A 71,727-nucleotide genomic window follows, 5' to 3' on the forward strand; every position below is an offset into this window, starting at 1 on the left:
ACCGACGCAGATTTGACAGGGTTTTGCCACAGAGTAATAGTATGTCTGCTTTATTTCCTGGGGGGCGGGGCTCCCCACACCCTCTAGTAGATAGTTACATCGAGAAACCTTTTGAATACAAGCGCACTCATCCACTCAGGTGTGTGCACACAGACACAAACTATACCTTTCTTGGCTGCTACCTCAGAGCATATTGTGTGCTGTTGGTCTTGTGTGTTGCCCAATATCATTTAATATTTAGTATCTACTGTTACTTATACTTATCTTATATACTTACATGACTACATGCTTCCAGCTGTTCCAGCTGCAGTAAGTTTTCAGTGTTTTTAAATAGATGAGTTGCTCTAATGTAAAAGGTCATGAGAGTGAATATACAACATAACTTCATTGATAGAAGATGAGAGTCCACAGCTGTGATGATTTGGTGCTGTATAAATCAAATTAAACTGAATGAATGATAACCAACTATCTACACCTCAGGCTGAGGTTCAGTGTCTGATCCTGGGTCAGGTAGATCTCCCTGGTTACAATGACAGGAAGTGGAGCAAAGAGAGAGAGGGCGGGACATGGACACTAGAACAGAGACGTGAATGTGAGAAGGTGTTTGGAGACAAATAGAAGAAAGGAAGTGCGAGGTCTGAGGTCTGGTCCTTCTAATAAAGATGCATTTCCTCCAGTATTTCCATGAACTCGTGGGGCTGAATGATCATATGTTATCACAGTGATCATGAGGCTCAATGTAAAAAGTTCAAATAGACTGAAACACTGTAGATAAAGGTCAGAGGTCACGTTGATGCCTTCATGTTTGACCACAGAACGGTCAGTCTGTGTAACAGACTCTGTGATCAGTGATCAGTGCTGTGGATCCAGGTCAGAGGACGTGTTGGATCTCTTTTTCTTTCACGTCCATATTAAACAGCTGCTGTGATGAACTGTGACTGTTAGCAGTAACTCATTAAATATGTCTGCACACTGTGAGAGAGCCGTCCTCTATCAGTGAGGCTGACAGATGCTCACACTGGGAACAGGAAGCAGATTTCTGTCTGACTGTCATGATGGACAAAGGATGAAATCCTCTGTAACACAGTCAGCCTGTTACAGCCCATGATCCAATCCAACTGTATTTATATAGCACTTTCAAAACAACAACGTTGACCAAAGTGCTTTCCAATAATAAAACAGAGATAGCAGTTAAAAACATTAAGCATACAATGAAATTAATATAAATAAAATAAATACATAAATGAAAAAGAAGATAAATAAATCAGTGTGTAAATTAAATATTAAAACACGAGTAAAATAAACAATAAGATTAACAAAATAAAAGCATTAAGAGTGGCCAACAGCTGACTAAAACTGACTACAAACTGACTCTGACTCTGAAAAAAGGTGTGTTTTTAAAAGTGATTTAAACATTTCAAGTGTTGGGGCCAACCTAATATGGAGGGGCAGTTTGTTCCATAGTTTGGGGGCCACAACAGTGAAAGCTCGGTCCCCCCTGGTGTTTCAGTCTCAACGTGGGGACAGCAAGGAGTGACTGGTCAGATGATCTGAGAGACCTTTGTGGAGTGTATCGGTGTAGAAGGTCTGACAGGTAAGAAGGAGCCATTTAAAACAAGCAATAACATTGAAACCAGTGTAAGGAGGCAAGAACAGGGTAATGTGCTCACTTTGACGTGTCCCTGTCAACAGGCGAGCAGCAGCATTCTGGACCATTTGCAAGCGTGATAGTGAAGCCTGATCAATACCAATATAAAGTCCATTACAATAATCAAGGCGAGTGGTCACAAATGCGTGCAACACTCTCTCCAAGTCACAAAAAGAAATAAAAGGTTTAACTTCAGAGAGCTGCCTCAGCTGAAAAAAGCTTTTCCTCACCACTGTATTTACTTGTTTGTCCATTTTAAGAGCTGTGTCACATTTTACTCCAAGGTTGGTGACAATTGATTTGACACACGATGTAAGAGGACCCAAGTCAGATGGAGGGACACCAGGTCCATTTGGCCCAAATGACTTCAGTCTTCTTTTCATTAAAGTTTAAAAAATTCAGAGCCAGCCATGCTCTGATATCTTTAAGACATTCTAAAATAGGCCTGAGGGGGTCATTGTGTTTCAGGGGGAGATAAATTTGACAATCATCTACATAAAAATGAAATGAGACTTTATGTTTTTAATAATATGGCCAAGGGGAAGTAAACAAATACCAAAAAGAAGGGGCCCAAGGATGGATCCTTGAGGTACACCACATGGGAGGAGGGTGGAAGATGAATGAAACTTACCAAGTGAGACAAAAACTTCTGTCAGACAGGTCTGACTTGAACCACTCCAAGGCAGTGCCTCTAATTCCAACATGATGTTCTAGGCGAGAAATCAAAATGTTGTGATCTACTGTATCAAAAGCTGCTGTGAGATCCAAAAGCACAAGTAAGACAGACTTCCCAGAGTCAGCAGTTAGTAAGATATCATTAAAAACTCTCAGAAGTGCAGTCTCTGTGCTGTGAAGGGCTTTAAAACCAGATTGAAATACCTCAAAAATGTTTTGACTCTTTAAAAACGTCTGCAGCTGTGAGCACACTACAACATTTTAGAACCAAAAGGAAGCTTGGAAATAGGCCTGAAATTACACAACAAACAGGCATCCAAGCCAGGGCGTTTCAGCAGAGGCTGGACCCCTGCCTGTTTAAAAGTTACAGGTACATCGCCTAAAGTCAGGCTGCTGTTTATAAGCCTTTGAATATAAGGTCCAATAGTGTCCCAAACTTCTTTAAAAAAGCGAGGGGGAAGGACATCAGTGGGAGAGCCAGACTTGGTTTGGGTGACACTTTTACCAGATACGACAGAGACACGGGTTCAAAGTGGCTAAAAACTGCTAGAGGCGTAAAAATACCAGAAGGGTCATAAGATGGGGTCAAATATGTGCTCGAATAGTTAAAATCTTGTCCACAAAGACATTTAAAAAAGCTTCACAAGTTTCAGCAGAAGCTTGTGTACAGTTGGATTGGGGAGGGTTAAGAACAGAGTACTAAATAAGACACGGAGCGTATGGCTGTGGTTAATAACACCTGCAGATATCTGGTTCTTAACAGTTTTCTGATATTTATGCCAAATTATGATCTCTTAAGATATCATAAGACCCTTGTAGCTTGTCTTTTCCCATTTGCGTTCTGCTTTTCTGCAGAATGATGTCGTTCAGCCACGGCTCAGACTGCGATTTAGGCCGCCTGACCTTCAGAGGAGCAACAGTGGCCTTGCTTTATACAAGCAACAGTGTTCAGAATGTTTTCACAAGTAGAGAAAAACTTTGCAGTCAGCTCCTCAGTGTCAGCACAAGCTGAGAGCTCTGATTCAACATTAAAGGCCTTATTAAAGGGGTAGAAAACTGGGCGGCACTTGATGGATTAAACATGCGAGAAGCAGTAGGAGGACACAAGTAGTGACATTACAGGGAAGAGAAGTTTCAAACAATACAGGCTCAGAAAAGACGGCATCATAAATTTGAAGATTATAAACAGGTAAACCATGAGACAACACCAGAGTGTGTCCATGTTTATGAGTGGGATCAGTGACAGACTGCAAAGCATTAAATGCATCAAGTAGGTTTAAAAAGTCCTTTGCCAGTGGTTTAGTAGGACAACACACATGAATATCACCCAATATTAAACTTTGCCCTACTTTGTCATTATTTCAGCCAAGAACTCAGAGAAGTCATGAACAAAGTTGCTGTTATATTTAGGTGGACGGCAGATCAGCGCACAGAGAACAGGATGACCCAGCTCAAACATATTCAGGTCAAAACTGGAGACAGTGACAGGTGACAGTTGGCGACAGTGAAAAGTACTTTTGTACACTGTGGCCACTCCTCCACCTCAGCCCGTAATCCTCGGTGAGTTAAAATATGAACAGTTTGGCGGTGATAGTTCTGAGAAAGCGCTTAACTCACCGTCACTTAGCCAGGTTTCTGTCACACAGAGGAAATCCTTCAATATGAACGCTTTATCTGCTAACGACCGAGCGTTAACAAGGGCGATCCTGGTCCATCAGACCGGTGACAGCCATCCAGGGAACCTGTTACTGTGGCCGCAGATTCACCGCAGCGAAGAATGTGAGTGAAGTTGGCCCCCCACCTTCTTCAAATCCAACAAAAGTGGTATCAAATTTTTGTGCTACGTTTGTGCTGCATAAAGTTTCGTTTGTGCTGCTATCATTTTAAAGATATTCAAGAAAATTTCTAGAGGTCATCAGAGGTCAACCAGCCCCCCCACATTAATGGAATCAAACAAAGCTGGTGTCAATCAACTGTGCTACGTTTGTGCTGGTTTGTGCTGCTAAAATTGTTGTTTGTGTTGCTTCTGTTTTAAAGTTATTAATGAAAATGTAATGTACAAAGTCTCAACACCTGGTACTGAATCAGATCTAGCCATAGCTGGACTGGCCATCGGGCATACCGGGCATTTGCCCGGTGGGCCGCTGGCGATTTTTTGTATTAATGGGCCGATATTTTTTTTTTTCTCTTGGAAGGGGATAAATAATGAAAGGTGTTGGATTGACCAATTGGACATGATCGACTCTGGGCTGGACCAATTACCGCCGAGGAGGCTGGATGCACCCTCCCCCTTGTTTAGCAATCTTATAGACGAACTAAAGAAAATGGAGAACAAAACAAGGAAAGGAGGTGCAGAAAAAATTAGGGCCAAAAAGAAACAAGCCCTTCAGGCAGACGCTGCCAAATGTGTAAAAATAACTGAATTGTTTGGTGGTAGCTATGGCATAGCTTCCACAGATTTAGCAACATCAGCAAGTGGTGGAGGCCAGCAGGTGGATGAGGGAAAGGGGAGGCAAGAGGAGGAGAGACAGAGGCGGCCGCCGGTCATAGTGGCAGAGGAACTGAACTTCAGGTAAGAAGTTATGACCTGCTGTCTGTGTCAGATATAAACCAAGTTTAGTTGTAGTTTGTTTTCGTTGTGCTGACTTTTTACAGGCGCTTAGAATAACTGGTACTGCCTAGCTAGCATGACGGAGCTTATATACTGCTGGGCGGGTGCTATGAAGTTACTGATAGTAAATTTTATTTTATGCTTAAGGTTAGTTTCTCAAATTACTCAAAATCTTAACAAATTGTGCCAATCCTTACATGTTGCACCAGCTGATTTATCATCAAAGGTGGAGAAGTCCGTGACAGAGGAGACAGAAGAGCAGCAGAGAGAGATGGAGAGATGACTTTATGTCATCCATCAGGGATGCATTTGACATATGTTTCACATATTATAGCCCAACAAGTTACTCATAGCAATTTAAATACGAGCAATCAGTTTTTGGCACAACACCGGCTATTGCAGTTAATAATACAACAGCTTCTTGCCATTTTATGTGTTTCTTTTTATCGCTGTGTAACTGAGTTCAGTTGAAAGCCTGCATGCGCTAGTACCTGTTGCCACAAGTTCCCAGAATCCTTTGCGGTTTTACTAGAGTTGGATGTCTCGAGACCGGTCTCGAGACCACTTTTACATGGTCTTGGTCTCGTCTTGGTCTCGACGGACTTTTGTCTTGGTCTTGGTCTCGCTGTTTCGGTCCTGCGTTCTCAAATCGACATAGTGTTCGGGAGATTTGGAGTCAACCATCAGCGGAGCGGGGGGGGTGGCTTACTGGGCTTAAGCCCGGGTCATTTTTTCAGAAGCATGGGGTCTTTTGGAGTGTAATTTGTTAGTTAGATGCCTGACTGACAACTGTATAAAACAAAAACAACACACGAAGCACAGAGCGCACCGTCATAAATTCCCCCTAATTTTGGTATGATCCGAGCTCAGGCACTAAGCGACTGAGCACAGCACCCATGTGAGCGAGGGGGGAGAAGCTGCTGCCTGCGAGTTCGCTGCAGACAGAGGAGAGCTTAAGTTCGACCAGGAACCAAAGCAAATCATTCGTACTGAACTAATAATGTAAATATGACGGTGTATCACAAATATTGATATCAAACTGATCACTTGGTTGCGTTACTTGCTCTTCGAGTGAATCAACAAATGGATAAATAAAAAGCCGAACAGCAATGCTGATTTTTTAGTCTTAGCTTACATTTCATATTTTCAGTTGTTTCCCTCCATGGCTAAACAAACTCTCTAAATCGGTTTCACAAAGAGGGAGAGAGAGAATGAATGAGAGAATGAGAGAGAATGAGAGAGAATGAGGACAGAACAGAGATGAACAAGAGCAGGTGAGACACACATGTTAGTCAAATGGTTGTTTGCCAAAACTCATCAGAACATGTACCTAGTGTTTCTTTTTAGATACCATTTGTTCCTTTTCAAATTCTATATTTATTAAGTTCTGCAGCTTGTTTGCACAACAAGGCTAAATAATTATATAAACTTTTCTCAATCTAAATATTGTACTTTGGTAGAATTAAAAAAATAAGTGTAGTGCAGGTCTATGATGATTTTTAGTGCTACTATCATCTAGTTCTGATTCTGGTTCTGTCTTGGTTACTGTTGTAGTCCTGTTTTAATTCTGGATCAGTTCTGGGTCTGGTTGAATTGGGGTTTAGTCCCTGTGTCTTGATACAGGCCCGACTTTGTTCTGCCTTGCTGCTTAATTAAAAAACTAGTTTAAGGTGTCCTGCATATGTATATAGAATAGCATCTGGCTGCAGTTTAAAGACTTTTTTTGTCTCGGTCTTGGTCTCGTCTCAACTTGGTCTTGGTCTCGATACCCTCTGGTCTTGGTCTCGGTCTTGGTCTCGATACCCTCTGGTCTTGGTCTTGTCTTGGTCTCGGATTAGGCGGTCTTGACTACAAGTCTAGGTTTTACCCCTGAATGACGTCACATTTTTGGTGGGCCGGTCTCTAGTCAAAATGCCCGGGCCGATTTTTTGTCCCAGTCCAGCCCTGGATCTAGCTTACTAAGAGAAGTGTCTGCTGCCAAATTATATGCCACACAACCATAATCTAACGTTGACCTTACCAATCCAGTGTATATAGTCCTCAGGGACTCCCTATCCACTCCCCAATCCTTCCCAACCAAACACCTCAAAATGTTCAAAACTTTTTTACACTCATCCACCAATTCCTGAACGTGTGCACCCCAAGTTAACCTCTCATCAAACCACAACCCCAGAAACTTAAATTTCCTCACTCTTTCTAATCCTATGCCATATAGCTTCAGCTTAATTTCCTCATCAACCCTCTTCCTTGTAAAAAACATCGTCTTAGTCTTATCAACTGAAAACCTGAATCCCCACCTATACGACCATTCTTCCACTTTACCAACCGCTTCCTGTAACTTCTTTACAATAAAACCAACATTCCTCCCTCTCCACTGTTCTGTCTCTGCCAGATGAAAGAGCTAAATATGATTTCAGTTTCACTAACAGCCCGCTGCGTTTTCTCCCACATTTAAAGCGCTTCTTCTTATGAGATGGGGTCGGGCTGTAATCCAGGTGATGCGGGACTCCAGATAGTAGCGGAGGTGGAAAACAGTCCTGTCCATCAAAGCTAGTCCGAATATTTAACAGAGTTTCATGATCGTAGGTTAGCGTGGTTCAATAAAAGTGACAAAAACAATAAAAAACACGCAGAGCAAAAGTGGATCCGACAGCCGTGGACAGCGAGCCACGCACACCGGCGCCATCTTACACCATCTTATAATAACAATGAACACTTATTAAAATCTGAAACGATCACGTTAGATAAAACTGTTTTTAATAAAATATGTAAACAGATCCAACAACATTGACACAATTAAGATCCAAATCATTAGTTCCAGCTCACATGGACTGGAGTGAGGACACCAGTGACTGAAAGAACCAGTGTTTCCATCACAGACTCATGAACATCATCATGTGCTATGTTAGTGTCTCATTCAGCACAGACACATTATTTCTGTTAGGTCCTGTCAGCTGTCAGCACTCTGTACAAGCACGACTGTGAACAACACAGACTTCTTTTAAATGTGTCACATAAACAGTGTGGATTTGATCCAGATGTTTCTCCGTATGGAAGTTACGCATCAAATAGATTTGAAGTCTTTATGATCCTGAGCTGACTGCAAACAAGGAGCTTCTCAGACTAACAGCACGAGCACAAAACTGGAAGGATGAGAAACAAAAGTTTGATTTTAATGCTTCACAGAAAATCTATTTTAATACGCTGGAGACTCATTTAGGTCACTGCTGTTATCTTTCACTCAGTGCAGCGTTTCTGAAATGTCTTTGTATTGTAGTGAAGTTTGAGCTTTGCAGGATAAAAAGAAGAAGAAATCAAAGATGTGCACACAGCAGGTAGTTGTACAGAGGATGTCAGCTGATGGAGCAGAGGGAGGCAGACTGTGGATGAATGAGGAGGTGAAGGCCTGCAGGCGGGTGGAGACAGAGGAGGTGATGTCACTAATGACTTCAGACCAGCTTTCACCTTATTAACATAGTTTTTTGGTCACGTTGTGTTGTAATGAGACACGTACAGTTTGTGTGTTTGTGATCAGTCTTGGTGTTGAGGATTTCTCATGTTCAGCTCCCAACCAACAAAGTTTGTTTGCCTTTTGTTAAAAAGAGTGGTTTCAATAATTTTCAGACACACCTTGCAAATGTGCTTATAAGGAGTTGGCACTCGGCCTTTTGAAGGTCATAAGCTTCGTTCGGCGTGATGGTCCGGACTGATATATTGCAGGTATTGACTTTGAGTGCAGAGGGCTAAATGCAAACACGCTTACACACACATAGGATTAGAATAAGTCCCTGGAACGTTCTGAATGTTTTTAAACCAATTCTGAATCACTAGAAGGTCAGTAGATAACAACATTAGATTATTAGAGCTAGGCAGAGAGGTGTTTTGGTTTTCTGTCTCTTACAGAGAAAGGAACAGACACCAGACGAGGTTACAGATATGCGAGGATCCTCCGCAGCAGAGATAGACACAGTGACTGCCGAGACACCAACTGGGTCCAAGGGTCATGGCGTTTGGGCTCCAGCTAGTCACCACAAAAGGATGGATCCCATAAATACAGCAATAACCATGAAGGGGTTGGCGGAAATCCGGGAACACCAGACCAATGAGGTTCGAGAGGCTCTTGGGCAAAAAGGGGGACACCTTCCTGTTCCTTTTTCTGGAGGATACACAGATCGTTGTTTGAAATCGGGGCAGAATAATCCCCTGATCTGTGCCACGACTGAAGGGTTGTCTAACCCCTAAGGTTGAAGAATGAAGAGCAGTGGATCACCCAACTGGACGACACTGGTAGCTGCAGCAATAAAATAAAGGCTAAAAGCTCTTTGGACAGAGGTTCTAGTCTGAGTACGTCTGAAGGGTATAAGGTAGCACCAAAATAAAGCTGTGGGAGAACTGGAGAGTGTCATCTGTACCTGCTATTGTTGGAATAATAGTTTTTCTTGCATCTGAACTGCGCAAACACAGAGGTCATCCCACATATGGTTCGCCCATCAGGGGGACAAAGGACCTCAGGAGTGAGAAGAAATGAACTCGGCCACACTGGATTACAGGGTGTTGGTGAGCTCATTATTCTAACGAGCTCATCAGGGGGAATTGTTAGATTATAATATTATTTTATGCCATGTTAGACCCCTAATTAAAGATTGTGAATTATTATGTAGTTTTAGTTTGCATTATTCCCCTGAATTAGAAGAAGCTGACAACTATTGCATTTGTTAAACTGATTTGCATTAAAGTAGACTGCTGATTTATTGTGGATGAATGATATTATTTTATGATGCATTATATTGCTGAGTTATAAGAAATACTGTTGGCAGAAAGTCATCGCCTTATTTGTCTGATTAGAAGAGAACATGCTGGAGTTTTCTGCCCCATCTCAGCAGGAGCAGATAGACGGGGAGCCAAGGTCGTAGCTTAGGCGCCGTGTGAGAGAAAGCATGTGAATGTTTAGGCTTTTATGATAAGGTGGGGGCACCAGAGGCTATAAGAGTTTGATCAATGCTCCACCATTTTGAGATCTGATGCTGTCTGCGTACAGTGTCCATCTCCCACGTGTGTGATCATTAAAATCATCGTTTGACTCAACCCGGCCGGACCAGTGTTGTTATTGTGGTTTTTCTCTTGTTTCCATCCCCAATATTTTGAACTCGTAACATTTGTTAAAAGCTAGACATTTTAAATGAGAATAAGAAAGAAAAGTATTTCTTTGTGCCCCCCTCTCCCTGTTAAAACCCTACCTGGGCCCCTGGCAAAACTTTGCTAGACCCGCCCCTGCACAGTTACCAGCTGTCAGCTACATAAAAAAGGATCCTGGTGTTATTTCTCAGAAACAGTTCATAACTTCCCTTCAACTCATTCCTGTCACCTAAAAGGTGAACCTGTTTCTCCATCACAGCTCTGATGATCCAGTAAGGACATCTCCTGGTTTCATCTTCATGTTTCCCTCTCACCACATATCCAAACCGACATCATGACCAGCAGCTTTACAGCTGTGGCTCCAGCAAACATCAGCTGATACTAGAAATTAATATTAATAAATTCTAACAACAGCTGATCAAGCTTAAACGTGCTGCTGTTGTTTAGCGCGACATCCGCTGGTTTCCTCTTTCTGGCGCAAAGTGGGCGATAAACAAACAAGAGAGAAAAGCCGATCAGCTGATCATTGATCAGTTTCATGACTGAAGTAGCAACAGGAGAGGGAGGGTGAGAGGATGAGAAAAGAAGATGCAGCTGTGCAGCGTAAAGACACAGGAATAAATCCAGCTTTGTGTCTTTTTCATTCTAGCTGAAGTCCGGGACAAACTGCGTTCCTTCTCAGCTCAATACGAAACACGTAATATTTTCTCTGAATACGAGACGATTCCGTTTGTACTGGACGGTAAAAAGGCCAGCCTCCACCACTTGCTAATGTTACTAAATCTGTGGAAGCTCCGCCATAGCCACCACCAAACAATTGTACATATCTGCTAACCAGAACGCTGTTTACTCCCATGTTACTGTAACGCGTTACTTAATAACGCGTTAGTTCCAACACTGCTTTTAACAAAACAATACTAGAATGCCAGACATCAAGCTGTAGTTCTTAATGAACGTCTCTTGCTCTGTGCTATTCTAGGGTGGTTTGGGGGTCCTCAATTCTCAGGTTACCAGCCTAGGACCTGTAGAATAAGGAGGGGATGTTTTTTTCATTATCATTTAATATTTTAATATGGCATTATTAGTTCATCAGAAGTATATAACCAGCTTTGCATTAAACATAAATTGAAGTTTTTGACCTTACATTATTCTTTGCATTACAGTGATGGTGATAACTTTAGTTTGATCTTTTCCTTACAGGTACCAGAATAATAACATGATTTTCCATTGCAGATGTAACCATGATCATTCCATACACATTGCAGTTTGTTGCTTATTCTAGAGTTGTGCTCAAGGTAATTAAAGGTTAAAAGCTACAGCCAGCGCGAGTCTGGCTGATCTATGGAGGGCAAAGGCTTTGAGCTTGGAAGGCCGCACGCGCTTACACAGCACTTATAAGATGTTATTCTTGGTGATTTTGTGCTTAGTCATGTTTTAATATGTTTTAAGTAGAAGTAGCTGATCCAGCAATATTCATTTAATATTATATGCTTGATTTAGAGCAATACACACTGATGGTCTTAATAAATGAAAGAGTCCTTGTAGCTGCCATGTTGTGTCTTAGCAGGGTACAGACGGTTCCAGGAGACAGGGGCAGTCAGTGTCTGCCCTCGGGAAGGAGACAATGTTATTCTTTGTGTTAAATAAAATTGTCAACATTGATTGTATTACACCTGTCACTACGTATGAGGGAGCGTTCTAATACCCTGATTTTACAAAACTATGGTGATGTGTTTTTTGAAGAGAGATCTGAGACTGTCTGCATACAGTGTCCATCTCCCACGTGTGACCATTAAAATCATCGTTTGACTCAACCCGACCGGACCAGTGTTGTTATTGTGGGTTTTTCCTCTGGTGTCCATCCCCAATATTTTGAACTCGTAACAGACCCCAGACGCTGCTGGTCCGACTCTGCGTCCAGCCATCGGTGGGGGAACCAACCCCAGGACAAAATTTGTCCCGTTAGACCTGCAGTTCTTAACAAAAGTCTCTTGCTCTAGTGCCCAGACACTGGAAGAATTTTGCATGAGTGCCGTTTAAATTAGCGAACAGATGAATTAGGGTTCATCCAAATGCACACTTGGATGTAACAGGTGGTGCTTACCTTTTAAATTCTGTTAGACCTGTCCTCTGTTCGCCTCGTTTCACGACCCCATGATTACGATCTAATTCGTGTCTCTCAGCCATTTTGGATCCGGGTCACAGGCACCAATTATCGACCCCAATTCCTTTGTCCTCAGGCTTTTCAGAGAAGACGCAAACTCAGTGTAATCAAAACATATGCAATCACTTTATTCAATACAGTCTTCTTCAGTAACACCTTCAGGAAGGGAGATGTGCACAGCGTGAAAGCCTTCTGCAGATCTACTGCATTACTGACAGGATGAGAGTGATATACTCTGCACCCACACTCCTCACAGTTTCATTTCTCCAGACAGTCTGGAGGGTATACATATATATATAAACCCTTAAAGCTGACCTTTAATATTAATACCTTTAACATTACCCTTTAATATAATATTACCCTTTAATATAAATGGTAAATGGCCTGTATTTGTATAGTGCTTTACTAGTCCCACCTAGGGACGCCAAGGTGCTTTACACATCCAGTCATCCACTCATTCACACACTGGTGGAGGCAGCTACGGTTGTAGCCACAGCTGCCCTGGGGCAGACTGACAGAAGTGAGGCTGCCATATCGCACCATCGGCCCTTCTGGCCAACACCAGTAGGTGGTAGGTGAAGCGTCTTGCCCAAGGACACAACGACCGAGACTGTAATTTACTTACATTCAGTTTCCCCCCTGATAATGCAGGATTTTATCTGAGGGTTTTTTCTTTTCCTTTTGTTTGTTTGTTTGTTTGTTTGTTTGTTTGTTTGTTTAATAAAATTACTCATGTGTTAATCAAATCAGAATACTGTTAAAACATGTTGTGAAATTCTTTATTTCTAATATTGGAGTGACAGTGACAGAATAAAAAATCATAGCATCAAATTCCAGGAAGGATATTACTGAAATCAGATTGGATGTGAAGGAATGTACTAAGATGTAAAACTAGAAGTACAAATATCTTACGCCCACAAATAAACTGACTGTAACAAAGGGTCCAGTATTTTGTTTCTAACAGCTAGCAGTGCATATAAAACACCAGGACACCACCACAAGGTAATAGCGGTGATGTACTGATGTAGGTTATCGTCGACATCATTGACTCTACAACGATTCAGCACAGAATTTTAAATCGGGCCAAACTCCCAGCATGTGTAGGGTTTGATCTCTGTTCTGGAAACACAACTGTGACAAGACTTTTCTGCTGTCAGTATGAGATAATGGCAATTAAAACACACAAAGAAACAAACTCTGCTGCTTAATCATCGATTTATTATGACATATTATTAGAATGAAATGACAGAATGGAATCACATTGAATTTTGAAATCAGAAGAGAGAGAGATCCAAACGACATTATTGTTTAGTGTATCTGGATTTTGGATTTACAGACAGATGAAAAATAATCCCAGCAGGTGATTAACTTCCTGTTTTACTTCTGAAAAAATAAAGAAAAAGCTACAAGACAGCCCAAACAGGAAGTTTGCAGCTGGTACACCTTTCACATGGAGAAAAGCAGATGCCCTCTGAAGGTGGTATGATGATTGTAATCATCAAATATCCTTGCACCAGCCCAGAGGCGCACATACACCTGATCTTGAGCATCTAGAAGCAGTGAGCCACCATTAGAGGCACTTGGAGAAAGTGTTGTCTGATGTTCCCATGCCGTAAAAATGAGCTCTTTATTCATGAACAACCTAGCAGCTGTAGGATATGAATTGTCTCCGTGTCCATGCAGGGTCAACTCAAAGTTGTAGACTCCTCTGACTGGTGCAGTGAAAATACCTGTGGGACATTTGTTTTTGCCATATTACATGAAAAATCAGCTGTTAGAACATCTGGAACATCAGCAAAGCAGAGAAGTGACATTGAGTGTTATTACCTGTGTAGGGGTTGTAGGCATTTCCAATGTTTGTGACAACGCGTTTGAAGATCAGAGTAGTCTCTGTGTTAAATGGTCCAGTATAAGTTCCACCACCATGCTCCACCAGAGAGGCTGAGAACGCCACCTGTCGGGCTGAGAGAGAGAAATGTCATTATTTTAAACTTCCTGTTTTACAGTTAGACTCTTCCCAAAAAAGTGACCTTGACAAAAACTTTAAACTCCAATGAAAGAAATGTTTGACACCTGAAAGCATTTCATTGTCACAGAAGAAATCAGACTCTGTGATTGGAAACTGAAATTTGATTTAATCTATTTTTGAGGATCCCAAACTCGTCCTTTAGATCAGACAGGAAGTTATTTTGTAGCTTCTGCCAAGACAACAAACTGTGTTATTCAGTGTTTCAGTTGCATCTTGGTTTGTGCTTCTGAGAGACATGAACTCAGTTTAATGTCATTCAGTAAATTAGATCCAATAATCAACTTAGTGTGTGTTCTGAAGCTTAAAAAGCACTTTCACTTTAATGACCTGCACAGAGTGGGGATACATCTGTAAACAACACCTCTGTTACTCACAGATAACAATCACACTAATCCTCTACTCGCTCTTTTGCCCTCTGATATCATGTGGAAGAAAAAAAAACATTGTTGGTACTAAAGTTGCCCCTGTGAATGAAATAAAGGTATTCAAACACTGTAGCGCCACCTTGTGGACAGATTTATAGCACTGACATATGTTGATTCACCAGAGTTGCTGAATTCTGTCTGCAGGTGGCGCTACAGCACAAATACAGCTTCAATTGTTCACAGAAATGAGAGTTTGATCAGCGTTGTGTCTTCAAACACTTTGTCTTTAACTGTAACACATTCTAGTCAGCTCGTGATGTTGAGCTGATCACAGCAGGTTTTACTTTCAGTGTCTAGCATTAGGACATTTAAACATAAATGATTAATGTAATTTTTTATTTAATGTCAAACATTAATTATATAAATATGGTCGTGTCAGATCTGGAGATTTAACACATTTTTATAGAAAATATTTCCACACAGTACCTTGTAGTTCGTGCTTCAACTGGTCAATCTCAGCTTTCTGACTCTCCAGTTTTGCTACTTGTTCTGAAAAAGGTGCAAATTGAAGGAAATAATTATTTTCACACAGTGATTCACATGTTTTTATGTGTAAGTCAGAAAGTAACTGTGACTCTCATTCTGTTCATGCTACACTGAGCGGTGGTCTCCCCCACGTCCCCTCATCCTCCACCTCACACACTACAGAGCCACAGGACCACACCTCCTACAGGTGCTGGGTGGAGAATGGTTGAAGAAGTAGACTTGTTTGACTGCATCACTAAACAAACTGACTCTCATTTGAAATCTGTGCAGTTAAACTCTGTCATCTTTATCCAGTGTGTGTACTCTCCACTCTGTGTTTCCCTCTCTCCATCACTTAGACTTGACAGTAGACTGTATGTAAAAGCTGGATCTAACCACTTGTGTGCTCATGTTTTAGAGCAGGACACCAAGGTAACCAACAGCAATTGCTGTGAACATTCTAGCACAGGTGGCTCAAACAATATATATAACAAATATATTAATATTTCTATAGAAGGAATCGACACAATACCTTCTGACTGCAACTTCAGCTGGTCAATCTCAGTATCCAGCTTTCTTGCTTGTTCTGAGAAAATTGAAAGAGTTAATGACAGGACAGAGTGATTCACATGTTTTTGTTGTTTTTTAAAACAAAATCATTTTAATGGGTGAAAAAGCAGACTTATTTTACTACATTACTAAACAAACTGATTCTCATTTGTAATATTTGCAGTTAAACTCTGTCACCTTTATCCAACATCTGTGAACTCTGGCACAAGAAGAGGGGGAAATACAGAGTGGAGAAGCAAAAGAGTGTATTAAAAGATGGACATAAGTTGTGACACTATACCTCAATGTGTTGAGCATGTGACCCATATGGACCAGTACTTTTATAACATTACTGTATTCAGTTGTGTTTTCTTTTACAACTCTCATTCAAACATCCACACAAATTGTTTTATCTATGTCTGAGTGCTTTGTCTAATACACACTCTGATGGAGGCATCTCGCCCAAAGAAGCTTCAGCATTTGGAGCCAGGGAGTAATCCACCAAACTTCCAGTTGGTAGATGAGCTGCTACCACCTGAGCCACAGCTGCCCCGTATGCTGAAAAACTGCAGTGCAGCTCATTACTACGGTGGCCCTGAAGTGCAAATCACACCAACAAATTGCTAAACACAAAAACAAAATTGAGAAGCACAAAAACAAATTAAGAAGCACAAAAACAAAAGAAGAATCACAAAAACAAATTGAGAAGCACAATTACATTAAGAAAACCGGAAAGAGTAGGTACCAGTCGGCAACAGGAAACATCACTGATTGGACGTCCGCGCTGTTCGTCTTTGGAACCGGAAGTTACTCTGCCTGTAGCGCATTTTTTCAAACATGAACATTAGCGGTGACCCAAACATAGCTGTCGCTATTCGAGAATATTTTGATTCAGGACATACATACGAGGTGATACTGGATATGCTCAAGTGTAATCGTGACATTTCAATTAGTATGCGTACACTGAAAACGCAATTAAAAGAATCTGGACTGTACAGACGAGGCAACTATTCTCCACTTCCTGAGGTGAGGCGTGCCATTTTGTCCGAGCTTCGAGGACCAGGACAATTGTTTGGATATCGGACCACGTGGCAAGTTCTCAAACAAAAACACAAGCTGCGTGTCAAGCGTGATGTAGTTATGAGGCTGTTGAGACAACTAAATCCTCAAGGAATCGCTTTGAGAACTCGAAGGAGGTTCACAACACGCACGTATTACTCCATGGGGCCCAATTACATATGGCATGTAGATGGCTATGATAAACTGAAACCCTTTGGCTTGGCCCTGTCAGGATGTATAGATGGCTTTTCAAGAAGACTGATGTGGCTTGTGTGTGGAGCAACAAACAACAACCCGGCTGTTATAACTCACAATTATATAAACTGTGTAAAGAGTCTTGGTGTGATACCAATGAGATTACGAACAGACTTCGGGCCTGAGAATGGGACTATGGCAGCAATACATTGTACCCTCCGTCACGCGCACACGGACTATTATGCTGGATCGTCAAGCCACAGTTACGGATCATCTACTGGGAATCAGCGCATCGAGTCATGGTGGTCTTATTTCAGAAGAGGAAGGTGGGTACATTTGTGTCTGGTAGGTGTAAGCTACAGTGAAAGCTGATCAGATTGTTTTTGTTTTTTTTTACATGCATTTAAGAAAATAGAGTAGCGTCCTGCTGTTGAAAAGTTGGATGAGATAGACGTTAACAGCCGTCACTTTATTGCAGGAACTCAAAATGGTCACCGTCAGCTGTTGTGCCGAAATGAGCATGCTTGCCTAGATTTAACAACGCCAATACAAAATGAAAAACTCAGACCAAACTCTCCACTCCTCACAATCAACACACAGAACAGAGTGAAAAGAATACAGCATTTTTAACAAGAACATTACTGCAGGGTCGCTACAATATTTATGGAAAACTAATATGCATTACTTTGTTTGACATCCATTTGTGGCATGTTTTAAATGGGACCAAAATGTAACAAACCCTATAAAATGACCAAGAACAAAGCTAAATTGATTCTTAAATATTAATTATATACCCAGGTCTCAGTTTTGGATGGACTTGTTTGGAGACCTAAGAGACTCTGGAAACTTCAATGGAAGCCACGAACACCAATGCTTGCTGAGATTCTGCTTCAGAGGGGTTCTACCTGGATGAATGCAAAGACCTCTGGAACAAACACAGGATCCGGCCAAGCAGACTTGCATCGTGTCCAGGGGGGATTCCAAACGAACTCTCTCTTGCCTCACAGGTATTTGAGTTCTTAACAAAATTAATTAACCTTTTGCATCAAACTAAATGCAAGGTGTTGTTATTGCTTAAGTTGGTTAATATATATTCATAATTTTACAGATAAGTATGATAGAGCAGTTTATAACATGTCACTGCATGTGCTGATTTATATAGTTCCATATTGTCAGCAAAAATCCTTCACTGTTCTATTTTCATTTTGCAGATATGGTTCAAGAGACTGTGGGTTTGCTGTTGAGGAGAGGGCACTGGATGTGTTTCCCGAGGAGGGGCTACCCGTTGGATTGTGTGGTGATCCAAACATTGAGGAATATTTACAACAGGCTGTACAACAAAACACACTGCAGCAGCCACAAGACTGGGAATCGGCCACAGAACTGTATTTGGCCCTGAAGGACATAGCTGGGTTTTAGATACCAACTGAACTTCAGTTTGTAATGACATTTGTCAGAGTTACTCTGACGAAGACACACACGGTGTCGAAACGTTAGTTTCTTTCCTTTTTTGGCACCTAATAAAACCTTTGGACTTACTTGAGTGCTCCAGCCCTTCTGTTTTTCCTTCATTTTTTAATGTTAGTAGTGTTTCCTTTCCCTCTTGCTAAATTGAATATAATATTGTTCATAATATACAGCAACTGGCATGGATTTAAATATTAACATTTAACCACAAGGAAACATTTAAAATTTTCTTTAAATAACCATTTACAAATAGTGTCCAGCATTTCTGTCACTTTCCCAACATACACAATATTCAGAAAAAACAACTAAAACAACTAAATGTTTAACAATATGGAAGTTGCTTGTAGTGTGCCAACGGCAGCTGAACCTAACAGGGTAACTCAGTAACTGTAACTTGATGACCTTGCTGATTTAAGAACATCCAAATCCTGGAGCATTTTGAATTCCAAAGTCCATGTTGGCCTTAAAGATGCCATATGAGTCACAGATGGGTAGCTTCAGAGTATTTGCACAGGTGTTTGCAACTGGAAAAGGTGAATCACTTAAAAACTGGATGCATGGTGGTGGTGTCATTCCTGCCGGTGGAACTGCCGTCAGCCCAGACACACTGCTGTTGCCTTCTCTGAAAGAAGAAAGTAAACACTGTAGTACATTACAAAAAATTAATTTCCTTACCTCTCCTTTCATAAAACTATAAACAAATAAAAACGGCCATTCAAACCTTCACTCCTCCACAAATGCTTGTTTCTCACAAGGCTTGACGTTTCTGAGGCATCCAGCAGTTTGGAAGATTGTGCTGTTTTGCAAAATAAGATTATGCAAAGACTCCTCTGATTCAGCTTTCAGGACCTATAAAAAAAAAAGGTTTACTGTAAGAAAAACAAAAATATAATTTTCACTACTTTTACGATTCATTCAAACATTGGATTAAAAAAATAATCAATTTGTTATTTCACTTGTGTTGTTGGGAGGTGGAAATCTGTCCTTTCAGATTACAGAATCTACCTTGAACCTACTTTCAAGATATGATCCAACCCGGATAACTTTTATCCTGATTAAATCTTTTAAACTGGCCCCAAGTGTCTTCTAAGTAAACCCATTCCCTGAGCCTAGGTAATTTTCTACCTGATGTAGAACTTTTGTGATCTCCTCATCTTGCACATCTTCTACAGTGGCGCTGAAACTCTGATTCCCTGTGATGTGGTTGACCAGGTTCTTGGAGAGGAAATGTGGTGCTGGTCCCCCATGCACAATGGATACAGCGATCATCTTTCCTGCTAAAAAGTACTCATCTTGCCTGGCAGCTGTTATACAGGGCCCATAATTATCATGGTTAATTGCTATTAAATATGCTAATGAAAAAAAATAAGCCAATTTTTATTAAAATTTCCATTGTAATAATTACGGAGAAAACATCCACCTCTTGAATTATATACAAGATAACGGCTCTCTGGAGGTCCATCAAAGATGGGGCGATTTCTCAGACTGCCCATAAGAAGTGTGAGGAATTCACGCCTCGGGCCACCTGTATCCAAACCGTCTTCAAAGCTGCCAGCATCATCATTGAACTTGATGAACATGTCGTAGTTGTCAGAGTATGTGCTGCGTCCAAATCCTCTAACAGCTCCATCCCATACAGCTGACTTTGATATATTGAACCTGCTGACCTTCTTGTGGTCAAGTTCCAGTGCCAAATTTGCAATAATTTCATGTGCCTGCAAATTGGTGTCTCTAAAAAAAAAGGGAAACTTATTTTTTAAAGGTGTATATACTGATTGCATGATGTCTTGTACAGAACAAGATGGCGGTTAATTGGATTCAAATGTTTAAATTACTAACACAGGTTCTTCTGGGGGCTCAGCTTTGGCTTCGTTAGGAGTAGGATCTTCATCATCAATCACAATCGGTTCAAACAGCTGTGTGTAGTTTCTGCAGAGTGAAAACATGTACACAAAGTGTAGATGCAAAAAGACAAATGCATAAACATGCAGTTCCAGTTTTATAGAACGATTCTACTATTTTTTTTTCTGAAGAATCTAATGTAAAAGAGTCAAACTACATACATTTATAATAATTGTGTGTATATATTTTGTGCAACCCTCTGGAATAATTATTCAAGATACAATGCACCTGTAACAGGAGCTCTCGACAGTGAGGCATTCAGTAGTGCCTGTATCGTTTTCTTCTTCCAAATCTATGACCTGGAAATACAGAAATGAGGATGAATGAAAATTCATATTTGACCAATTGATAATTATTTTAATATAGGGAGCCTAAGTCTCCTCCCCTTCTGGTCTGCTCGTGGGTCCCTGAACAAAAGAAAAATGAATGGAAGTGAATGGAGCTATAAAAGTTATTTTCTGGTCTGCTTTGCCTTACTCTCTGAATCACACATATGTTGTGCTTCAATTTAAATAATAAATAATCGTGTTTCGATTTGTTAGCTTGTAAAAATTCGTCATTAAAATGACTACAAGTCAGATGTCGCAAATATGACGTCGCCTCAGAAGCTTTTCTCCCCCAGCGTAGCTGCTAATTATCACATGGCCAGATTTATAGTGGTTTTCTCCACATCATCCTGGAAGAAGGATTCGAAGCTCGCTAAACAAAACTAAGCTTTTCCTCTTCTCTGTGTCTGGTTCGATGATGTCAATTTTGTGAGACGAACATTTACATTTCGCCACGTCTTTTCAAACAAAACCTAAAATAACCTTTGCCACCTGTCGCTTAAGCACTTTATGGCATCAAAATGTGTTTATATACTTCACGGACATCATATTTTAAATCCATGGCACACATCAAACGGGATCAGAAAATAATTTTTATTGGCTCATAGACTCCTTTTTTTTTAGCAGTAGACCTCTCACTACTAGAAAGGTCTTGAGCAGTCATTTTGACAGCTGCGTGCATATTCAAATGAGCCTCGATTTTCTGAGCTTGCTTAGTGGAACAGCCCTCTGGTCTGCTATGGTCTGGAAACAGCTAACGCTAGGCTAATAAATCAATAAATAACAAACATTTTATTATGCTTATTAGCTTACTCAATGGGAGTGAAGTGTCTCCGATGCAAGATGCGTGATAAAGCCTCTCGCCACAGCCGCTGCAAAAGTTCGGTGACTCCTCAACCAGCTTTTTCCCAAACAAAACATTCCGCCGTTCTTCTTCAAACGAAATGCGCTACAGGCAGAGTAACTTCCGGTTCCAAAGACGAACAGCGCGGACATCCAATCAGTGATGTCTCCTGTTGCCGACTGGTACCTACCTGTTAAGGAATATATTCTAAAACACTTTTTCAGTAAAGACTCAGAGAAGAGAAACACACAGAACTTCTTGCTAGCAAGGGCAGCCTCCAGACTGAGACTCGCGCTGAGAAACTGCCCCGATCTTTATTTATACTTCAGTAGGTGTGTGTGTGTGTGTGTGTGTGTGTGTGTGTGTGTGTGTGTGTGTTTTGTTTTTGTGCTTCTCAGTTTTGTTTTTGTGCTTCTCAATTTTGTTTTTGTGCTTCTCAATTTTGTTTTTGTGCTTCTCAGTTTTGTTTTTGTGCTTTTCAGTTTTGTTTTTGTGCTTCTTAATTTGATTTTGTGATTCTCAGTTTTGTTTTTGTGCTTTTCAGTTTTGTTTTTGTGCTTCTTAATTTGATTTTGTGATTCTCAGTTTTGTTTGTTTCTCAATTTTGTTGTTGTGTTTAGCAATTTGTTGGTGTGATTTGCACTTCAGGGCCACCGTACATTACCCCTCGCTCTCTACCTGCTTTACCACAAATAAAAACATTGTTGGTGGTCAAGTTGCCTCTGTGAATGAACTACAGATGTTCTAACACAGTAGCGCCACCTGGTGGACAGATTTATAGCCGTGACATATGTTGATCCACCAAATCTTAGACTTCATGAACTTATATCTGCAGGCAGAGATATAACACAGACACAAACACAGACTTTAAATGATGGTTAGAATTGCTGTATCAGCACAGAAACTGGTGTTTAAGTAAATGTTGAAGAGCCATGAAGAGGAGCTGTGAGCTGTTACATTATAAACACATTCCAGTCAGTTACTGATGCTGAGATGAAAAGAGACGTTTTTGGCTCCAGTGTCTGATTAAAGACAGGCGGAAAGTAATGAATTACAAATACTTCATTGTTGTACTGCTATTTGTACTTTACTTGAGTATTTTTTTTTCTGACAACTTTTTACTTTTACTCCCTACATTTTTAAATACATATCTGTTCTTTCTACGTCTTACATTTTCAGAGAGTTATTATTTCGTCACTGCGACCCTTCAAACATTAAACCAATTAAACAGAAGCCTAAAGCTAAGCCCAAACAGAAACACATGAAAGGCAGTCCTATTTGTTTATTTCTTTTATTTTTTTAAATCATGAGGTGTGCCAAACTCAGAGGTTAAAGTGAGCCCACTCACATCCTGGGCCTTTTGACCTCAAGAAATCACATAACAGGGTGGGGCTAGATTTCACAATGAGTTTACCCGAAACCTTTGCTGATTGTGACCTAAACCCGTTTTCACACCTTGTCTCCTGTGATTAGGTAGATGATCATTAGGGGGTCTATTGTCCCTCTTCGGGGACACTCCCACTGGGTTTAAATCTGCGACCCTCCACCATTTGACCCTAGAACTGAAGAAGCTTCTCGGATGAGAGTTAAAAACATCTTCAAGAAACTTAAAGAAGTCCAGATGCTTTTCTTTCCAAGCTCCTTGGACTACGATGACCTTGATGACTGAGAACCTTCACAGACTTAAAGTGGGCCTTTTCCCCCCCTTTTTTTGCCTGACACCATAAGAACTACAGGTGTTCGTAAGTTGCAACTGGGTTATTTCAGCATCTAGCTTTCCCTACAAATGATGAACGAGCATAAAGGGAGTAACTGCTTGAAAAAATACTGTTTGTGTGCAGTTTGTCTCACAGTGTGTTGTAGCTAAAGGTCCAGCTGCAGTATTTCACCACTAGAGAAAAGAAAGAGCTAACTTCACTCAGAGATGGAGAAAGATAAGAAAGACAGGAGAGGAGAGGCAAAAGAGAGCTCAGATTAAAAGGTAAGTGCTGCTCATTTAAAGCTCACCTGTAAGTTCTCATGTTTTTAAACCAGATTTGGGATCTGCACAGGGGATATTAATTTTTTTTCAAATTGTGAAACATACTAGAAAAGAAACTGAGGTAGACTAAGTGTTATTACAAGACTACATAGTAATACATAAAACATGAATTTTATGATACTGAGATTCATTCACTGAATTCCACCTTCATACCAACTGTATAGTGTCGAGGATGGAAATCAACCAGAACAATTAAACATCTGCTGAGATCTGAGCTCTCCATAGAAATTATTTTGAGTTGTGATTATTCCCCACGCTGAGCTACTACAACTAATTTTAGGGTTCCTCCACCTGCTGAATCCACTTTAACCCCCGACTGTACCTGTTTGGTGGCAAAGTCACAACGTCTTTTTCTTCTGATTCAAGCTACAATTAGAATTCAAAGTCAGACTAAAGTTCACATTCCCACCTTCTAATGTTATTTTATTGTTACATTAATACCACAAGGCTCAGTTAGCTTTGCACAAAAATAGCAAATACCAAAGAGCAACTTTTACTTTATTACTTTTAGTTAATTTCAATACCTTCTGACTGCAGCTGCAGCTGGTTAATCTCAGTCTCCAGCTTTGCTGCTTGTTCTGATAAAAAAAAAAATCACAAACACAGACTTTAAATGATGGTTAGAATTGTTGTATCAGCAAGTATTCGGTTTGAAAGTGTTTGCAATGAAGAGGAGCTGTAAGCTGTTTCATTATAAACACATTCCACTTACTTCCAGATGCTGAGATAAAAAGAGACATTTTTGGCTCCAGTGTCTGTTATTAAGATGTTTTAGAATGAAAAAAAATCTGGAAGATTACATTTTATGCTTTACCATCAAAAATGTGCCAGAAACAGATTGCAACATTTCTATAGAAGTGATCAGATTTCCACACCATACCTTTGGACTGCAGCTTCAGTTGGTCAGTCTCAGTCTTCTGTCTCTCGAGATTTGCTGCCTGATCTGAAATAAATGCAAAATAACTTTTTCATTTCATTGATTCAATTCAATTTTATTTATATAGCGCCAAATCACAACAAAAGTCGCCTCAAGGCGCTTCATAGATACAGAGAAAAACCCAACAATCATATGACCCCCTATGAGCAGCACTTTGGCGACAGTGGGAAGGAAAAACTCCCTTTTAACAGGAAGAAACCTCCGACAGAACCAGGCTCAGGGAGGGGCGGGGCCATCTGCTGTGATTGGTTGGGGTGAGAGAAGGAAGACAGGATAAAGACATGCTGTGGAAGAGAGACAGAGGTTAATAACAGATATGATTCAATGCAGAGAGGTCTGTTAATACACAGTGAGTGAGAAAGGTGACTGGAAAGGAAAAACTCAATGCATCATGGGAATCCCCGGCAGCCTACATCTATTGCAGCATAACTAAGGGAGGATCCAGGGTCACCTGGTCCAGCCCTAACTATATGCTTTAGCAAAAAGGAAAGTTTTAAGCCTAATCTTAAAAGTAGAGATAGTGTCTGTCTCCTGAATCCAAACTGGAAGCTGGTTCCACAGAAGAGGGGCCTGAAAACTGAAGGCTCTGCCTCCCATTCTACTTTTAAATACTCTAGGAACAACAAGTAGGCCTGCAGAGCGAGAGCGAAGTGCTCTAATAGGGTGATATGGTCCTACAAGGTCATTAAGATAAGATGGGGCCTGATTATTTAAGACCTTGTATGTGAGGAGCAGGATTTTGAATTCTGGATTTAACAGGAAGCCAACAGGAGAAATCTGCTCTCTCTTTCTAGTCCCTGTCAGGACTCTTGCTGCAGCATTTTGGATTAGCTGAAGGCTTTTCAGCGAGTTTTTTGGACTTCCTGATAATAATGAATTACAGTCGTCCAGCCTGGAAGTAATAAATGCATGAACTAGTTTTTCAGCGTCACTCTGAGACAGGATATTTCTAACTTTAGAGATGTTGCACAAATGGAAGGAAGCAGTCTTACATATTTGTTTAATATGTGCATTGAAGGACATGTCCTGGTCAAAAATGACTCCAAGGTTCCTCACAGTGTTACTGGAGGCCAAGGTAATGCCATCCAGAGGAAGAATCTGCTTAGATACCATATTTCTAAGATTTTCAGGGCCGAGTACAATAACCTCAGTTTGATCTGAATTGAGGAGCAGAAAGTTAGCGGCCATCCAGGTCTTTATGTTGTGAGATTATTATGCTATCATATATTACCTTATATCTGTAATCAAAGTATTTAAATTATGATACTGCTCCCTTAGTCTAGATTGTGTGATGTGTATGTAGTTTAGTTTCCATAATACTTCTGAGTTAAAAGAATGTAACAATTATTAGATTATAGATAATTAGACAATTATTATTGTTAGATAGGTGTGAATTATCCTGTACCATTGATCTGCTGTGAATGTGTTACACTGTTTCATGACATTTCATACTGCTTAATCATGAAGAGAATGTTGGGTGCAGAGGGCCTTGTTGTAGAAGAGACAGACCACATTCCATACCCCTACCTTTACAGAAACACAGGGAGCCAAGGCCGTCACCTAGGCACCGTAAGAGATAAAGAATGTGAATGTTTAGGTTTTTACGACTAAGTGGAGGCCACTAGAGGCTATAAGAGGCTGAGTAACCCTCCACCATTTTGAGATTTGCTGTGACCCTCTTCATGCATGTCTCCCCATCCGGATGGTTTATGCTCATATAGTGTTGAATTGTATGGAATAAAATAATTGTTGATTGAGCATTTATACACTGAGTATTGTCCTTCCTTCAGCCCAAAGATTAAAAGAATTGGGAGATTTTAACAATGTCTTTAAGACATTCCTGCAGTTTAACTAATTGGTGTGTGTTATCTGGCTTCATGCACAGATAGAGCTGGGTGTCATCTACATAGCAGTGAAAATGTATGCTATGTCTTCTAATGATTCTGCCTAAGGGAAGCATGTATAATGTAAACAGAATTGGTCCTAGCACTGAACCCTGCTGAACTCCATAATTAACCTCAGTGTGTGAAGAGGACTCTCCATTTACATGCACAAACTGGAGTCTATTAGATAGATATGATACAAACCACTGCAGTGCAGTACCTGTAATACCTACAGCATGTTCTAATCGCTCTAATAGGATATTATGGTCAACAGTATCGAACGCTGCACTGAGGTCTAGCAGGACAAGCACAGAGATGAGTCCACTGTCAGAGGCCATAAGAAGATCATTTGTAACCTTCACTAAAGCTGTTTCTGTGCTGTGATGAGCTCTGAAACCTGACTGAAACTCTTCAAATAAACCTCTGCAGATGATCTGTTAGCTGTTTGACAACTACTCTTTCAAGGATGTTTGATATGAAAGGAAGGTTGGAGATTGGCCTATAATTAGCTAAGACTGCTGGGTCTAGGGAGGGCTTTTTAAGTAAAGGTTTAACTACAGCCAGCTTGAAGGCCTGTGGTACATAGCCGATTGTTAGAGATAGGTTGTTCATATTTAAGATTGAAGCATTAATTAATGGCATTAATTAATAATCAGTATTTAAGGTTTGACTCTCATCATCCACTGGAGCACAAACTGGGTGTCATCAGGACGCTACAACACAGAGCGAACACCATCCCCACTGACACAGCGGCCAGGGAGGCAGAAGAACAGCACATCAAGAAGGTCCTGAGTAAATGCGATTATCCCAGCTGGACTTTTGTCAAAGCTGGAAAGGCACCTAAAGAATGCTCCAGCCAATCCAAGAGAGAAGGACAACTGCTGCCTAAGCGAAAACCTGTAGTGATCCCATATGTGTCAAGAGTATCGGAACAGTTGAGACACATTTTTTCTAAACACCAGGTCTCTGTGGCTTTTAAACCCCAAAACATGCTGTGCCAAAAATTGCCAAGGATCGGGTCCCCCGACACAAACAGAGTAACATAGTATACACTGTTAAGTGCAGGAGGATTGGCAGCATTTATACATCGGGGAAACAAACAACTTCTAGCAAAGCGGATGGCACAACACAGAAGAACTACCTCGTCAGGCCAGGACTCTGCAGTCCATTTACACCTACGGGCCAATGGACACTCTTTCAAGGATGAGGATGTACACATCCTGGACAGGAGAGAACGCTGGTTTGAGCGCGGAGTCAAGGAGGCCATTTACGTGAAAAGGGAAAGACCATCTCTGAATTGAGGAGGGGCCTAAGGGTACATCTGTCGCCATCTTACAATGCTGTGATTGCAGCCATTCCCCAACTGTCTGTGAATAGGACTCATGGCCATTGATCAGTGGTCTTTGATCAGTGGGTTTTGGTCAATGGTCATGAGAATTTGCATAATTATGATCAAGTAACTGACCTCACAGCCCATTGTTCCTTCAGTGGGCTGGTTTCAGTCATTATGCAAATGTACTGTTTATAAGATTTGGGGAAACCTGCAGTCAGCTGAGACTGAAGAAGTCACTTGGATGAGTGTCGAAACGGTTCCCCCAAAAAACGCTACGTCCAGATGAACAAAATTAACTTTTGGATATTTGTGAAGAAGTTGATGAAGTCATTACTAGTTAACGTTAAAGGGATGGTTGGCTCAGTAGAGCTCTGACTTTTTGTCAGCCTGGCTACAGTGCTGAAGAGAAACCTGGGGTTGTTCTTATTTTCTTCAATCAGTGATGAATAGTAAGATGTTCTGGCTTTCAGAAAGACATCTACTTTGATAAAGTCTACTCTTCACCGCTGTGTAATCAATTATTGTAAATGTAAATGTTATCAGGAAATGATCAGACAGGAGAGGGTTTTCAGGAAACACTGTTAAATGTTCAGGTTCGATGCCATATGTTAAAACAAGATCTAGAGTGTGATTAAAGTGGTGGGTGGGTTCTTTTACATTTTGAGAGAAACCAATTGAGTCTAATAACAGATTAAATGCCATGTTGAGGCTGTCATTTTTAGCATCTACATGGATGTTAAAATCACCCACAATAATTATTTTATCTGAGCTCAGAACTAAATTAGATATAAAGTCTGAGAAATCAGACAGAAACTCTGTGTAAGGCCCAGGTGGACGATAGATGATAACAAGTAAGACTGGTTTCTGAGTTTCACAGCTGGGGTGGACAATGTTAAGCATCAGGCTTTCAAATGAATTAAAAGTCTGTCTTGGTCTTTCATTAATTAATAGGCTGGTGTGAAAAATTGCTGCCACACCTCCCCCTCGGCCTGTGCTTCGAGATTTCTGGTAGTTAGAATGGCTCGGGGGTGTTGATTCATTTAAACTAACATAATCATCCTGCTGCAACCAGGTTTCTGTAAGGCAGAGTAAATCAATTTGTTGATCAATTAATAAGTCATGTACTAACAGAGACTTGGAGGAGAGAGACCTAATATTTAATAATCCACATTTCACTGTTTTACTCTTTGGTTCAGATGTGGATACTGTCATGGTCCTGCGTCCATGACTTAGTGATTTTGTTATTATTCTCATTATTATTCATGGGCTGTTTGGGATGGTTTGTGTTTTGGGATTTTAGATACTGGGTTCTGGGTTTGTGCTCCCTCTATTGGTCCCTGGTGTTAGTGTTCCCCTGTCTCGTCAGGTTAATCAGGTCCAGCTGTGTCTCCCACCTGTGTGTGATTTACCAGTGTCTCTCTGTGTACTTATAGTGTGTGTTTGCCTCTGTTCCTCGTCGTTCCTCGTTAAATGAATCATCTGTGTTTATACTCTGTGAAATCCCCTGCGTGCTCTCCCTGCTGTTCTCCCTTCATGTTCAGGTTTGCTAATCCTTGGTGTAGTTTCTCCCAGTTTAGTTCATCCTTAGTTCTGTTTTGCCATTTGCCACTTTATGTTTGGTATTGTTAATAAATCACCCTCACGTCTAAATAAGTACTCCTTTCCACTCCTCACACGGCCACTGACCCGAACCGTGACAGATACTGTATTGTTCTTTCTTTGTGATTTTTTCTGTTTAAGTTGTTTATTGCTGGTTTGTAGTTTGTTTTTTGTCTGTTTGGGAGCTTACACAGTCTCTATGGAGGTGGGGGTTTTTTTTGGGGGGGGGGGGTAGCAGGAGGAGAGAAGCTGCAGAGAGGCGTGTAAGACTGCAGCTCTGCTTCCTGGTCCCAACTGTAATTCATTATTATCAGGAAGTCCTAAAAACTCCCTGAAAAGCCTTCAGCTGATCCAAAATGCTGCAGCAAGAGTCCTGACAGGGACTAGAAAGAGAGAGCAGATTTCTCCTGTTTTGGCCCATCTTATCTTAATGACCTTGTAGTACCATATCACCCTATTAGAGCACTTCGCTCTCGCTCTGCAGGCCTACTTGTTGTTCCTAGAGTATTTAAAAGTAGAATGGGAGGCAGAGCCTTCAGTTTTCAGGCCCCTCTTCTGTGGAACCAGCTTCCAGTTTGGATTCAGGAGACAGACACTATCTCTACTTTTAAGATTAGGCTTAAAACTTTCCTTTTTGCTAAAACATATAGTTAGGGCTGGACCAGGTGACCCTGAATCCTCCCTTAATTATGCTGCAATAGACATAGGCTGCCGGGGGATTCCCATGATGCATTGAGTTTTTCCTTTCCAGTCACCTTTCTCACTCACTATGTATTAACAGACCTCTCTGCATTGAATCATATCTGTTATTAACCTCTGTCTCTCTTCCACAGCATGTCTCATGTCTTTATCCTGTCTTCCTTCTCTCACCCCAACCAATCACAGCAGATGGCCCCGCCCCTCCCTGAGCCTGGTTCTGCCGGAGGTTTCTTCCTGTTAAAAGGGAGTTTTTCCTTCCCACTGTCGCCAAAGTGCTGCTCATAGGGGGTCATATGATTGTTGGGTTTTTCTCTGTATCTATGAAGCGCCTTGAGGCGACTTTTGTTGTGATTTGGAGCTATATAAATAAAATTGAAAATTGAAATTGAAATTGAACTCTGGATTGGATTATTAATTTCTCTGAAAAGAAATAGTTTTGAAAATTATTCAATTTCAAAAGAAAACGCAGAATCATGAATGATTGTCTTTCCTCATTTCTGTCATTCTGAATATTTAGTGACATTGATATCTCTGTAATACAACAGTGTATTATATGAAGGTTTCCTAATGCTGTTATTTCTCTCACTACGTGACATGATACTGTACCTTGATTCTCATTTTCCAGAAATGTGATCCTCACTTTCTGTTCAGCCACTGATGCAGTCAGCTCTCTGAGCACAGCATGGATGTCCTGTGGACAGGGTTGTTGGTTTGAAATCTGCTGGTCAAGAATTTCATTATCTGCCTCTGTCTGATTTGTGGAAACAGAGCAGACCAGAAGCAACAGCGAGAAAAACACCATGATCTCCATTCTGTCAGTGAAAACTCAACAGTATCTGTGTCATCTCCAAACCTGACTGACTTTTATATTACACAGTACAAAGGGGAGGTCACTGTATCGTACGATTCAGTAATCCTATGATAACTGAGGGCATAAGTAATTCTAGTAAATCAGTGACTAATGTAATCTTTATGACTTCAATACAGTTACTCGTTGTTTTCCTTGTAGTCTGCCAATGATTGTTAACTGACAGTAAATCAGGTCAACACGTGTTCATTGTAAATAAAACTGTTTAAATCATCTCTATGAAGGGATTTTTATTCAGAAGAAACTTTAAAAAATCTGGAAACTGTCATGGCCTGGGCTTAGGGACCCAGGGTTCATGTACTTTTGTGTTTTTATTTTTCTGTATATAGGGTTTTGGTTGTTGGCAGGTTGAATTTCTTCAGCTGTCTCAGGAAGTACATCCTCTGCTGGGCCTTCTTTATGACAGAGGTAATGGTGGGCTCCCACTTGAGGTCCTGGGTGATGGTGGTACCGAGGAAGTGGAATGAGTCCACAGTGGTAATGAGGGTGTCAGTCAGGATGATGGGGGGGGTCATCGTGTAGGACTGACTTATCCCCGTCCAAGATGCATCAGATAACGGTGGTGTCATCTGCAAATTTAATTAGCTTGACAGACTGGTGGGTGGAGGTGCAGCAGTTGGTGTACAGGGAGAAGAGCAGAGGAGAAAGAACACAGCCCTGAGGGGAGCCGGTGCTGATGGTCTGGGAGTCTGAGGCATTCTTCCCCAGTGTTTAGAATCATAGATTGCTTGGTATACATTGGATTTAGAGAGACTGTAGAGTTTGTGATTGCTTGCAACATTATAAAATGGCGGTTGCTAGGGGGTAAGAATACATATAGAAAAATAGTCTTGGAATATGAACAAAGGGCTGGGGTGCAGGGCAGGAGAACAGCCAACCCCCACCCCAGGATAGGAAGCCACAAGTACAAGCCTGGGGGAGGGCAGCCCCAGGGTGTACAATAGAGAGAGTAGTCTAAGGAGCTTGGAAAGAAAAGCGTCTGGACTTCTTTAAGTTGCTTGAAGACGTTTCACCTCTCATCCGAGAAGCTTCTTCAGTTCCAAGGGTCAATGGTGGAGAGTCCCAGATATAAAGAGAAAGAGATGTATTCTAAGACACTTCTTCAGCTTCGAATCAGAGAGGAGAAACACAGTTTTTACTTGCTGCAAGGGCGGTGACAGAAACACTCGCACGGAAGTGAGGGTTCCGAGACTCGCGCCCTGCCACTGCCCTGGTCTTTATTTATATACATCGGTGGGTGCATTTGTTCATTACATTGGGATGTGGATTCGTATATGTGTGTGTGTGTGTGTGTGAACGTTTTATTTATTTATTTATCCCCTTCAATATGAACGTTTTATTTGCTAACGACCGAGCGTTAACAAGAGCCATCCTGGTCCATCAGACCGGTGACAGCCATCCAGGGAACCGGTTTCAGTGGCCACAGATTCCGCGGATCCACCGCAGCGAAGACGAGGTGAGAGAAGGCAGGGACGCTGGATCAGCCGAGCCGACCACAGGTACCAGCCAGGTGCCAATAAGTTCCAGGAAGCGACGTGAGACGAAACGCCGGTGCAGAGGTCGGATTTCTGCTAGAGTGCATTGGAACCTGTTCTGTCTGTGCCAGATGAAAAAGCTAAATATGATTTCAGTTTAATTAACAGCCCGCTGCGTTTTCTCCCACGTTTAAAGCGCTTCTTCTTATGAGATGGGGTCGGGCTGTAATCCAGGTGATGCAAGACTCCAGATAGTAGCAGAGGTGGAAAAAAGTCCTGTCCATCAGCGCTAGTCCGAATATTTTATTTATTTATTTATTTTATTTTTTGTGTGTCCCGTTTGGATCTATAGCCATCAGAATTGTTGTCTTAAGGCCAAGAAAGATGCCAAGCGGATTTATTTTACCAAGTGGATCATCATGGCCTTGCCATATTGGTCCATTTGATTGACCTTTATTATAATTATGAATTTATTTTATTTTCGGTTGCTACAAATGGGACAGACATGACTGGGGGATAGGACAGGGAGAGAGAATGAAAGAAAGAGAGGGAGAGAAAGAAAACCAAAGGGGAGAAGAGACGGTGAGAAGGGGGGAAGAAAGAAAAAACAAACAAACATAAAAAACAAAACACCTGGATCACCTGTATGGAGAAAAAAAACAGAAGAGAAAGCAAACAACAAAGAGCAACATAATAAAAAAAACAGCACCATCACAATAAACTAGCTAGCAGTAGATATCAGTAGATACTAAATAATAAACGATATTGTGCAACACGCAAGATAGACAGCGCACAATGTGCTTTGAGGCAGCAGCCAAGAAAGCTGTAGCCGCGTCTGTGAACACCCGTGTGTACACCTGTGTGCATACCTGTGTGGATCAGCATGCTTGCATTCCAAAGGTTTCTCCATGTAACGATCTGCTAGGGAGTGTGGGGAGCCATAGCCCCGTCCCCCAGGGTATGAAGCAGGTATGGAGGAGATCCAGGCCCCAGATATACAGAGGCCCCAGAGTACAAGGACCCGAGGAGGACCACCAAAGGGGGGGAACCGTGCCACCCTCCTGGGAAGAGCTGAGTAGAGCCCCAAAGGAGAGGTCACCCCGCAGCTACGGAGCAGAGGCCAGAGGGGGTTGCAGTGGCGTGCCCGCGGGCTCTGCCAGCAGCCAGCTGTGCCAGAGAGGACCGAGCTTCAGGCCCAGAGGCCTAAAGGCATCCCACCCCCCGGAAGGAGCCCAGCCGGGCCCCGCCAATCAGCCACCAGGAGTGAGCCAGTACATACATGAGAGCCCAGCCCCAGACGACAAGGACCACCAACACACCAACGTCTGAGGGCATCAGCCACCGGCAGGGAGTGTGGTGAGGGGAGATAGGCCTCCGTACTTTAGAGGGCCTGAGATGTACCCAGAGAGGTTGAGTCTAAGACCCAACCTGACATATAGACACAGACAAACAGGCACACGTGGACACAGACGTGCATTCCCACCCCATATGCACAACCAAATACTCGGCACTCACCCAACGTGTAGACAGACACAAATAGACACTGCACAGACAGTCGCACTCCCCAAACATACTCTATATCCCAGGTCCAGGTACCCCCGCCCTCAGAGGGGCAAGCCGCACCTAGACCCAGGAGATGTAACCCTTCTCTCTGGGGTGGAGGCAAGCGGACCACCTCCTTATCTGCAGTAGCGGGGAGGCCCCGCATCCCAGACCCCAGTCTGACGACCAGCACCTCCTCCCAGCCCCCCAGCCCTGACGGCTAACAGAACCGGGGTGAGTGAAGACCTCAAACCTCCCTATGCCCGCTCATATGTAGTGTTGCTGTGTACTGTTCTAAAGTGCATTTAAAATCAGGAGAGCATGGTACTAGCTTCCTCTCAGAGAGCAGCACGGCTCCTCCCGAAAACCCTCAGTGTCTAAATGCATTTAAAATTGAGGGTAGGGCACCAGCGCCAGAGGTGGGTTGAAGTACACCGACCATCCTCTGGATGCTGTAAAACGTGCCCACCCCCAAGGCCCTATATGTATGTGTTATGGAAGAGTGTGAGTAATGTGGATGTCTAGGTTGCAGAATAAAATTGAGGCACAGGCGGCCAGAAGAGGACAGAGGGGGAGTGCCTCCCCTGCACCCTGGTGACATACCTGCACCCAAAGCCCTGCGTGTGTGGGTGGGTGTGGTCGAGAGAGGCAGCTGAGGATGGGGAGGGAAGAAAGGGAGGGGCTGCTTGGGGCCAGCTCCCCCTCTGACCCCAGTAGGCACCCCCACACTCTGGAACCCACCAGGGCAAGGGGGCCCAGGCCCATCCGGACCGGGGCCCGCAGCAGCAGCACCGCCCAGCCCCACAGAGTCCGGGGCAGCCCACCCAACTCCACCCCAGAGAAAACTACACCCACCCCATCATCCAATCATCTCCCAGACTACACAAGACAATAGACACCCAGGTTGAGTTCATTCTCCACCTCTCCTATATCTCTTCCCCCACCTGCAGAGTGAGCTCCTGTAATGAGGAGACCACCTGCAAAGATATAACAAATAAAGATAAAATTGAGGCACAGGCTAGTCCGAATATTTAACAGAGTTTCACGATCGTAGGTCAGTAGAGAGTCAGAGTGGTTCAATAAAAGTGACAAAAACACTAAAAACACGCAGAGCAAAAGTGGATCCGACAAATGAATCCAATAAATGAGGAGGTGAAGGCCTGCAGGCCGGGGTGGAGACAGAGGAGGTGATGTCACTAATGACTTCAGACCAGCTTTCACCTTATTAACATAGTTGTTTGGTCACGTTGTGTTGTAATGAGACACGTACAGTTTGTGTGTTTGTGATCAGTCTTGGTGTTGAGGATTTCTCATGTTCAGCTCCCAACCAACAAAGTTGGAGCTAAAACTCTTCCTGTAGCCACGTGTGCTTTGCATTCTGCAGCAAAGTTCTACAGATGTGCAAAGATCTGGGCGAGCAATGAGCTGTGACATCAACATGAACTTTCTGTTTCCTCCAAAAGTCCACAGCACTTCCTGTTGTTGCTCAGACGTGACTGAGAACTAGAATTGAATAGAACTCTTTGAAATGACTTAGCTTTAGCTGTATGCTAGCTACACTCTACAGTGACTTTCAGCTCAACTTCTTTTGTCACCAGGATGTTTCCCTCAAAGATGCTTGTAGGTGGATCTGACTGTGGCCAATCAACACCTGCGCCTTGCCGCCCTGATCAGATACCCAGCTGGGATGATGAGCTCGCCAAAGGAGAAGACTGAAAGCACTGACACGAGGAAGGAACGAGTCAGAGGACCAGCGAGTGTCAGCAGAACCACTGTTCAGGACGAGACCACAGACATCAGCCACAACTGACGGTGTACTTAGTGAAAACCTCAGACAGCAGAAACCAGAGGAAGAGGAGGAGCAAATAGAGCAGCCATGATGGAAGGACAGGTCTGTACCAGCAGCAGAAAGAGGAAGTGGCTCTATAGATATTTATAGTCAGTCCTCATGCATATGCTGTGCATATAGTAAGTGTCTGTCATGAAGGTGTCACGTGTGCATATCTGTGGTCAGTAAAGCTGATTGTGATTAATAGCTACACTACAGAGTGCCCACAGAGTTGTTGCATTGCTTGTTAGCCTTGTTTAGGGAGGGCTGGGTTTCTTTGGAGCCCCAATTCATTAAAGTTAGTTCAGCACCAAGTGAAAAGAATCCCTGAAGACTCAGCACAGAAAGTGTGGCACAGAAGTTTGCTTTGGAGACATGGACTGAGTTAGAAAACTAGCCAACATGATTTATAACGGACAGTCATCATTAATGATGGAGAACTGAAAGGACATGAAGGCTGCGCTGTGACACTTTGTGATAGCTGGAAACTTTAACTGTCATCAGAAAACATCAAATATTCTGGATCCTCTCTGCAGTGTCTCTTCTTTCCTCTGTGACTTCCATGGATTTTAGCTCAAAGATGTTTTTAAATGACCTCTGACCTCTGCAGTACTGACCTGTACAAAGAGCTGTCAGTCTCAGCTCTTCTCTCCCAGCACTGGTGGAGCAGGTGTAGTTGCTGCTGACAGCCATTGTTGGTTTTCTCAGAGACAGGCGGAGGTCTGAAGTGTTGAGAGCATCAGCTCTCATCGAGGTGCGCCGCTGTAACGCTGCTTTTGTCCTCTGAGATCACCAGGTATGAAATCCGAGTACTGACAGGGCAGCAGGGCAGATCTTTCCCCCTCATTCACTTCCATGAGCACAGCCAAGGCATGCTGGGAAACTGAGGACACACCCACAGATGTAGAAATGTCCTGCATGCTGTGGGTTTGTCTCAGAGTCCTCACAGGTGACAAATTAGCTGCAGAAACCCAAGCCAGGTGTCTGACTACTGACACATGGACTCTTCCCATCCAGAGGGAGGATTTAGTCGCACCTTATAATAACTACACAATAGTGAGCATTAGTATGTAGTTTATTAATGGAACCAGACCCAAACTGTTCCTGTTATACCTGACTTTCAGGACCTCCAAGTCTGCACTTATGTTTATTATCAGTTGGAGCCCCTCCTCATTCTTCTTCTTTGGTGCAACCCTGTGAATTTTGGGGTACCCCTTTGGCCCCTCCCCTTTTCTACAATTCCCCTGTGGGAGAGGTCGGTGTCATTTCTTTCCCAACACTGTACAACACACATATAATGTATATTTAGCCACCCTGATGTTTCTGATTGTGTTTTTAGTTCAATTATTGTCATCATTGTGTCTTTGCTAGATGCTGTAAATGTGTAGTACGTGTGTGCCACAGATGTGTTACAGGCACAGTCTATGCTAGCATGAATAGATCATTCTTGCTAGCTTGGAAGTTGTGGTGGGTGGAGCTAACCTTCTTCCCTACTGTTTGCATTTGGTTGTGGGAGCTGCAGCGAGCAAGTTAATGACTTGGAGCTCTTTGTTTCTTTGACCTTTCATTGTCAGACACAACGTAGGAACACGCCGGTTACATTAAGACAGATTTAAACGATCTGGATCAATAAGTTCAGAACATCATCAGTGACAGCAGTTTTATATGTCTAAAGTATGACATCACAGACAGAGCAGTTATTTAGGAGCTGTTATGGTTGTAAATTATAGGTTTATTACTTAGAAAATGATTAATGAAGTATTTAGATAATAATAATGTTTCAGATGATTAACATACAGTATAATTCTGGTTCTATAAATGTTATGAATTTGATTTCTCTGAGGTTTCATAAATACTCATCTCTGACTGTAATTTCTGGTAACTGAGGCACTAGTCGTTATTGTTAGTTAGTGCTTTTGTCTGATCTCAACGAAGGAGACGATTATTCAGACTTTCAGGAGGTTTTAGATGAAACTGAAAGGCCCACAGAACCAAACACGTCTCAGCTGTGATCACACCAGAAACAGACAAACACAAAGTGATCAAACACATACCAAAGCCTACACTGCCATCTAGTGACAGAAACTAGTACTGCTAGACAACCAGGCTGCTTTAAAGCAGGTGATATTTAGGTTGAAAAATAAGAAATAAGTTGATAATAAACATTTTACAAAATCTTTTGGCAGCTGACATCTGGAAGTGAGCTGTTCTTTGGTGGTAATCAACAGTTTGTTCTTGTTGGTAATTATGTAATGAAAGGTAGCAGGAAAAGTCACACACACACACACACACACACACACACACACACACACACGTGGCTGACAACAACAACTACAGACACGTCTGTGACTGCGACGAACACCTGAGTGTAAGACGAGGACTGAATATGATACAGTAACAGTCAAATATGAATGTGGGTAACAGAGCATGATCATGTATTATACATATATCAGAAATATGTGACATTTACCAGCATGTCAAATCTATCTGAACATGAAACCAGTGTTAAAACCATTTCAGTCTCAGTCAGTGTTAGCTAACAACATCAAGTGTCTTCATGTGACTGTTGTCTAATGTTCAAATGTAGATAACACCACCTGCACCACCCTGTTCCACAGCACAGCCCTCTCATGTAGGCTTGGCTGCAGCACATATTAGCAGCTGCAGTGACATCAGCTTTCTGTGCAGCACTAGACAGGAGATCCCGCTCCATAGTGTCATCACATCTACAGACTGTTACATGTTGTCACCTGGTAATAAGAAGCTGCACACAGCTCCAAGATTAGCAGGCTGAAGGAAAAACAAATGAAAGTTACAGTAAACTAAATGCATAAAACATGTGTTGCATTACAGATATTTCTATATTTAAGGTGGGATGGGCTCATCCACCCACTCTCACACCATCATATCACCATCCTGGGTTAGTGTCTTGGTCTCAGGGCACAACATCAGCACAGTCTTGGCTTGGCTGAGGTAGCTGAGTGGTTCTTGTTGTCCCTGACAGCTGCAGGGACAGTGCCATCAGCCATGCAGCAGCACAATGACTGCTCAAAGTCAGTGTGGCTCAGTCTACTCTAAACATTCTCCTAAAGTGGCTGCAAGCTGGCTGTACATGCACTGTGTCCAATACTCCCAGTATGTGCACCTGCAGATGATATCCACAGAGCTCTGAGTGTCACAGAGTGGGCCTGTGCTCAGCTCACTCTGCCCCATTGAGTTCTACTTACAGAGTTTTACAAGTGTGAGGAAAGTTATATATACAAGTTGGTGGCTGATAAGTTCTTGTAGTGACACCTGACCCCGTGGTTCTTATTAGTTAATAGTAGCTTAGAGCATCTGCATCAATCATAAAAGCACCAAGTTTGTGGGTCTCTGCAAGTAAGTCCCTGTAATGTTGACCAAGCCTTAGATACTAGAAACATCTGTCATCACCAGCAGATGAAGCTGCCCTTAAAGCAGGATCTCACTTTAAACCTGACAAAAGAATTTGCTGTTAGCATACTATGGTTATATGTCTCCCTCTCCTGTCTCTCACCTGTCTGCCTGGGCGGAGCTCAGCTGGGCTCCGCCCTTGGCCCACGCACCTGCCGTGAATCTACCTGATGACCTGGACTCCTGGGCAATTTAAGCTGAGGCTCAGAAGGCTTCTTCGCTGGGTCGTGGACTTACTCTCGTCAGCACAGCCCGATAAACCCTGTTTGTTGTGTGATGACTCTGTTTATACTCACCGCAGTTCTCTTGTGCTCAGGTTCTCGCACTCGTCCGTGACCCCGATCTGTTTCCCTGGTGGCGTGGAGTGAGTGTGCTGAAAACAAATACGAGAGGAGCGAGTGAGCGGAGCATGTGTTGGACTTTGTCCCTTTCCCCCTGGACCATTGCACATCCTGCCCTGTACACGTGGGGTTTGGTAAATAAATGTACGACTGCCGTTCTAGTTCAGCTGCTCTGCGCCTGTGACAGGTGCAGTTATTATATAACATTTTATTATTGTGTTGTATTATCATCCATTCACCTCTACTTTTCTTGCATTGCATCACATAGTCAGCATAAATATGTTTTTTATTGAATGATGAAAGTCGGATGGATTTAATGACCCTTGTTGAGAGAGGTGGGACAGAGAGAGGCAGAAGCCCCCCCCCCCCCCCCCCCCCCCCCCCCCCCCCCTCACCTCTTATTGGCTCTGAGAGAAATAGAAAGGTATCAACATTTAGGCTGTTGTGTTTACAATGATATGAAGTGCTATTAGTAAATCATCTTCATTCTGAATCAGAAGTTTAATGAATATGTTGAATGAGGATAATTGACATGACTTAAATGTGTAGATGTTGTGTGTAGATGTGCCTCAGCTTTGCCCTTGAGAGATTAGTGTGTGTGTGGCTGCAGGAATGTTGGAAGATAAGAAATGTGCCAGAACTCCATCCTGATAAAAGACAGGATATTAAGAGTTAACAACAGAGTCATAATTCATATGTGATTGTGCTGATAGTTAATCCTGCTTAACTGACTGAAACTGTTTAGAACACAATCAGGTACAAGTTTAACCAAAGCAACGAATAAGAAAATCTGTTAATAACTCTGTAGGCCCCACACTGGGAGTCTGTGTGGAAAGGATGGAGGAGCAACTAATCTAACATTAACATGGAAATCAAATAAATTATACTGAATATATTTTTACTGGGAAGAAAGTTTTCCTGTGTATTTGAATCAAAAAGACATGATGTGGATGTTCATGTGAAAATGAGCTGATGGTGAATCTAACTGAAGATGAACTGCATGGGTTGAGTGATGCTTCATAAAGTGAAGTATATTCATATGCACCCAGATGTTCATAATGGAATTTTCTATGTTAAGAAGAAAAGAAGAAAATGAAATGAAGTGATTTTGAAGGCTAAAGTCAGACACAGAGAGGATGAACGTTTATGGTTAGTTGCTCGAGTTCTTGCGATGAGCAGGAGACGTCATCTGAAGACTCGTCCCGTGAGTCCACAGTTTGACAGAAATTCATAGAAATTCTATCAGGATAAGATAGAAGATCTTTATTGTCACTGTTACCAGAACAATGAGTAGTTTGGCATCTCTCCATTGGCAGCTTGTATCTGTTTACATTCAGATTCTTAGGATAATAGAAGAAGATAAATAAGAACAAGAACAAGTTTCAGAGGTACCTACACAGGGAATGTGTGTAACGCACAATAAATGACATATCTAAACAAAAGGATCTGCACGTACAGAAACAAATCTATAGATATATGTGCAGGTACAGTGTAAAGACGAGGATCAGTTCAGTATAAGGTGCTGTGTGATTGGTGGGATTGCACATTGAGTAAGCTGTAGGAATGCTGGTTGCTGCTGTAGAAGAATACAGTTCTATAAATAGAGGTACGAATTCTACTGTAATGAATACTAGTTATAAATAAATATAGTGCAAGTGTCCATGAGTGTTAACTGTTTGTCTTTGACCTGTTGGACCTGTAGAGTTTACCAGAGGGAAGGTGGGAAAGTGAGTGTCCAGGGTGCGAGGGCTCCTTGATGATGATGCTGGCTTCCTGCTGAAGTCTGCCAGTACAGATGTCTGTGTGGGGGGTCAGTGAGGTGCCGATTGCCCGCTCTGCTGCCCTCACCTGCAGTTTCCTCTTGTCCTCCACAGTGCAGCAGTTGAAGCAGAGTGTGCAGCAGGAGGTCAGAAGGCTCTCGATGGTGGAGCAGTAGAAATTAATTAGCAGGCTTTGGGGCTTGACATTGCTTCCTGAGGAAGTGCAGCCTTTGTTGTGCTTTCCCTACCTGGTGGGAGATGTTTGTGGACCAGGTGAGGTCGGCCGAGATGTGGACTCCGAGGAACTTGAAGCTCTCCACCCTTTCTACCTCCTCCATCAATGTAGAGGGTGGAGTGCTCAGATGGCTTTGTTCTGCTGAAGTCGATTATCATGTCCTTGGTCTTGGCTGTGTTCAGATGCAGGTTGTTGTCGTCACACCATCGCTTCAGATGCTGAACCTCCTCTCTGTAGCTGAATCATCGCTGTTGTCCATCAGTCCTATGATGGTGGTGTCATCAGCACATTTATAATGGTGTTACTGGTGTGGACTGGAGAACAGTCATGGGTGAAAAGTGAGTATGAGAGGGCACTGAGGACACATGTTCAGAGTGAGGGTGGAGGAGGTGTGGCTCCCATCCTGACGTTCTGGGGTGTGTTGCTCAGGAAGTCCAGTATCCAGCTGCACAGTGAGCTGCTGGGTCCTAAGTTGCTGAGTTTATTAACCAGTTTGTAGGCTTGAACTGTGTTGAAGGCAGAGGTAAAGTCCACAAACAGCATTCTCACGTACGTGTTTCCTACTGTCCAGATGTGTGAGGGTTGTGTGAAGAGCTGTAATTATGGCGTCCTCTGTCCACCTGTTGGCCTTCTACAGACTGTAGCAGGTTGAAGTTGGTGGTGAAAACCTCTGCTAGTTGGTCTGCACATGCTTTAAGCTCTCCACCGGCTGCACCGTCAGCACCAGCTGCTTTCCTCGCATAGACTCAGTGTGGCTCTGACCTGATGCTGCTCCAGCTGGATGGGGGCGTCGTCCCTCTCTGTAACGCAGGATAGGTGTTGGTGTCACTGTTTTGTTGGTCATGAAGAACTGCTTTATGGTGTCAGGTGAGGTGATGTGGGGGGAGTTTGTTTGTGTGCGATTGTCCTTGTAGCAGTGAGTGTCTTGATCCCCACCACATGTTTCTGGAGTTGTTTGTGTTAAAGTGTTCCTCGATGCGCTGTTTGAATCTGCGTTTGGATTCTTTGATGCCTTTAGATTAGACGCCTCTTTGTAGGTTTGTTGGTCTCCTGATATGAAGGCGCTGCTCTCAGTAGAGCTTGCACCTCACTGTTGAGCCATGGCTTCTGCTTTGGGAACACTTTCACAGTCTTTGTTGTTGCTACACTCTCAGTGCAGATGTTGATGTATGAGGGTACAGATGTGTGGCCCTCCAAGTCTCCTTCTCATTTATTTCCCTTTCCTTGTACAACTGTTAGTTCATGCTGGTTTAAATGAGTCCTAAACTCCATTGTATGTGACATTAAACATCTTAAATGTAACTTTCTGTAGCAAAGAAAGCTGCAGGAGCCCAGGTTTCATCTTCACACACATCAGGAGCAGCTGCTCCATCACAAACACCACAGAAGAAGAACAACACTGGATCAGATTTAATGTAACCGGCTGTTTTTATCTGGATTTATCTGACAGGGACAGAGTTCATGTTCATGGACATCAGGATAAAAACAGAAGATGGAAACCTGCAGATTTGAGCTGCTCATGTGTCGTCCCTGGGCAGGTCACATGACTCCATCCAACACACAAAGACACACAGACACACAAGAAAAGCCAGAGAAACAAAGACAAATCCAAACAATCCATCATACTGAGTCAAAGTGATCACAGGTCTGCTTTGTTGGAGCCTTCAAAGTGTCACATGTGGACTGTTCCTTTATTACTACCACTGAAGGCCACGCCTCTCTGGTCATGTGATCATGTGGTTTGTAGGAACGCTCCTCTTCCTCAGAGGATCTACCTGTGCTTCCTCTCCTCCACCTGTTACAGTGAGGGAACGTCCTCCATGATGGAGGAGCTGCTGGAAAGTGCTGAGAGTTTCCTCCAGAGTGAGACCTCTGACACAGTTCAGAGGATCTACGGCAGCAGAGACCTTCATGAGACTAAAAGTCTCAAACACACAACAACAACATCACACTGACTCCAGTCTGACATCACTGATCAATAATCAGACAGATCAAACTGATTGATAAGCTATCACAACCACAACAACTGTGAAAATAGTTGGATGGACGTTGCTGCTCAGTCACAGCTGCCTGGTCAATGTTTTTCATTAGCAATTTAGCAAAGTTGATGATGGTGATGAGTGTCTGTGTGAGTGAAAGAGACAGATTTTGTGTTATAACCAGAGATGGGCAGTAACGCGTTAGTTACTGTAATCCAATTACTTTTTTCAAGTAACGCGTAAAGTAAGGGATTACTATTGCAAAAACGGTAATTAGATTACCGTTACTTTCCCGTAGGAACGCTGCGTTACTGCGTTACTAAAACCGTGATTTTTTTGCGAGAGTGTCTCATGACGTAAGCGAGTGCGACGTTCGTGACAACAGCTGTGTGCAGATCAACAATGGATCATATATCGAGTGCAGAGAGAGTATGAGCGTGCAGCGTTTAAAGTGTGGAAGTACTGACCTTACTTTGAGTTTGATTCCATAAAAAGTGACAAAAACATTAGTGTCCGCTGTGCGTGGGAAGAAAACTTCTTTTTACAGCGAAAAAAACCCCTAAACTTCAAAGCAAGCACCGAGTAGCTACGACGTAATGGGAAACTCACAGAGAAACTCACGGATTCTTCAACTGACCGCTGCACACCTGCACCAGGGTAAACCTCCGCCTACCCCACTCCTGCTTTACAGGTGAAAATAGAGCAACAGGACCGCTGAGTCTGTGACTTTATTTATGTTCTGCTGTGTTTTACTTGCATCTATTTGAAAGAGTGAGTGTAAACACAAAAAATATTTTATTTTATGAGCTGGAATGTGCAGAAAATAGGTTTAAATGTTAAACTAATTTATTCAAGTCAGAGAATGTTGCAGATAATTAAATGTTTGCTTGATGCATAAAGTTAAAAGATTAAAACTAATAAAACAAGTTTTAAAAAGAGACTTTTCCATTTGATTACATTTTGTATGATGGATTATGTAGAAAAAGTAGAATTGGACTGAAAGATCTATCGCTTTATCACCTATTCAGGTTGTAAATCATGTTTTTAAAAAGTAACTAAGTAATTAATTACTTTTGAAAATAAGTAAAATAAGTAAACACAGTCATTATCAGGGTGTTGTTTTTCGGCTCCAGCCTCGAGACCGCCGCTGGCGCCAAAGGGGTATCCACATGAAGTGATGGTGCTTTTTACTTTAGTGCGAACAGCTCATATGAATTTCAAAGCAGTTCTACAGTCCAACACTGGTCTCTCAATCTCCCGTTGGAGAGTCGCGAGCTTCGCCATACTTGCGTTCTGTGATGTTGTCATTTCTTGTGCTCAAGGAGCCAATTTCTGAGAACTCACGGCAGTGTGCCTCCCCGAGATGTCATCCAATTTGTGCTCAGAGATGTTATTCCGAGCTAGCCCTTCCGAGATGTATCCAGTCTGCAGTCAGAGATCTTATTCTGAGTATTTTCAGCTGCTCTGCTCCCAGGCTGTGGAACTCTCTGCCCCCTGAAATAAGAAATATTGGTTCTCTCCCCCAGTTTAAATCCCAACTCAAAACTCATCTGTTCAAATCTGCATACTCACTGTGAATCCACTGTTTGTTCATTTTATCTTGTGCTTTAATTTTATTGTTCTTATTCTGCCATTGTTTTACTAAGTCTTTTATCCTATTGTAAAGTGTCCTTGGGTGACTTGAAAGGCGCTCATAAATAAAATTTATTATTATTATTATTATTGTCATGCAACCTGGAGAGTTATCTATCAGCAGTAGACATTTAATTATATTAGTAACATTTAATAATAAGTGTATGTTCAGTTTCCGTGCTTTAGTTGCTGAGAGATATTGACGTGTTCATGAGTGTACGCTGATCATCATTGCATGTGTGTGTGTTAGGAGAAAGGTTAATTGTATGTGTGTTCAGTGGAGCTGCAGATTTGGCAAAGCCTCTCTCTCCCCTAGCTCCTTTTTTTTCCCCCAAAAAGGCATCTCCTTAAAAGGTGCCTTTCTTTTGCGGCTCTCTGCTTATGTGAGTGTATTTCGTTTTACCTTTTGTTTCACTGCTTCGGACACTTTCTCAACCTCCACGAGTCAGTTAAGCCCAAATTTCGAACCAGTTTTCATGTAGTTTCATAGCCTTCCTCTCTCCTCCATGGTCGCCTCTAATTCTCTAATCGCTGCTGTCCCCAGCTGCTGAGCCTTGGAGTGGATACTGTTACGCTGAAGCCGTGTTTTGTCTTCAGAGAGAGGTTGATTATCTTCGAGGCCTGTTTTTCAGAATAAGATGTACATGGAGATGAAGCTGTGAAATTTTCATCCAAAACATGGCCTGGTTATGGTTCCAGTTATGTTAATCTATCATTTTGCTCCAGCCGCTGTGCTCGTGGTGGGGGTTGATCCAGGTTCGTGTCACCTGTACTAACACACTAAGACATTTATTTAATATCATTGTCATCACTGCTCAATAACACTTTCATTCTGATTTATCTATCCACATTTTAACACGTCTCTTTCATCATTCATTCTAGTCACATCAGCTGATTTTCTTCAGGCTGCCTGCACACTCTCACTTCCTGTTCTACACACACACACAGCGCTTCTTACACACACACACACACTCTTCACATCACTGCGTTCCTCAGTTTTCTACACCCCAGTTTGTCCTTTTAACCCCCTCTTTTTCGCATTTCCTTTTGATCCTAATTTAAATATTCCCATGCCTTCTTTTTCCAATTCCTCCTGTTCTTCTTTAATTCTTCTTTAAATTTTGTGCAATTGTCATAATGATTTTACTTAATGATACTCTTTCCCTTTGGTATTTTCAGCATTTCTTTTACTTCCCTTTTTGCCTCTTCACCCTCTGTTTTTGGCACTTTTCCCCAAGCAGTCACAGAGACTGCCTCTCCTAGCTTCTCCATTTCTTTAGTGGCTGTCTTCCACCCAGAGCCACTATCTCCCCTTCCTCTCTCACCTTCACGGCCCACTGCCTTCTCCTCTCCTATGTGACATGGTGGCTTTCACATTCCACTCCACACACACACACACACACAACCTTTGATAGAAGTAACTAGTGTGTGTGTGTGTGTGTGTGGGGGGGGGGGGGGGGGGGGGGGGGGGGTCAAGATGTGACCCTGTGAAGACTCCCCAAAGCTGGTGCCAGGAGTCTAGCGGTCCATCTAAACATAAGGCTCTTAGCCCAAAGCTGACACAGCTACGTTTATCCTACCATAAAACAATAAGAGCAGGTACGACCTCTCCCATGCTCCCAGGATGTGGGTGTGAATGCCAGAACACTCTGGAATGCACACAAAGTCTTTGCAGACAACTAAGGATCAACCCTCTACCAACATGACATTGATTATAAAACTCTAAGCATATATGAGTAGATATTTCTAAGCATGAATGACAATCAACAATACAAATCTAACAGATCCTGGTGTTATTTGTCTCTCAGAAACAGTTCATAACTTCAACTCATCCATGTGACCTAAAAGGTAAACCTGTTTCTCCATCACAGCTCTGATGGTTCAGTAAGGACATCTCCTGGTTTCATCTTCATGTTTCCCTCTCAACAGATAGAGGGAGAAGAAGATGCAGATGTGCAGCGTAAAGACACAGGAATAACTCCAGCTTTGTGTCTTTTTCATTGTAGCTGAAGTCCGGGACAAACTGCGTTCCTTTTCAGCTCAATACGAAACGCGTAATATTTTCTCTGAATACGAGATGATTCCTTTTGTACTGGACGGTAAAAAGGCCAGCCTCCACCACTTGCTAATGTTACTAAATCTGTGGAAGCTCTGCCACAGCCACCACCAAACAATTTTACACATCTGCTAACCAGAACGCTGTTTACTCGCATGTGACATCATTCCCAGGTCTGTGTTCCGATTTCCAAGGTAAGTCGAATGCAACACACGAAGTAACGAATAACGAGCCAATCTAAATCCCAGTAAGGATCAACGCGTTCCTGATTTTGGCATAATAACTAGTTACCGTGCTCGTTACCACAATAACGTAGTTACTGTAACGCGTTACTTAATAACGCATTAGTCCCAACACTGCTTTTAACAATACTAGAATGCCAGACATCAAGCTGTAGTTCTTAATGAACGTCTCCTGCTCTGTGCTATTCTAGGGTGGTTTGGGGGTCCTCAATTCTCAGGTTACCAGCCTAGGACCCCAGACGCTGCTGGTCCGCCGCTGCGTCCAGCCATCGGTGGGGGAACCAACCCCAGGACAAAATTTGTCCCGTTAGACCTGCAGTTCTTAACAAAAGTCTCTTGCTCTAGTGCCCAGACACTGGAAGAATTTTGCATGAGTGCCGTTTAAATTAGCGAACAGATGAATTAGGGTTCATCCAACATGCACACTTGGATGTAACAGGTGGTGCTTACCTTTAAGATTCTGTTAGACCTGTCCTCTGTTCGCCTCGTTTCACGACCCCATGATTACGATCTAATTCGTGTCTCTCAGCCATTTTGGATCCGGGTCACAGGCACCAATTATCGACCCCAATTCCTTTGTCCTCAGGCTTTTCAGAGAAGATGCAAACTCAGTGTAATCAAAACATATGCAATCACTTTATTCAATACAGTCTTCTTCAGTAACACCTTCAGGAAGGGAGATGTGCACAGCGTGAAAGCCTTCTGCAGATCTACTGCATTACTGACAGGATGAGAGTGATATACTCTGCACCCCCACTCCTCACGGATACAACAGGAGACGACCTTCAGGTCATCATCTAGCAGCACAAACATGAGCTACATTCTCTGAAAAGTCTGCACTAAAGCTCCTGTTTATCACAGTTTCATTTCGCCAGGAAATGTAATGACCTAAAGCACAGTATACTTTATATATATATAAACCCTTAAAGCCGGCCTTTAATATTACCCTTTAATATTACGCTTTAATATAGTCTTTAATATATACTTATCAAATAGGCACTTGGATTGTATTTTATAAGAGTTCCCAATAATATTTCAGTGTATTAGCTGCACTGTTATTTACTTAAGTTCAGTTTCCCCCCCTGATAATGCAGGATTTTATCTGAGGGTTTTTTCTTTTCCTTTTCTTTCTTTCTTTGTTTAATAAAATGACTCATGTGTTAATCAAATCAGAACACTGTTAAAACATGTTGTGAAATTCTTTATTTCTAATATTGTAATAAAACTGTTGCATTTATCTCTTTGGGCTTGCCAGAGATTTCTTTTCTTTTATGAACATGCACACAAGGAAATTTAATTTGTCATTTATTACTGAACTCCATTTGTCATAGAGGATCTCAGCTCTATCCCCTTGCAAGTTTTTTGGTTCTCTGAAAAAGTGCAAATGTTAAGACATTTTGTAATGCAAGCTAAAAATACTCAGTAAATTTATGTTGTCTGTCTTGTGTTTTTACAAGTGTAATTGCTTATTTCTAACACATTTTCTTTTAATATCCAATTCAAAACACAGTAGTTTTGGCTATTACAAGAGTTTGGGTGTATTAAAGCTTTGAGTCCTATTAGCTTAAGATGCTTAACATTTTAAAACTAATTATTAATTCCTAAAATGTATTGAGGTAGATTTGTACTTGAAAGTCAAAAGATCACGTAGAGAGTACCCGTCATGGGCGGGGTCTGTGACCCAGTGTTTGAGTGTTTATATATTTTGGTATTCATCCCGGTCCTAGTTTAGTTCAGCTAGTTCATTCTGAGGTTGCTGTTTAGTCCTTTGTTTCTTATTTGTTTATGTCATCTCCTCCTGTATTCAGTCTCCCTGGTCCGTGCGTCTACCTGTCATGCGTCATGTCTGCGTGGTTATGTTCAGTTCAGCTCACGTCTAATCCCCATGTTTCCTGTTTTACTTTGAAAGTCTGTGTCTAATGTCAGTGTATGTAGTTTCACTTTCCCTGTCCTGTCTTTAGGTTCATGTGTATCATGTATCCCTTGATCATCCCTCATGTATATTTAGTCTCTGGCTGTCTCCCAATTCAGGGTCTGCAGCCTTAAAGGCCGCATTTTAAGGCCGATTACGTCACAGCGGCGCGACGAAGGCTGTCCCAATTCAAAGGCTGCTCGAAATGCGGCCCTCAAATGCGTCCTTCATTTCCCTGAATTTTAAGGCTGTGGCAGTGTAGACTTTGTGGCCCAACATATCCCAGAATGCATAGCGTGGCGGTGGGTGTGGATAAATTTGCAGAAAAAAACGGCAGATGAGGGGCGCCCGAAGAGTGCACTTTAAGTACTGAATATTATGTCACTTATTTATGTGCAAATGTTTAATAACGAAGACCATTAAACATTGCTGTTGGCCACATGTCGGCAAAGTCATGTGACATTAGTGACGTTTGTACTAACTTGGTTTTAAAGCCTTTACTTTCAAATACACGCCGTTCAATAGCTGAGCTTCATCTTACAGAGAATGATCAAAGCTCATGTAGAAACAAACACATGAACAAAAGATTTTCTCCTTCATCTCTGTCACACAAAGCTGAATGACACGTTTCCAGCTGTTAGTATCATGGTTGCTAGGCAACTTGGGCAGCGCGACGGAGGCTTTTTTTTTTTAAACTTTATTGACAAACAACAGTATCAGCGCAACGGAGGCTAGACCATCCCATTACACAAGCCTCGCACTTCCGCCCTTAGCGGTCTTTGAGTACGCGGCCCTTGAGGATCGTTGAGGCTGCAGACCCTGGATTGGGACACAGCCTCTGTGTTTCATTCAGCCTGTGTCGCGTCGTCTGTGTTCCCACCCTCCATGTTTTCATGGGCAGTCTTTGCAGTCATGGTCATAGTTCTCTGAGTCTCCATAATTTATCACAGTATCAGTTTCCCAGTTTAGTTATAGTTTAGTTTAGTCACGTTATTTCTGACTAAATAACTTTGTTTGAACTCTGTCATCAGCCATAATAAAGGCTCGCTTTCAGTTTAAATTCACTCCCGTCTACTGACTTGTGTTTGCACCTGGGTCCACCACACACACCACCGCACGGCCTGCCTCCACACACAGTGACAGTACCAAACCAAAAATGTGGATATAACAAAAAAACATTTATCAGTGTAACTTAAATTTTTGTATACAAATCAGCTACATAAATTATGTTTATTTAACTTGTTTTTTTGTTTGTTTTAGTTACTTTAAATATTTTATGTAATCAGTTTAACCAAAAGTTTTGAGTTAAATTAACGCATTGGGTTTTACAGTGTGGATTTTCAACTACTTTTTTGTTGCAATTTTTTAATTATCAGTGACAGAATAAAAAATCATAGCATCAAAATAAAAACTGGTAAACTTGAACAAATTCCAGGAAGGATATTACTGAAATCAGATTGGATGTGAAGGAACGTACTAAGATGTAAAACTAGAAGTACAAATATCTTACGCCCACAAATAAACTGACTGCAACAAAGGGTCCAGTATTTTGTTTCTAACAGCTGGCAGTGCATATAAAACACCAGGACACCACCACAAGGTAATAGCGGTGATGTACTGATGTAGGTTATCGTCGACATCATTGACTCTACAACGATTCAGCACAGAATTTTAAATCGGGCCAAACTCCCAGCATGTGTCGGGTTTGATCTCTGTTCTGGAAACACAACTGTGACAAGACTTTTCTGCTGTCAGTATGAGATAATGGGAATTAAAACACACAAAGAAACTAACTCTGCTGCTTAATCATCGATTTATTATGATATATTATTAGAATGAAATGACAGAATGGAATCACATTGAATTTTGAAATCAGAAGAGAGAGAGATCCAAACAACATTATTGTTTAGTGTATCTGGATTTTGGATTTACAAACAGATGAAAAATAATCCCAGCAGGTGATTAACGTCCTGTTTTACTTCTGAAAAAATAAAGAAAAAGCTACAAGACAGCCCAAACAGGAAGTTTGCAGCTGGTACACCTTTCACATGGAGAAAAGCAGATGACCTCTGAAGCTGGTATGATAATTGTAATCATCAAATATCCTTCCACCAGCCCAGAGGCGCACATACACCTGATCTTGAGCATCTAGAAGCAGTGAGCCACCATTAGAGGCACTTGGAGAAAGTGTTGTCTGATGTTCCCATGCCGTAAAAATGAGCTCTTTATTCATGAACAACCTAGCAGCTGTAGGATATGCATTGTCTCCGTGTCCATGCAGGGTCAACTCAAAGTTGTAGACTCCTCTGACTGGTGCAGTGAAAATACCTGTGGGACATTTGTTTTTGCCATATTACATGAAAAATCAGCTGTTAGAACATCTGGAACATCAGCAAAGCAGAGAAGTGACATTGAGTGTTATTACCTGTGTAGGGGTTGTAGGCATTTCCAATGTTTGTGACAACGCGTTTGAAGATCAGAGTAGTCTCTGTGTTAAATGGTCCAGTATAAGTTCCACCACCATGCTCCACCAGAGAGGCTGAGAAAGCCACCTGTTTGGCTGAGAGAGAGAGAAATGTCATTATTTTAAACTTCCTGTTTTACAGTTATACCTCCTTTGTACAGGCTGTGAATTCAAATACTACACGTTACACAAACCCCATTTGGTAAATGCGTTACTTTGATATAGTCTTGAAATATTAGTTTATGTAGATATCATGTTGAAGAAATGTCATCGTGTTCACTGCACTAAAAACAGACTGTTGTGAAACTGTAAGTTAATGATTCTTCAGTTTGTCAGCAGCACAGAAAATACAGAGAGTGATAGTCTAATATTTAGACGAGCTTTTAACTGCATTTGTGCTGTTTCATGTTTATCTGTTTTGTATTATTGTGAAGCACGTTTTTACCTATATATAAATCAATAAAGTAAATTAAAGTAACAGTGTGATGGGTCACCACTGCTCCACCTTCACTCCTTTTTTAAGGCGCTGACTCCATTTTAATTCCTGTACTTCACTAATAATTCGATTAACTGAAGTTTATTATGAAATATTCATAGATTACTGGTTGAATCGATTTTACTTATGTAAGTCTTCTTAGATTATCAATCGTATTTACCACTATTAACAGTTAATATTCTTTATATATAAAACATTTGTCTAATGAATTCTAAACTAGAAGCCGATTATTGCCAGCATGGGGACATCAGGATGTGCCAGTATCACCAATACTTCATCAACATGATTAGAGAGTATATTTGGAGCACCATGTGACATCAGCTCCCATTAAACACTTCAGATGTCATGGTCCGGGGTGTGCGGCTGCAATTTTCAGTCAGGCTCCTGAGTCTACCTGGGATCCGCCCCTGGGCAGGGCCACCTCCAGTTTCTCACACCTGGAGCTGATTTGCAGCCAATCAACCCAGATTGATTTAAGCCTCCCACTGACCTTCATTCACTGCCAGTTTGTCATCAATCCATGTTGGTAGCTGGCTCTCATGTTTCAAGCTCCCTTTGTGAATAATCTTGCTAACCTTACTTTCTTGTGCTGTAGTTCCTGGATTCACCTTCTCTCAAACCTCTGGCTCACGGTTCTCTCTCGGACTCAGGATAACAAACCACCATTTTTGAAATCACTCGATGCCTCACCTGCCTGCCCGCTGCCACCACTCTATCAGCAACCTCTAGATCTCACCTCAGGTCAGCCTTTCCACATTGCTCAGCTCACCCTCCACTCATGGCTCTTTTGCTCCTCCTGCAAAGTGACTGCTAACTGCCCTGTTCCAGGCTGCATCTCAGGCCCATTTCCCCTTTCTAGTTCCACGTCCCCCTAGCCATGTTACCCAGGCCACGCCATGTCAAATTCTACCTTTCACTGCTTTTTGTTCTTGACACATTTTCTAAGACTGAGTATATTGTAAAACTACCTGGCTTCTCTGTCCTGGGTTTCTGCACCTCAGTCCAGTTTTGGTACTGACCACTCGGTCCCGTGACATCAGACCGTGGTCCTGCATTGCCTGCTCTATATGTTGCTTCATATGATGATATATGTGAAAAAATGAAGCAGTGACCCTTAAAACTGATCAAGGTCATGTGAATTCAGCAGGCAGAAACTGATGCCAGACAATATGGTAAACAACATAAAAGTAGGTCACGGTTATAGAAGTGTTTTTCTGCAGAAATGTTTAGAACCTTGGTTTCCTTCACATTTATCCGCTTTGCAGCATTTTCTGAGAAATAAATGAAATGAAAACAAATAAATCGAAACAAACGAGAAAAAAAATCAGTTTTAATTCAAAGTTGTTATCCCTGCTGTCTCTTCAGTCTGTTTCTCTCACTCCATATAAAAGACAAGTTATTGAAGATGGAACCAATAACTATGCAATTCAAATGCATGACAAAAGTCATGCTAAATCACTTCCCAGTGAATATATTTGCAGTGCTTATCTGTTTGTGCTGACAATTAGACAATTTTATTTCAACAGTTTACGTTCAAACTTGTGTCATAAACATAAATATTACAACATCTCTATAGAAATTCTGCCCTTGAGGATTTGCACACAGTACCTTGTAGCCGCTGCTTCAGCTGCTCAATCTCAGTCTTCTGTGTCTCCACTTTTTTTAGTTTTGCTTCTTGTTCTGACAAAACAAAAGGAAATGGAACATGATTGCACAGCTTGTCCTCAGATTGCTTTAGTGTTCCTGTAATTAAAATTCTGTCTTTACATGATCAAAAAATACAATTCTGTTCTTTAAAATAACTGGAACACAACAGCGGATCATATGAAGGCTTCTTGATGCTGCTGTCTCTCACTAACTAACACAATTTAGTACCTCGATTCTCCTTTTGAAGAAGTGTGATCTGCTCTTTCTGTACAGCCAAAGAGGCGACTATCCCTGTCAGCACAGCTTCCATGTCACTTGTAAATGGCTGTACACAGCAAATTCAAAAGTGTTAAATTTTTTGGTGTTAATAGTCTTCTTGCAAAAGTAGAGTTAATTTTACTCTAAGCAGAGTCACATTCTTTTAATGTAACTCTGAGGTGTAAAATGACAGTAGTTAAAATCGAGTGTTAAAAATGAGTGTTTCTCTGTCAAATCTGGAGGTGTTACAATGGAAACATTAACTCTTGACCTCTTAACTCTGAACTCCTAGAGGGGCTATGACACCAACAGAGTACATTCACAGACTCCGCCCCCAGCACGGCTCCAATCGAAGCTGAAGTGAAGCCGTTTCAGAACATTTTGCTCTACATATTTGAGTTGTTTGCCATGCTTGGTAAGTCATTTTTTCAAAGATTGTTTCAATTATTATCATGAGCTTTTGCTTTTACTTCTGTGGCTCTTTGGAGTTGAGACAAAGCTGTGTGAAAGGCATTAGCCATGTTGCTCGCTGATAGCATAATATTCTGTTTTAGCTAGCTGAAAGGTATTGTTTGCGGGCAAATACCACAGCCTTGAAAAAAGCTTGCATGTGAATTTTCAGTCAAACGTTTGGTCAAATACACCTAAAACAATGTGTAGAATGTGAAACGTTGGTATAATGGTGCTACTTGAAGCCTGAAAACGATCGCCCATAAAAAAAACGAGCAAACAGCAGTAGCAGGCGTCCTGACTGGATTCTACGGTAGCATAGATCCCTCCAGAGTTTTGTGCACACGGTTTAGGTAAAAATGAAAAAGGTTGAGGTTTTACATTTAGTTCAGTATTACCTGTTGCCTGTGTCTTTGTCTTTTGGGAAAATACTTTACACAAGTAATGGCTCAAAGAGGATTCCTTTTTTTTTCTGTGCTGCAATTGTTTACTGGATTATTTGTGCCATTAATTAGTGTCAACTAATTTTTATTCAATCTCCGCACAGGATATGCTTGTGAAGATGGAATATGGGGGAGAGCAGAAGTGCGTTGAAGTTCCACAAAGGGATGAATGAAGGACATGCATATTGTATTAAAGATATAAGTGATGAGAATGCTGTTATTTGCATTTACCATGTCAGACCTTTTGATAAACACAATTCTAATGAAAGTGAGAACATGTACACTGTTACATCTTTCAGAAAATGTTTTGAAATTGTGGTGCACAGTTCAGAATAAATGTTTTTCAAAAACCATTGCGTCTTTTTAGTAAATGTTTATTTCCAAAAGAAATTTCTAGAAGGTCAGAACAGTAAAATTCCCGCTTTTTAGAATGAATTAGAAGATAACTCTTACGTAGTTAAACTAAAATACTCTTTGAGAGTTAATATATAAACTCTTAACACCAAGTGTTAAATTATCAACTCCAGACAGATTTGGTGTTTAACACTAGATCAGAGTTAACGTACCAACTCTCCAAAAAGAGTTAAATTAACACTCTCTGGTGTGGACCCATATAGACACTTTAATAGTGTTGAAATCAAATCCAACAGTGTTAATTTGGACATGCTGGATTTGCTGTGTAGGAGCGCAATCTTTTTTTTTAAGAATGACCTCATCTTCAGCTGTCTGAGCTGCTGAGATAGAGCAGGCCAGAAGCAACACAGAGAAAACCAAGATGGTCTCCATCCTGTCTCCAGAAATCTGAAGTTCAACTGTCTCATCTGCAAATCTGACCTTTTTATGATATGGCAGCAAGAGGCAGGACTATCATCAGGTTACTTCCCCACTCCTCCCAGTTTGTTAAAAAACGAGGAAGTACTCAAACATGACTGGAATAGTGAACTCATCAACCTCTGTGTTTTGGTTGACTGCTGTTAAAACAGGTCAGTTGAATTTAATGCTACAATTTCCAAATGAGGAAACTATAACATACCCTCTACAGCATAGCGTTGCCCTGAGGCAACAAAGCACATCAACAGCTTCAATAAATGCTTTGATGAAATGATAATGATAAATGATAAGTAATGCAATAGTAATGATTATGAATAGTAACAGTAAAATAATTTTCTAATCTCCACACTCCTCCTCTTTGGCCTTTGAAAAAGGCCAACACTCCTCTTACAGTATTTGTCTCACTCCTCGGGCCACTCAGCCACCTCCTCTTTGAGTGAAATGATGCTCTGCGATCCTTCTCTTCTTTCTTCAACTTCCCAGGTAGACTACTGGTTAGCCGTTGCACGGGTCAGAGGGTTTATTCTGCCTCTATTTCTTTTTTGCCACCCGTGTTATTTGGAGATGAGCTTGTCTCCACCAAGCTCTCATCTGCTACGGCACACTGAGACCAATGGAACTAGGTCTCGCCTGTCCTGATTTGCATTATATTAGACTGCTGATTTATTGTGAATGAATGATATTGTTTATGATGCATTATACTGCTGAGTTATAAGAAATACTGTTCACAGAAAGTCATCGCCTTATTTGTCTGATTAGAAGAGAACATGCTGGAGTTTTCTGCCCCATCTCAGCAGGAGCAGATAAACAGGGAGCCAAGGTCGTAGCTTAGGCGCCGTGTGAGAGAAAGCATGTGAATGTTTAGGCTTTTATGATAAGGTGGGGGCACCAGAGGCTATAAGAGTTTGAGCAATGCTCCACCATTTTGAGATCTGAGGCTGTCTGCATCAGTGTCCATCTCCCACGCGTGTGATCATTAAAATCATCGTTTGACTCAACCCGGCCGGACCAGTGTTGTTATTGTGGTTTTTTCTCTTGTATCCATCCCCAATATTTGAATCCTTAACAGTTAGTGTTTTTCTGTTCTGCTTCATCCCAGCAATAAAGCTGTGTATTTTTAGTTTCTTCCGCTTCCTTGAGTCCTGCATTTTGGGTCCTCTCCTCCTGCCTGCCTACACACAGACATGACAATTTGTCAGGTTGTATTTAAAAATTAGAATGTTATTTTCCTTCAATAACATTTTCTATTGTCACAAATATTGTGTCTCATTTCCACAGTTTTTCTTCTGGTTTCTTTTACAGCACATGTCTGATAGAACTGAAAACAAATTACAGCACACACCTGCACAATCACTTAATCTGTGACATGTTGTTCGGTTACTGACGAATTTTCACAACCAGCAGTGATATTTGTCCAATGTAACATGTTTCTCTGTCAGATGAACCTCTCTCTTTAAAGTTCCTGTCAGTAGCCTTGCTGCAGATAATCAATAACCTGACTCATGAAGACTAGAAAATGAAAACCTATTGGTTGTAATAGCTGTGTTCTTCCACAGGGCAGAGCTGTGCACACTAAAGGGAAAACATTTCCCTGCAGAGCTTTTAGCTGATGACACATGTCATCACATAACTGAGATGAAAGTGAGTGGCTGTCAGGACTCCTGTCTGAGATTCTGTTTACTTTTGACCAGGAAAACTGGGATGACGGGAAAACATCAGCACCGACACACACACACACAGACACACACACACTGCTTTATTCTTCACCTCCAGCTTCATCTGGATAGTTCACATGGAACAAGATCAAACTGTCTTGTTAGTGATTATTAATGTGTAACTTTATTCAAAAACATTTTACAAAGTGCTCTAAAACATTAGCAAAAACCTGAAGACTAAATTCAAATCACAGAGAAACAGTTTCAGTTGATTTGTGAAGTTATTTGGTTGTAATAGTCATTTGGCCCAAACGCCAGATTATATACAGACAATACATATATAGTACCCAATGTACATTATCGTACTAACCTAAATCACTAAACGCCCTAAAGTTATACTAGAAGTTCTAACATAAAATGCTACTCCAATACATGAAGTCAGTGAGGACTGGAAATAATAGCACTTCGATTACAAGTTTTGAAAAATCCTTGCAACACACAATCCTTGCGTCCGTTTGAATACAGAGAAAGGCGTTAATATTTTTAAAGAGCTTTCAATATTATTCCAGATTTGTGGGCCTGTGCATGGTCACACTGTAGACACAAAATAATAACAAGAAGGTGAAATCGAGGTGTTTCCTGCATGTGGACGTCTTATGGCCTGAGCTCTTATTGGCTGTTGTGCATGTGAGTTATCCTGTGCAGACAATGTGGGGTTAATGAACACCGGCTACTAATGTCTGCCTCATTTCCCTGATAAATTCTTCTCTCCTCTCTCAGCTGCTCATTAAACACCTGACTAGAATCCATGTTGCTGCTTTCTTCAGGTTCCTGCTGCTCATTAGCTAAATTTGATTCAGTTCAGTTCAACTACTGAGTAAAACAACGTAAAACCACACCGACAGCTCTTTATTTCACTATTTTTCTTTTCTACTTCCTGTATTTCATTTAGAAGTAGGATTGTGTTTTAGTTGTGCATTAGTTTTAGTTTCTAAAATGTTATCATCTTTACCCAAAGACAAAAGGAGGGAGGAGGAGAGGAAGCCATCGATCTTTAAACTGCGTCACTCATTTCTTTGTGTTCTTAACTTCTACTGTAAAAATAATATATTCAGTGAACCACATTTAGCTGTCTTGGCTCTTTGGTGTTATGGAGTCACAGCCTCTGTGAGGACAGGGTTTTGGGGGTAGGTGACAGGACGAGGGACTGTTCAGAGTTGCATGTAAGCCCTTAACTCTATTTTCTGGTTTGAATTCTGGATAAATTCATCCAGATGTCTAGAAAGGAGAGCTGCACCATCCAAAGTGGGATGGATGCCATCTTCCTCAATAAGACCAGTTGTTAACATCCTTCCTCACTTGAGGAGCCCTCCTCAGTAGTTGTTGGATTAAGAATGGTCTTTAAATTTTTATATATTTCCTTCTTTTGTCCTTTCAGTGTTTTCTGTAGTTGTTTAATCGTGTCTTCATCTGCCAGCCGATGAAGGAGAGGTCCACAGTAAAGTCTGACAAAGCAGAAAACCACAGTTAAAGTTAATGAAGTGGGTTAAACATCTGTGGAGCACATCATTAGTCTGCTGTTTACCGTGCACACTGAGGTTCTGGTAGAGGGGAACACAGCAGCTGGTTCAGGTGGAGGCTCTGCCTCATGCAGCACTGCCATTGGCTGAAAGCATGAGCCACACGTGGCTGCCAGTTACGCACAACTTCATCCTTTAAAGCTTTCATCTTCCTCTCAAACTCGTCCTCTACAGACAAAGTAAGACAAAGTTTTGGTGCCAAAGAACCAGAGACCAGCAGCAGTTTCTCTTCTTGTTCAGACTGATGTGGAAGCATCAGTGCTGCTGCTGTCACACAAAATCTGTTTAGAGGAACTCTGAATACAGGAACTCTGACTACAGTCCATCTGCTGACTGCTTCTTACACCAATAAATGCATGTCATTGTAGATATCCATCATGTTACCCAGTGAGACTAACCTGGACCATCGGGCTCACACACTAACCACAGCAGGAGAGCATGGAGGCAGTTTACAGTTTCAGGCTTTGGGTGGTGTTGTAGCTTCTTAAACCAGAAAACAGTCACACAGACTGGCAGCTTCAGCTGGTCGGGGATGTTTTCTAAGTCTGAAGTCTGAACCTGCAGAGCTTCTTCAAACACCCTGCGACGCAAACGCTCAGGAGCCTGCACAGATAAGATGCTCACATGTACCACAGAAACACGTCTGCCTGTCAGAGTAATTAAACACATATTTAATGATTAACCTCAGTACCTCATTCAGACACTGTAGTTTCAGTTGTTTCTGTTCATCACTGCTGGGAAGTATTGATGGGACACGGTAGTATTTGATCTCTTCTCCATCCCTGCCATATTCAGTAACCTCACCTCCTGTTAACAGTCCATAGAAGTACTGTCTGATGCGGTAAGCAGCTGTGTAACTACTACTCTGTGAAAAGTCCTCCACAAGTGGGGTCAGCAGGATTGTCTTCCAATCCACAACACTTGTGACAAAAGTGGTGAGTTCTCCACGCTCAACTTTTTCACACACCCATGGTGGCAACTTAGAACTTGTTTTTTCTGGTTTAACATGTTTTTGAATGGCGAGTTTGAATGTTTGGTTCTCTTTTTTACCAACATGATTTAAAGCTTTACTCAGAGCACGTTCTCTCTTCTGTGAGTCGTCCAAGCCATCCAGGTTCACTTTACTTAAAAAGCCGAGCATACCATCCAGTCTTTTAATGCTGCACTCACCAGGTGAAGATGATTCCTTTGCAAAAGCGCCATAGTCTTCTAATCTTGAATAATCATTTCCTGCTATTGAAGCAAAGACTGGCATGAGAGCAGGGTCCAATTTAAAATGCTCACAAAACGTTGAACGTGTGTAGATCTTAGCAGGAATTTTTCCATCTTCTTCTTTTTTCCACTCAAAGTTGTCGAGATAAAGGAAACCTTTGTGCACATCAAAGATGTAAAAATCTTTGTCAATGGACAGCACAGCACATTGTTTCTGATTTGCAGCAGAAACAACCTCAGGGTCTGCCTCTCCTAAACACACTTTAAACTCTATGCCTTTTTCCCTTAAGATTTCTATGAAGACATCTTTGACCAGAGGTGGTAAGACACTATATGTCTCTGGTACAGTGCCGTCAGGCTCTGTCTCTGCTACTGTCTTTGCTTTTTTCAGTTTATATTTTAGACGAGACACATTGTGTTCATGCTTCTCGGGCCCTGAGCCTCCATCCAGGATGACGTACGGATTGACTTCACAGTCCTGCAGAGTCTTAAAGAACTTGCAGACCTCATGTTTGAATCCAGGATAATCCCCTCCACAGCGCTGGTCCAGCTTTGGATCGGATGTATAATACAAAGAATAGTACAGAGCATTACCATCAATGATGAGACCTGTTTTTTCTACCTTAACTTCTTTGCAGAGACACAAATCATCTATCATTTTCTTTAATGTTGAAACCTCCATGATTCCGTAAAGTGTGGATGAAGATGAGCGGTGGTTCTTGTGCTAATGCCCTTCTGTCTGCAGATATTTGTACACCTACTAGAGTCCACACCCACACCGACACAGCGAGTCAAACCTGTTTTGACTAATTTAACATACCTAACTTGCTCTTTTGGTTTCATTTCTTTATTCTTCATGTTGTGATTTTCTGTTTCATTTCACTTTGTGGAGCAAAATCAAATGTGTTTCATCAGCTTTCCAGCTGTTAATAATGCAAAGGTACTTTGTGTCCATCACAAAGGCTCAACTCTGCCATGAACTGGAAACTGCTGCAACTCGAGCATCACCATCCACAGTGAAGCCAGTGTTATATAACCATGGACTGTGAGCATGCTGACTAAGAAAGAAGCAACTGTTCCAAAATCGACATCTTGAAGCCCGAGTGAAAGTCGCAGCTCCTCGTCATGGACGAGTGAAATGTCTTTTGGAGAAAGATTAAATAAGATAAGATAAGATAACTCTTTATTGTCATTGCACAGTCATACATAGTACAGTAGTACAATGAAATTGGAAAACTGTCCTACGTCGGCAGTACATATAACACAACACGACACGATATGACACATCACAACGTAACAAACAACACAACACAGTATATTAACTTAGTATAAAAAAGAAGAATAAGTGTATGTGTATTGCACACTGTTATTATTGCACATTAATTATTATTGCACCTTGTTATAAATATAAATATTATTGTTATCGTTTTAAACATTGTTACCTCCCCCTAAAAAGTCCAGGGAGGTATCCAGTCAGGTCAGCTATTTACATTGATCAGGGCTATTGCCCTGTTGTAACAGCTGTCCTTGAGTCTATTTGTTCGGGACCTCAGCAGCCTGAACCTCCTGCCAGACGGCAGCAGCTTAAACACCCGGTGTCCTGGGTGTGTGCAGTCCCGTAGGATGCTGCGTGCCCTCTTGAGACAGCGAGTGCTGTACAGGTCCTTCAGGGAGGGAAGAGGATGTCCAATGATTTTTTGGGCCATGTTGATGACCCTCTGGAGTGCCTTTCTGTGTGCTGTGGTGCAGCTGGAGAACCACACACCGATGCAATATGTCAGCACACTTTCAATGGAGCAGCGGTAGAAGACGGTCAGCAGCTCCTTCTTCAGGTCCATTTTTCTGAGGATTCTCAGAAAGTGGAGGCGCTGTTGGGCCTTCTTTAAGACCGCAGAGGTGTTAGAGCTCCATTGGAGGTCTGTGTCTATGTGCACACCCAGAAACTTGAAACTGGAGACCCTTTCCACGCACTCCCCGTTGATGCTGACAGGCTGCAGCTCGGACTTCCTCCTTCTGAAGTCAACTACCAGTTCTTTTGTCTTGGTGGTATTGAGGTCCAGGTTGTTGTCTGCACACCAATCTGACAGCCTCTGAACTTCAGCTCTGTACGCCGTCTCATCTCCCCCTGAGATGAGCCCCACCACGGTGGTATCATCTGCAAACTTGATGACTGTGTTGTCTGGGTGGGAACTAACACAGTCATGTGTGTACAGAGTGTACAGTAGGGGACTCAGTACACAGCCTTGTGGAGAGCCGGTGTTGAGGCTGAGGGCTGAGGAAAGATGAGGCCCCACTCTAACTCTCTGCACACGGTCTGAGAGTGTCATGGAGTCATGAATGTTATGTCTCGGTTCAACCCACTTTCGGCCTGGCGCATTAGGGGGGCGCTAGTATAAATAGTGGCCATTTGACCATTCCTGGATCGCTTACCTGTGATCTCCTTTTTGGTCACCTGACTTCCCTTGGTGTTGCAGAGATCATCTGCGGGTTACCCTTCTGAAGCCTCCATCGCGGCTGTTTACTCATTGTAGTGTGTACATTACCTTACTTGGTGGTAAACAGATGTTGTTTTTAGGTCGTAGCTGTAGAAGCCTCCTATGACCCACTCTGCTCATGATTCATGACGCTGTTTACTCAGAAGTGTGGGCCTTAGTTTTACACAACGCTACGCTAACTGAAGTGCTGCTGCTTTGCTTTTACCGTCTGTTCCTGTTTCGAGGTTTCTTTTCCTGCTGCTGCCAGCCTCCTAAAGTGGACGTCGGCGTGGACAGCGGCCATATGCATGCCGGCTACGGGAGTCGGCTGGCGTGCACATTGATTGACTGGACGATTAACTTATAGTCGGGCAGACGGCAAGTTGGAGCAATACGGCGATTCCGTCTGCTCCAGATTCTAAAGTTTTATTTAGATTGTATGTTGTTTTTCTGTTGTTTGGATTTGCAGTTTGGATTTTTGTTATGCCACTGGTGGGAGGCCCTTTTTCTATCTGCAGATCACCAGTGTGGTCCTGCAGTTGGGTTATCCCCCAGCGCTGCATATTAGTTTTGTTGTAATATATTAAAAAAAAATTTGTTTCTTTTATTCAGATGTGGAGGGCTGACGTGGAGGAGACTGGGGGCACCTTGGTGTGGGATCCTTTGAGTGTTACACACCTGTCTTCTTTTATTAGTGTGAGTGTGTGAGAGTGTGCTGCACTTGTGTATTGGTGTGTTTTCTTTTCTTTTTTTTGAGTTTGTGCGTGGCATCCCTGCCCCTCCACTGGTAAGCCTCAGCTCTGAATACCTTTTTTTAAGCATATTTGTACATTGATATTTATGATTGTGCTTTTATATGTTGTTTTAAATAATTATTAATAAGTTGTCAAACTGTTTTATCATTGAACCTCGTCTCTGTACTAGGGCTGAACGATATGTCGCATTTGCGATAATATCGCGACATGATCAAGTGCAATTTTCTAACCGCAAAGGCTGCGATTATACTCTGTTTACGTGACATGCGCGAGTAAAACATGTGATATGATCAAACGAGATTGTCTAACCACAGAGGCTGCACTCTGGTCACGTGACACGGGGAGCAAAGTTTTGAAACAGTCTACCGAAAGTGAACTAGCAAGCAAAGCTGTAGCCTACACAATGGCCTCAGGTTCAACAGAACCAGAGCCTGCGGGGATGCTAGTACCAAAGAGGAACTGCACATCAGCCGTGTGGGAATATTTTGGGTTTAAAAGAGATGATGTCGCACAGAGTCAGGTACTGTGTAAAACCTGTCTTGGTAGAGTTTCTACATCTCGGGGAAACACTACGAATTTGTACCAGCACCTTAAGACTCAGCACAAAACAGTGTATGATAGATGTATGGCTAAAAAATCTAGTAGTGCGCAGAATAAACCTAGTAACGTTACTCGGCAAGGATCACTGACCGAACTGTTTGAAGGTGTTACGCCATATGAACGCACTTCAAAACGGCACGTGGAAATCACCAAAGCAGTAACCCACTGCATCGCGAAAGACATGATGCCCGTCAATACGGTGACCAAGCCTGGGTTCAATAATTTGGTAACTACACTGGATAAGAGGTACAGAATGCCCTCCCGCACGTATTTCAGTCAGACTGCAATACCCGAGCTACATATGCAATGTAGGCGGAGGGTTGCAGCGGAGTTAAAGGCTGTTGAGTTTTTTGCGGCGACAACAGACATGTGGTCAAGCCGTACAGCAGAGCCCTATCAAAGTCTGACGGTGCATTACATTACCGAAGACCTCCACCTCGAAGCTCGCAGCCTACAAACGGCCTACTTCCCCGAAGACCACACAGGGGAAAACATTGCTGCTGGCCTGAGAGGGGGGCTTGCGTGTTGGGATCTCCCTGAAGACAACCTTGTCTGCATAACGACGGACAACGCGTCAAATATGGTGAAAGCAGCACAGCTGAACGAATGGACCAGGCTCCAGTGTTTCGGACACAGATTACATCTTGTAAGTTACTGCTGTGAGAGAGAGAGTGAGTGTGTGCGTGTGCATGCATGTATGTGCGAGCCTGTGTATCACTCTCTCCCACAAACACACCACACTATTATTTATCTTGTTCTTTACTGCTGTTAATTCTAGATATGTTACGTCAACCCCACCCTGATGTACCCACCTCTTCTTATGAATTTTCTTTTTTGTTTTTGTCTTATGGTCTTATGTTCTTGTATGTCATGATGTATGTAACAATAGCTTTGGCAACACTGTTCCCATAGTCATGCTAATAAAGCAACTTTGAATTTGAGAGAGCGAGAGAAATGGTGAAACCTTGCATCATAACTGCAATTGTATGTCTAACACTAATTTTACTTTTTACTTTATTTTTTTTTCCCTCCAGAAAATGCAATCAAAGATGGTAGAGTATCAAGAGCAATTGTGCTGTGCAAGAAGTTGGTGGGGCACTTCTCGCACAGTTGGAAGAAAAAGGCAGCACTCACTGAGGCACAGAAGGAGCTTAAGCTTCCTGAGCACTCTCTCATTACTGAGTGCGCTACAAGATGAAGGTCCAAAGAGAAAATGATTGCCAGAGTGCTGGAACAGATCAGAATCAGAATCAGAAAGGGTTTATTGCCAAATGTTGAGCAGGTTTACAACATTAGGAAATTGCTGCGGTGCTTCAGTGCAAACATACTGTCATAAAATATAAAATAAGAATAAGAATTAAAAGTGCTAAGTAGATAGATATATACATGATATATACACGAGTGCAGGTGGTGATCAGTGCCAAACATGGAATGATGCAGTGACACAGTGTAGGGTCATGTGTTAGTGGTGGGAACAGTCATACGGTTATTGTTCATGTGTCCAACAGCAGAGGGGAAGAAACTGTTCTTATGGCGAGAGGTTCTGGTGCGAATGGACCGGAGCCTCCTGCCTGAGGGGAGCAGGTCAAACAGACTGTGTCCAGGGTGAGAAGGGTCAGCTGAGATCCGAGCTGCACGCCGCAGTGTCCTGGAGGTGTACAGGTCCTGCAGAGATGGGAGTCTGCAGCCAATCACCTTCTCAGCAGAGCGCACAACACGCTGCAGTCTCTGTTTGTCCCTGATAGTGGCTCCAGCGTACCACACGGTGATGGAGGAGGTGAGGATGGACTCGATGATTGCAGTGTAGAATTGCATCATCGTCCGTGTTGGCAGGTTGAATTTCTTCAGCTGCCTCAGGAAGTACATCCTCTGCTGGGCTTTCTTAATGACGGAGGTGATGGTGGGGTCCCACTTCAGGTCCTGGGTGATGGTGGTACCCAGGAAGCGGAATGAGTCCACAGAGGTGATGGGGGTGTCAGTCAGGATGATGGGGGGGAGTGGGGCTGTGTGCTTCCTGAAGTCCACCATAATCTCCACTGTCTTCTGGGCATTCAGCACCAGGTTGTTGTGGCTGCACCAGGACACCAGACGTTCAACCTCCCTCCTGTAGGCAGACTCATCCCCGTCAGAGATGAGCCCAATAACGGTGGTGTCATCTGCAAACTTGATTAGCTTGACAGACTGGTGGGTGGAGGTGCAGCAGTTGGTGTACAGGGAGAAGAGCAGAGGAGAAAGAACACAGCCCTGAGGGGAGCCGGTGCTGATGGTCCGGGAGTCCGAGACATTCTTTCCCAGCCTCACATGCTGCTTCCTGTCCGTCAGGAAGTCAGTGATGAAAGCCATATCGCAGGTATTGACAGGTGACCGACATGCACGCTCCCTCATCCCAACCTGGCAGGATGCTGAAGTGTTGGAGTCCATTCATAAGGCACTGCATCCTCTCTCCGAATTTACTGATGCTCTTTCTGGAGAAGAGTATGTGAGCATCTCCTACCTCAAGCCAGTTCTCCATCTTCTGGCAACATCAGTCTTGGCTGAAGATGCTGAGGACACTGATCTGACTACATCAATTAAAACCAAGGTCCTGGCATACCTCAACGACAAGTATAGTGACCTCAACACCCAGGAGCTTTTGGATGTTGCGTCGTTCATGGACCCTAGGTTCAAAACGCAATACATCAGCGCAGACAACCTTCCTGCCATTAAGGCCCGACTGAAGACAGGAATGGTGGAAATGGCTAGACGTACACATAATCAGGTAAATCCTTGAAAATTATATTTCCTCAAACACATAATATTTATATATAAGCTAACTGCAAAACTAATGTCTCTCTTCCCATCTGGCAGGAGAAGAGGTCTCGCACTGAAACTGCTCAAAATTCTCCAAGTGCACAGGCCTCTGGGGGAAAGGCAAAGAAGACTCTTGGTAGTCTTTTTAAAACCAGTGCGGCCTCTTCAGCTTTGCCTCTGCCACTTGAAGATGTCGTGGAGGCAGAGTTGAATAGTTACCTGTTGACCCCTGTCATTGACGGAGAGGATGATCCCTTAGCCTGGTGGAAGGTGCACAACATTCACTTTCCACGACTGTGCAAGATGGCCCGCAAATATCTGTGTGTGCCAGCCACAAGTGCCCCCTCAGAGCGTCTGTTCAGCACTGGAGGGAATATAGTGACCTGCACTCGCTCATCCTTAAAGCCAGCAAAAGTAGATATGTTGGTCTTCCTAGCAAAAAACCTGTGAGCTAGGATGATTATGGCTAGCTGAGCCGTACTCATTGTGCACTTTAGTTTGTGCTGTGTTGCTGTTACTTACTGCAGATAATCAAGATGTTCAGCCAGTTTTAATTTAAAGGCGTGTTTGTGTGTGTGTTTATACAATTGCTATTATGTTTGCACTTTATGTGTAATGTTACTGACTGCAGAGATCAGTAAGATGTGTGTATTTTTTATTTATTAGTTTTATTTATTTAATATTATTTTTTAATTTAATGACTGTCTAGTAGTTCACAGATGTCGAAAAACTGAGTGTGGTAAAGCCACTGATTTTTTTTATGTATATTTCTGCAATCTGCACATTGTACTGACTTTCATTTTAATGTTTACACCAGGGTTCCTTGTCAGCACTTTATGCTCAGATGTTTGTAAGCTAAAAATAAACTATTGTGTATGTTCAAATATACTGTTGTGATTGAAGAAGTTAAATAAAAATGTCAGTCATCAATTCATGCATCACCTCATGTCATCATAACAGAGGTCTGTCTTCCAGGAAAGAACAGTTTAAAATTAATGTAATATAGTATTGGCCATACTATATGATGTATTGCTTGTCTTTGTTTAATAATACAGAAGACAAAGACCTTAAAAAATAATCGCATATCGCATCGCAATCGCAATATTGGGGCAAAAAATCGCAATTAGATTATTTTCCATAATCGTTCAGCCCTACTCTGTACTGAGTATAGCGAACCTAACTGCCTTCTTGGTGATTAGTGTTACTTCCAGTATTCTCTGGGTGAAATTCCCAGGGTGGCGTTGTCTTTTAAACTGTGAACAGTATTTACTTTATTCCCACCTCGTGCTGCCACACAAGGACGGCTCTTCAGATCTGCTGATGCTTAGCACTGTGCACATCTGTCTTCCGGAAGATAATGATTGAATAAAATGATTATAAATACTTTGACCACACTGAGTCGCGTCTTCTCTGTCCAGTAGAAGAATAAAAGAACTGGGATCAATAAAACCTAGTCGCTCGCCGATTTTCTTTAATGTCAGGTTCACAACGTGAGTGCCACTGTCACTTGTGATTTTCCCCGGGATACCCCACCCGAGAATGATTTTTGACAGGAGGCCTTTTGCCACAGCACTGCTGTCTGCTCTTTTTGTGGGGAATGCTTCTACCCACTTAGAAAACATTACTACTACCAGACAATACATCTTTCCCTCGGCTGTTGTTTCATCTGCTCATTTTGTCATGGCCAGAAGGTCCTCACCGGTCGATCTGCCAGTTTGGGTTGTGTTTGTGTGCACTCTGTGTGCGGTTTTCTCCTCTCCGCCCAGTGTGTGTGTTCTTTGTTGTGATGTGGGAACATGTACTTCCGGGAACTGTGGCACGGAACGGCAGCTGACCCGGGAGGAGTGTCCCGCGCTGGAGTCGCCAGATGTGTGCTTAATCACTTCGCCAGCTGCTACTAATCATTTGCCATCCCGAAGCAGACCTATTGGTTGGATGACAGCCAGCGCTGGAACGTTGAGCTAAGCCAGGTAGCGCAGCTGCGATTTAGTGTTTCACGATTGTGAACAAGAGAGTCTCCAGGATCCAGGGAACGGAAGAGGAGCTTGCAAGAGAGGGAGTTGGTCTATTGGACTATTATAGAATAGAATAGAATAGAATAGAATAGAATAGAATTAAATTTTATTCTCATTGCACATGCACAGGTACAGGGCAACGAAATGCAGTTTGCATCCATCCAGAAGTGCTTTAGTGATATAGATATATTACAATAAATATTAGCAATAATATAGATATGTGAGTATATTACAGAAATGGGTCTATTATGGTAAGTTATAATGTACACGGTATGAAGTATGTTGTGACTATGCTATAACTATAAGCAGTGTTGGGAAGGTTACTTTTAAAATGTATTCCATTACAGAATACATGCCCCAAAATGTATTCTGTAACGTATTCCGTTACGTTACTCAATGAGAGTAACGTATTCTGAATATTTTGGAATATATTATCATGCTTTTTACAACAACGTGAATGTACTATTGCTGTGATTTATTACTATTACTGAAGCTCCGCGACTCCGAACTGTAGTAAAGGGACCTCTGACTAATACGGCGGGGTCCCTGTCGGCTCGTAGCCGAAAAATAGCTTTACTTTGTTGTGTGGGTCAACTTTTCTTGCGAGAGACAGAGAGAGGCGTTGAAAGACTGCTCCAACGGAACTTATTGTTTTCGGAGGAAAACACGAACACAGTGTACAGTCGAGTCTTAATAGCTTACTTACAACTGGGCTCGTCAGGCACTCTTCTTGGCTGCAGTGGTTATTATTATATTTACATGCTTCCAGCTCTCGTTTTTCCTCGATGACAACTCGTACCTTTCCACTCCCCTTTTTCTCCCTCCTCGCGCTCACAGACCCATAACGTGTATGGCAGCCCATTCTCCCTGCAGCACGGACTACACTGCCCATGATGCTACATTCTTTAGAGCTATGCTTGTAGCATTCTGCCTGTTAGCTTAGCACAACAACAACAACAACGAAAAGGCGCTCTCTCACCCAGGAAACACACAGTCGCAGAGAGAGAGAGCGTCGCCCTGTAACCACGGCAACCGTAACACTGCCGCCTGGAACAACAGAGCGTAGCTGTCAAACAAAACCCAAACAGTCCTGACCCGCGACAAAATGAAACAGGAAAGTACCGCAGTGTAATCCATTTATTTCAACAAAGTAACTGTGTTCTGAATACCACCTTTTTAAACGGTAACTGTAACGGAATACAGTTACTCATATTTTGTATTTTAAATACGTAACGGCGGTACATGTATTCCGTTACTCCCCAACACTGACTATATGTACAGGCTATGAACAGGATATAAATATGAAATAAAAACTATACAGAAATCTGAGATATACCGCTATACAGAAATGTGAACTATGCAAGTTATAAACAAGGCTGGACTGGGACAAAAAAATCGGCCCGGGCATTTTGACTAGAGACCGGCCCACCAGGATAAAGATTGAAAATGTGACGTCATTCAGGGGTAAAACCGCAAAAGATTCTGGGAACTTGTGGCAAGAGGTACAAGCGCACGCAGGCTTTCAATTGAACTCAGTTACACAGCGGTAAAAAGAAACCCAAAAAATGTCAAGAAGCTGTTGTATTATTAACTGCAATAGCCGGTCGCATGACAGCCACGGGAAGCCGACGGGTAAAGAGATCGTTTTTTTTATCGGATTACGTCGTTGAAGAGAAATTTTTTAAGCCATGTTTCCGAAGTAAGAGCCGACGGATGGTCTGGATATACCAAATATAACGTCTCAGAACACTCCAGCAAATTAACACATTGATAATCGGGCAAATTATTAACTTGTGTCCTTCCTGTCTCATTTCATTTATTGTCTTTACATCAACCAATCAAGTCACTCCATTCGATGTTTGATCGTAATTTCTATAACTTCCGAGACCACCAACGATGATATTATTCAGCTATAAAGTGTGATGTGAACATATTTAGAACTTACAGGAATGAAAATGTCTTGAGCACACCAGCTGATATCTGGAGACGTAACAGAACTTGATATCAGCTCGTCTCACGGCTGCTATCCAGGCTAGACGCCTTCGTTTGGTAATATCCGATACATGAGCTCCTTCATGTTGCTTCCAGGTTGGGAAAGCATAAAAAGACAATCCAAACTTATTCCCGTGCCGGTCGTAAGATCGAACATTGCAGCCGACAACACAGCAAGTACGAACCATGGCTATGCTTTCGCTCCTTACTTAGACCCCCAAAATGGCGGATCGGGCCAAAAGCCTTTCCACGCCCACCCCCGTGACATCACGCTCCAAAGCCCTATATTGTGTTTCGCTTCTGTTATTATGGTACACTGACAAAAACATACTTTTATTCACAGGATAAAACAGTTGTTTTGTATCACTAATTGCCCAGTACGATTACAACATACAATATTATTGTCACTGCTACATTTCTGTAATGCTACCAGAAATTATTTCCACTACTAATTAATTACCGTTGAGCTCAAAGGTCCTATTAATAAACAGTTAACGAATGTGTATTTATGACGACGATTTGTGAGACTGGTAAACTTACCTTTGTTCGTACGATGGTCTTTGTTCTACACGGTGCATTTCAAGGTCCTGTACCCATCCGTCGGTAAACTGTACCTGGGCTTGTTGCAGTGACCTGAAGTTACTAAACTTCATGAGTGTATGCACTCACTCCAAGAAGCGTATGATTATAAATATGAGCGTGGTGAAAGTTGGCAGCACGCTAACGTCTTTTGTCCACTCTGTGTGCTCGTAAGGGTCTGACCCTTTCATTCCTTT

The 71,727-nt window shown here is 42.2% G+C and overlaps 3 protein-coding genes and 1 long non-coding RNA gene across 4 annotated transcripts; all 4 read right to left on the reverse strand.

The window, feature by feature from the left end:
- Positions 1–13,448: 13,448 nt before the first annotated feature.
- LOC143416660 (uncharacterized) lies at positions 13,449–41,571 on the reverse strand. Its single transcript, XM_076882109.1, has 10 exons — positions 41,482–41,571; positions 41,183–41,390; positions 39,429–39,589; positions 30,594–30,678; positions 24,417–24,479; positions 24,061–24,114; positions 15,686–15,739; positions 15,115–15,177; positions 14,062–14,196; positions 13,449–13,964 (listed from the first exon to the last, which is right to left on the reverse strand). The coding sequence occupies exons 1-10, from the start codon at positions 41,569–41,571 to the stop codon at positions 13,681–13,683; spliced, it is 1,197 nt and encodes a 398-aa protein (XP_076738224.1). The 3' UTR covers positions 13,449–13,680.
- LOC112431221 (G2/M phase-specific E3 ubiquitin-protein ligase-like) lies at positions 18,780–20,805 on the reverse strand. The gene is made up of 6 exons (XM_076879381.1): positions 20,554–20,805; positions 20,263–20,352; positions 19,844–20,154; positions 19,549–19,727; positions 19,145–19,272; positions 18,780–19,045 (listed from the first exon to the last, which is right to left on the reverse strand). The coding sequence occupies exons 1-5, from the start codon at positions 20,658–20,660 to the stop codon at positions 19,147–19,149; spliced, it is 813 nt and encodes a 270-aa protein (XP_076735496.1). The 5' UTR covers positions 20,661–20,805; the 3' UTR covers positions 18,780–19,045; positions 19,145–19,146.
- A 9,520-nt stretch (positions 41,572–51,091) lies between the features above and the next one.
- On the reverse strand, positions 51,092–54,219 carry LOC143416951 (complement C1q tumor necrosis factor-related protein 3-like). The gene is made up of 4 exons (XM_076882612.1): positions 54,125–54,219; positions 53,858–53,929; positions 51,715–51,849; positions 51,092–51,617 (listed from the first exon to the last, which is right to left on the reverse strand). Exons 1-4 carry the CDS (start codon positions 54,204–54,206, stop codon positions 51,334–51,336), a joined length of 573 nt encoding a protein of 190 aa, XP_076738727.1. The 5' UTR covers positions 54,207–54,219; the 3' UTR covers positions 51,092–51,333.
- A 4,728-nt stretch (positions 54,220–58,947) lies between these two features.
- LOC143416952 (uncharacterized) lies at positions 58,948–59,712 on the reverse strand. Its single transcript, XR_013097187.1, has 3 exons — positions 59,512–59,712; positions 59,119–59,281; positions 58,948–59,038 (listed from the first exon to the last, which is right to left on the reverse strand). It is a non-coding gene; the product is annotated as an uncharacterized LOC143416952 (long non-coding RNA).
- Positions 59,713–71,727: the final 12,015 nt, after the last annotated feature.

Source organism: Maylandia zebra, linkage group LG3 (genome assembly GCF_041146795.1).
Source record: "Maylandia zebra isolate NMK-2024a linkage group LG3, Mzebra_GT3a, whole genome shotgun sequence".
Lineage (NCBI taxonomy): Eukaryota > Metazoa > Chordata > Actinopteri > Cichliformes > Cichlidae > Maylandia > Maylandia zebra.

Coding starts and splice junctions, on each gene's coding strand:
- LOC143416951 (XM_076882612.1), bottom strand. CDS start 54,206: ATGGAAGCTGTGCTGACAGGGATAGTCGCCTCTTTGGCTGTACAGAAA. Junction 53,930..54,124: donor TCTTCAAAAGGAGAATCGAG/GTACTAAATTGT, acceptor TTGTTTTGTCAG/AACAAGAAGCAAAACTAAAA. Junction 51,618..51,714: donor TGCCTACAACCCCTACACAG/GTAATAACACTC, acceptor AATGTCCCACAG/GTATTTTCACTGCACCAGTC.
- LOC112431221 (XM_076879381.1), bottom strand. CDS start 20,660: ATGAATTTTCATTCATCCTCATTTCTGTATTTCCAGGTCATAGATTTG. Junction 19,728..19,843: donor TCTTGTATATAATTCAAGAG/GTGGATGTTTTC, acceptor CCTGTATAACAG/CTGCCAGGCAAGATGAGTAC. Junction 19,273..19,548: donor TCACAAAAGTTCTACATCAG/GTAGAAAATTAC, acceptor TTTTTTTTATAG/GTCCTGAAAGCTGAATCAGA.
- LOC143416660 (XM_076882109.1), bottom strand. CDS start 41,571: ATGGAGGAGGTAGAAAGGGTGGAGAGCTTCAAGTTCCTCGGAGTCCAC. Junction 41,391..41,481: donor CCACAAACATCTCCCACCAG/GTAGGGAAAGCA, acceptor TCCACCATCGAG/AGCCTTCTGACCTCCTGCTG. Junction 24,115..24,416: donor ACTGAAGCTGCAGTCCAAAG/GTATGGTGTGGA, acceptor TTTTTTTATCAG/AACAAGCAGCAAAGCTGGAG.